This window comes from Notamacropus eugenii, chromosome 2, assembly GCF_028372415.1.
Source record: "Notamacropus eugenii isolate mMacEug1 chromosome 2, mMacEug1.pri_v2, whole genome shotgun sequence".
Lineage (NCBI taxonomy): Eukaryota > Metazoa > Chordata > Mammalia > Diprotodontia > Macropodidae > Notamacropus > Notamacropus eugenii.
Window position 1 is genome coordinate 381,413,631 of NC_092873.1, and position 56,017 is coordinate 381,469,647.

General features: G+C 42.2%; 1 protein-coding gene across 1 annotated transcript; it reads right to left on the reverse strand.

Annotated features, from left to right (window-relative positions):
* Nucleotides 1-21,188: 21,188 nt before the first annotated feature.
* ETV3L (ETS variant transcription factor 3 like) lies at nucleotides 21,189-27,056 on the reverse strand. The gene is made up of 5 exons (XM_072638570.1): nucleotides 26,996-27,056; nucleotides 25,905-26,142; nucleotides 25,436-25,625; nucleotides 25,100-25,220; nucleotides 21,189-21,798 (listed from the first exon to the last, which is right to left on the reverse strand). Exons 1-5 carry the CDS (start codon nucleotides 27,054-27,056, stop codon nucleotides 21,320-21,322), a joined length of 1,089 nt encoding a protein of 362 aa, XP_072494671.1. The 3' UTR covers nucleotides 21,189-21,319.
* Between the last annotated feature and the right edge of the window lie 28,961 nt (nucleotides 27,057-56,017).

A 56,017-nucleotide genomic window follows, 5' to 3' on the forward strand; every position in this document is an offset into this window, starting at 1 on the left:
ATGCTTCAATGACAACAATAGTGACTGCATACCATATCATGCTAAATGATCCAGGACCAGGATTCTGGGTAACAAGGGGCCACACATGGCCAAAATGGGGAAGGGGGGAAGGAAGAAGGGCATTTATGTTGAACCTATATATTCCAGGCACTGTGCTAAGTGCTATGTAAATATTATCTCATGTGATCCTCACAACAATCCTGGGAGATAGGTGCTCTTAATATCTCCATTTTACGGTTGAGGAAACTGAGGCAAATAGAGTTAAAATGACTTGCCCAGGATCACACAGCTATTAAGTGTCTGAGGGAAGATTTGAACTAAGGTGTTCCTGACCACAGGACCAGCAGTCTATCCACTGTGTCAGCTAGCAGGTCCCAAGAGGTTAGTTAGTGAAGAAAACCCTAAGTCCATATAGAGAAACAAAAACTTAAGACAACCCACAGATAAGATGGATGCATTGGCAAAAGTCTAAATCAGTTGAGTCTTAGGATCTGAAAGATCAGCATTTGAGTTGGGTAGTAGATTTGGAGTTGAGGGACTTGGATTCAAGTCTTTATTTGTCTTACCTCTGTAACTTGGGCAAGTCCCAACCTCTCTGAGCTTCAGTATTCTCATCTTTAAAATGACATCTTTAAAATGAGGTCCCTTCTAACTCTAAATCTAAAATCCTGGAATATGATACCACTGAGCCAATATCTTCTGAAATGGTCCTTAGATGCTTAAGTGGGCAGAAGTGACCCTCCATTTGAAGATGAGCACAGACTCATACTTAGTTAGACCTGGGAAAGACCATAGAGAATTGAGTACAACCTCCTAATTTGACAGACAAGGAAACAAGCCTAGAAAGAGATTTGCCTAAAGTCACCTAGCTAGAAACCAGGTCTGTCTTTGAGTTCAGAGCTCCTTCCAAAATACTATATCTTCCTAAAAATCGAATTCTGTTGGAATTATATATGAATGCCTTGCACAAAAGAATTTTGAAATACTGTTTAGATTAGAGAAGTGTAGGGGGAAGGAGCCGCACCCTAACAGAACCATTGAACTGGGCACCTTGGGGATTACAAAAGAAATAGCAGGACCCTATCCTCCAAGAGTTTATATTCTATTTGGGGAAAAGAAGTGAAGAGAAAATGATTAAAGGAAAATAAATTTCTCTAAGGATCCACAAAAATGGCAGTTACTTGAGGTTAGAGTGGACATTGAAGGAAGGCTAGTGGGAGTTCTCGAGGAAAGATCCAAGGAAAAGGTAAAATTTGAATTGAGGGGGCTTTGGGTCAGATAAGGCACATTAGGATCATAGGATTCTAGATTCAGGGCTAGAAGGCACTTCCCAGATTATCTAGTGCCAACCTCTTATTTTACAGATGAGAAAACTGAGCCTCAGAGAAGTTGTGACTTATCCAAAGCCACATCATCAGGAAGTGGTAGAGTTAGAAGTTGAATCCAAATCCCCTCCAACTTAAAATGCAGCACTCTTTCCACCACAGTCCACACCATTGTCTTCATCAAAAATCATTCTTGTTACTTATATCAGTTCTCCAGAAATTAGGCTTACAGGGCACCTATCCTCTTTCCCTCCCTGCTTCTTAGCTCTCTTTCTATCTGCTGTCTTTCTCCACTGGATTCTAAATCCCCTGAGGGCAGATTAAAGACTATCTTTCTTTTAATATTTATATTCACTTGTGCTTGGGCAATGTGTCTGGTCTGGAGTCAGGAAAACCAGAGTTCAAACCTGCCTCAGACACTTATCAGCTGTGTGACCCCAGGCAAGTCACTTAACCCTATTTGGCTCAGTATTCTTACCTGTAAAATGAGCTGGACAGGGAAATCACTCCAGAATCTCTGCCAAGAAAACCCCTAATGGGGTCATGAAGAATGGGACACAACTGAAAAAAAAGGTGAAATTCCTTGTGCTTGAGCACATAGTAGGCTCTTAATAACAAATATTTAAGGCTTACAATAGAGACTATCTGTCAAGATCCCTGCCCACTAATCTCAGTTATCCTGAGCCTCTGATTCCTGATATATGATTCCCTTCCCCACCCCACTGGGATCATTAAATAGAGCTCTGGAATTCAACTTTTGTGTTAGTGAAACCTGGGAGATAAATTAATAATAGATTATAGAGAGTCTTTAATACTAGGCTAAGGAATCTGGAGTCTGCACTCTGTTCTGTAAGCAATAGGGAGCCATTGCAAACTTTTGAGCTGGAGAGTGACAGGTCAGAGTTGTATTGTTCGCAAGATACATCAGATAGCTATGTGTAGAATGGTCCCTTTCATTAGACACAATACTCTTTGTTGAACATTCTATCCTTTCCATCCTTTACACAACAAGTAATACTGTAGTCACAACAAGCTGTAGGTGTCACCCAGATTAACACAGTTCCCCTAGGGGTGAAGTAATTAATTAATTAATTGTTCACATTTCTCTATTTTTCTAAGTGCTTTCCTCACTGTCTCCCCAGGAGATTAGATCTGCCTTAGACTCTATAAATACATTCCAGGGCATCCTTAGAAATGCTTTCCTAATCTTAGACACCCACCTTTCCTCTTTGTACCTTCTCTACTTACATATTTGGGCACTACATGCTTGACAACACATTATGCCAGGTCGGGTAGAACTCCCTGCAGAATTCTTTATCAGAAACTTTCCTCTGCTCCCTGTGTATTTTTTCTGGCTGCTTCCCAAAAGCTATTCTCTTACCCCTAGTTATGCTGACGAAACTGCTAAAGACGGTATGTTCTCTCTGCGTGTGTATGTGTGTGCTGGGTAGTGAAGGCCATCCCAGGTGACTCATGCCCATGCCTCCAGCTGTACTCAGTGTGCAGCAGGGGTCAGGATGTGGTGTCTGTGGAAGAAGTCTGTGGCTTGGCCAGTAGATTTTGCTACCTCTTCCTCCCCCCAGGATTTCTCTGGATCATGGTATAAATATATGAGCAGCTAGGGGATGGAGAAGTGGCAACTATACCAGTTTTGTGTATGTTGGGTTTTAAAGAGAATGGAGGGGTTTATAAAGGAATGCATTAGGGCTGTAGAGGTGAAATTAAGAGAGGTAATGTCATTCAGTGTAAAGATCAGTGAATTTGAAGATAAGGGGTCTGGATTTGAATCCCAAATCTCTCATTTACTAGTTACATGACTCTGGGAAAATATTTTCCAAAATCGTCCCAGGAAATAATTATCTCCAATAAAGTCCTAAAAGAAAGGTCACATGGCACAGCATGTAGAGAGATGACTTAGAAATCAGGAAGACCTGAGTTCAAGTTGTCCCTCTGATACATACTGACTGTATGACCCTGAGCAAGTCACTTAGTGCTCTATGTATCTCTCACATTATAAACTGAAGAGAAAGTGTGGACACATTTTGATAGAGTGACTTTTCTCATTTGGGAGATCCCCCTATCAATGAAATCATAGTTCCAATCACTATCCTTGTTGCTAAGTGAATCATCTCTGATACATAGAGGATAATGATACAAATATTTAAGAACAAGAGCCATCCCCCCAATGGGTAAATAGTTAAAGGATATGAACAGTTTTCAAAAGAAAAAAAATGCAAGCTATGAATAGACATATGAAAGAATGCTCCAAATCACTAATGATAAGCCTGAGGCCTCCACTGCACATCAGATTTGGAAAAATGACAAAAAGCAAAAATTATACGTTTTCAAGTTGCTGTATGAAGGCCGGCACACTAATGCCCTGCTGGTAGAGCTGTGAATTGGCCCAAACTTGCTCTTAGTTCTCCTGAGATTCCTTGTGATTCTAAGTTATAAGCTATCTAGACTGAAGCTCCCTTTCCTGTCCATACCCTGTCCCTCTGAAGTCCCTGTTCTACTGTTAACTTGCCCTTTATAATAAATCTGTATCTACCCCACCAGAAATTACTTCATATATATTTTAAATTTAACTTATATTTGTATATGTTGTCTCTACCCTGTAGAATATGAGTTCCTTCAAGATAGGGACATAGTATAGTATAGTACCTAAAAGATACTGAACAAATGTTATTTTTTGAAATTGAGTCATATTGACATAATAAGAGAATGGCCAAAGAAGGCTCAGTCCTGAGAGCATCTGCTTTGGGTGAGCCTGCTTCTGGAAGTGCCCAGTGAAGTACATGGAGGGGCCTAACACTCCACTTCAGAACATGGGCAGGGTTCCATGACTGTTTGCAGTCTGCATTCCTAGCTCAAGCCTAACAGCCAATTAAAAAGGTATTCAGTAAGCTGACCGGAAACAGTCATAGAACCCTGTCATATTTCCTGTTGCCAAATGCTTCCAGAAGCATCCTCACCAAACATGAGTGCTCCCAGTTCTGAGCCTTCATTGGCCAGTCCCCATTACACTAAAGTTTTCTTGGGGGAAGAGTAATTGGGAAGTGATTTAAAAAAAAAAAAGAATATCAATAAAACATATTTTTTTAAAAAGGAGTCACTCCTCTCTGGGACACAGTTTCTTTAGCTATAAAGTGAGGAAGTCAGACTAGATCAATCAATCAATCAATCACTCGATAAACATTTATTAAGTGACTACTATGTGCCAGATACTCTGCTGAGTACTGGGGATACAGAAAGAGGCAAAAGATAGTCCCTGCCCTTGAGAAGTTTACAGTCCAATGGGTAAGACCACATGCAAACAGACAGAAACTAAGAAAACTCTCTCTCTCTCATCTATCTATCTATCTATCTATCTATCTATCTATCTATCTATCTATCTATCTAGGCTAAATAAGAAATAACAGAGAAGTCATGGGGATTACAAAGGGTTAGAAAAAGCTGTCAGCTCTCTGCAGTCAGAGAGAATGCCTGGAGTAGAGAGATGGAGTATCTAGAGGTCTTTATCTCTAATTCTATGAGCCGTATGAATTGTATGTCAGGCCAGACATGGAAGAGGCCACATGGGCTTTGTGTTGGATGACAGTTTGGTTGTGACTTTTTCTCTTTCTGCCTTGTTTTTTTTTCTGATATGAAGGGACCATATTTTACTCCTCCTCTTCTCCCCAAGAAAACAAGGGCACTGTTTAGCACTATAATTATTATAATTAAGAGTAATAATCAGTCCTAAGCAAAATAAACTCTAAGGCTGTCCAAAAGTATTTATAGCTCTTTTTAAGGTGTCAAAGAGTGGGAATCTGAGGGAATACCTATCAACTGAGAAATGTCTCAACAAGTTATGACATGTGAATATAATAGAATACAATTGTACTATTAGAAATGATGAAGAGAATGGTTTCAAAAAAACTTGGGACGCATATATGAAGAGATGCAAAATGAAATGAACAGAATTAGGAGAACAATTTATATGACATCAACCCTGTTAAAACAAACAATTCTGAAAGACTTAGGAACTCTGTTCATGTAATAATCAATGATGATTCTGGAGGATTATGGGTGAAACATACTACCCTCTCTGTGACAGACAAGTGAAGGACTCAAAGAGTAGAATGAGTGATCCACCCACCCACACATATATTCCCCCCTTCATATATGTATAAATATATGTATATGTCTTTTCTTGTCTTTTGAACATAAACAATGCAGAAATTTGTTTTTTCTGAATATACATACTTGTAATGGGTTGTGTTTTTCTTTCATTCTTAATTATGTGATGGGAATGGGAGGGAGAAAAGTGCATTTATGTTGATGAAAAAATTTTAATTAAAAAAAGATGAATACAGGTTAGATACCATTATCATTGACAGCAGCATGACAGAAGGAAATCATCTCTGACTCATATGACGCTTTAGGTTTTTTAAACTGCTTTCACAAACAAGGGACAGCTAGGTGGCACAGTGGATAGAGTGCTTGGGCTAAAGTCAAGAAGACATCTTCCTGAGTTCCAATCTGGCCTGAGACACTAGCTGTGTGATCCTGGGCAAATCACTTCACCCTGTTTGCCTCAGTTTCCTCATCTATAAAATAAGCTAGAGAAGGAAATGTCAAACCACTTCAGTTTCTTTGCCAAGAAAATCCCATATGGGGTCACAAAGAGCAAGACATGACCAAACAACGTCTCATTTGATCTTCACAACAACCCTGTGGGGGTATTTAGGGCAGGGTTTATCAAGTCCATTTTATATACAGGGAAACAAACTTAATTAATATTACTATGGTCTAACTTTAAAACCTCACACACACACACACACACACACACACACACACAAACAGAGAGAGAGAGAGAGAGAGAGAGAGAGAGAGAGAGAGAGAGAGAGAGAGAGAGAGAGAGAGAATGAGCAATTATAGAATTATCAACAGTCTTAATTTACTAATCAGACTTCTGGATACAGAGCCATCAGGATAAAATTTCCCTAAACTAAGCCATCCTTTAACTCTTACTGAATCTTTCCTTCCTCTCTCTCTCCCTCCTTGGCGCTGTTCCTCCTTTCCTACTGCTCTTTTTCCTCCTTTGTGCTCACTTTATTGTCTGACTATGAAATGAAGGATATTTTAAAATATTGATTTGTTAACAGGGTAAAATTTTAGTTTCTCTGTTTTTATTTTGAAATTCAGTGGGCTTAACTATTAATAACTTTGTCTCTTAAAAAGAACAACAGTACTAAATAAATTCTAAGATAGGATAGGATAGGATAGGTACAATACAATGCCACACAACACAATACAATGAAATACACATTTATTAAATGCCACCTATGAACCAGGCATTGTGCTAAGTTCTGGGGAAACAAATAAGAAAAACAGTCCCTGACCTCAAAGGGCTTACAATCTAATTAGAATCCTACCCAAGTCTAACTAAATTAAGTAACTTTTTCTTGTGTGTGGCCCTTGGGTCAATGATGCTCAAAAGAATAAAAGTTCCTCATCCTTGTGTTATAAAAGCAGCCAAGACTATGGCTAATTTAGCTCCATAAATATTTCTCCCCAGGTTTTGACTAGTGTTCCCAGGAATGTTGTTTTGGAATTTGGAGTGGAACAGGGATGGTATTTGGTACAGGGAATTCTTGGTGAGGATTCTTCCTCTGCCAGGACAGATGGGCACCTATTCTAAGACTTTATAGTGACTCTGAGAGTTGTCTGGAATACTTAGAGCTTAAGTGACTTGTCCAGAGTAACACAGGCTGTGTGTGTATATCAGAATTCCTGACTAGAAGGTGCAGTGCTGTATTCCACCACCACATTTGTCCTAATGAAAAATATAGCACCTTAAATTTAACAAATACTTTATTGAGAATCTATTGTGCATCTAGCCTGGTGCTAGGCGTTGTTAGGGATGCTTGTTGTTCAATTGTTTCAGTCACGTTGAATCTTCATGACCCCATTTGGGGTTTTCTTGGCAGAGGCACTGGAATGTTTGCCATTTCCTTTTCCAGCTCATTTTACAGATGGGGAAACTGAGGCAAACACAGTTAAGTGACTTGCTCTGGGGTCACACAGTAAGTGTCTGAGGCCAGATTTGAACTCAGAAAGAGGAATCTTACTGATTCCAGGACTGGCGCTTTATCTGCTACTCATGTTAGGGATACAGAAGAATGTTAAAAAAATCTCTACCTTCAAGCAGCTTACATAGGATCATAGACTTAGAACAGAAATGGACCTTAGAGGTCATCTAATCCTATGCCCTCATTTTACAGCTAAGGAAAATAAGACCTAGAGGATGAAGTAGCTTATCCAATGTCACACAGGTATTTAGTGTGGCAGAACCAGCATTTGAACCCAGGTCCACTGACTCCGAATCCTGCACTCTTTCCAATATACCATTCTGCTTCTTCATTCTAATTGGGAAGAAACAACCAAGGAAAGATGACAAGAAGAGAATTTCATAAGCTATTATGGAATTAAATGCCAATATGTGCTTAGAATAATGTGACGATCAGCTTTAAATCATGCAAGAACCAATTTCTTCACTTGCCTTTCTCCTTATTCAGTTTCTTCATCTATAAAATAGAGATAATGATGCCTGTGTAAAGGTTGCCCCCTAATACACCCGTGGTTTTAGTCCCATGAGGAAGGACAGTATTGTTGGCCACATGGGGAGTACATATGGCTCAGGCAGGTACATCAGGTGCTATTATGGCTGGGCAAACTAGAAGGTGGGTGTTCGGAGCTTAAACAATTTCTGCTTGCTCAAAGTATGCATGTACTAACTCTCCAGCTATCCCTAGTATCTCCAAGGTTCCATGTTTAAAGTCTAGGGAAATAGAGCAATTCCAAAAATAAATCAAAATTCTCTAGGTTTGTGCCCCCATCTGCTTGCATTCTCCAAATTTATCTTCCTATCTTAGCAAATAACCCAAATAATTCAATCACTCATCATATAGGTTCAATGCATCGATAACGGCGAGAGAGAGCGAGAGAGAGAGAGAGAGAGAGAGAGAGGGAGGGAGGGAGGGAGGGAGGGAGAGAGAGTAAAGTAGAACAGTAAGCTCTGAGGCAGAGAGAGTATCCAACTATTCCAGGTAAGGTTGAATTTTCAACTCCTTCTACACTATTTTTTTCTGTTCCAACCCTCACATCTCACCAGGGGAACAGATGGACCAAAAAATCACTTTGCCAAGCATTATTGATCTCAAAATTCAAAGAGAGGAGGAGAAAGTACCTTATCTCAATGACTTCCCAGCTTCTCCGGTGCCCAAGTCATTCTCTAAGAGAATGAATCAGTCAGAAAGCACCAAGTAATGTATCTGCCCTTTGCAGACCCCTTCTAGGGAACAAGACAGTAGTAGTGAGACCTTTGGAGCTACACTTAACACAGTAACCTGCTAGAGCTATTAAGTTCCAAACTTCCATCTCTCTTTAGGGCCCAAAGAGCCAGAAAAATACAGGGAAAAATAGGGAGATCTATTTCTATCTAGCAGCAGGAGGCTGATACACAAGGGCTTCATCTCTAGGACCTACCTCAGAGAGTTGTGGTGAAGCTCAAAAGAGATAATATCCATTAAACACTTTGTACACTTTAAAATACAAAATGCAAGTTATTATGATTATTATTAATCTAATGTATATATTTTTTCCCTAGGAGATATTGATTGTCTTCCTGTAGTAAGCAAAGACAATATGATATATTCATTTTTCAAATTTTTTCTAATTCTATAGTTTTTTAATTTTTAAATTCAAATTTATTTTATTTCCAGTTCTGAATTTTCTCCCTCCCATTCCTCTGCTTTACCCATGGAGAAGGCAAGAAACATGAAATAAAAAAAAGAACCATTAAAAATATGTGTAGTCACACAAAACAAATTACCTCATTAGCCATATCTAAGAAACAAAAAGAAAGGAAGAAAGAGAGAAAAGAAAATATGTTACAATCTGCACTGAATTTATCAGCTCTCTCTGAAGGTGGATAGCATGTTTCATCATAAGCCCTTTGGAATTATGGTTGGTCATTGTGCTGATCAGGGCAGCTAGGTGGTGCAGTGGATAGAGTCCCCAGCCTAGAATCAGAAAGATTCAACTTCCTGAGTTCAAATCTGGCCTTACTAGCTATGTGACTCTGGGTAAGTCACTTAACCCTGTTTTCCTCAGTTTTCTCTTCTGTAAAATGAGTGGGAGAAGGAAATGGCAAACCACTCCAATGTCTTTGCCAAGAAAACCTCAAAAGGGATCATGAAGAGTTGGATGCTAATGAAAACGACTGAACAACAACATTGTATTGATCAGAGTTTCTAAGCCTTTCAGAGTTGATTGTCTTTACATATTGTTGCTATGGTATAAATTGTTCTCCTTGTTCTGTTCACTTCACTATGTATCAGTTCATAAGATTCTTCCCAAGTTTTTCTGAAATCATCCCCTTCATCATTTCTAATATCCCAATAGGATTCCATCACATTCATATACCATAATTTGTTCAGCTATTCTCCAATTGATGGGCATCCTCTTTGTTTCCAATTCTTTTCCACCACCAAAGGTGTAAGTATTTTTGTACCTATAAGACCTTTTTTCTTTTTTTCATTTCTTTCAAGGTATAGACCTGGTATTGCTGAGTCAAAGGGTTGTTGTTTGTCTTTTGTTTGGCCTAGAGGCCGATGGACTACCCGAGTCTTACCTTTTCACTGGTCTTCAGCGGCCAACCAGATAAACGTATTGAGAGAAGAGACTTTCCAGAGTTGAACAAGGGTTAGGCTTTATTCAGGGTCTTGGTTACATGTGCAGGGTGAATTCTTCCTCAGGAGAGAGGAATCCTCCTCCTCCCAAGGGGCAAGGATCGTAGAGCCAGAGGATGGGAGTGGAAGAGGGGGGGCCCTCTTCCCTCCAAGGGCCCCTCAGCACGAAGAGCCCCCGGAGGGGACTCCGCATCCAAAAGAGGGCCTTCAGGCTTTCCTGTCCCTACTTAAGCTCTCCCACTGCATAGTTTGCACGTGAATACCGTGCGTGCTCTCAGCCCCTAGCTAGTCAACAACAGGTGTGCTCAGACCACGGGCCAATCTCAAGGGTAGGATGCTCTCCCCAGCAAGTTTCCCACTGAGAAGAGGTGGAAATGCATGAGATAGCCCCTGTTTCACGCCTCAATTCCCAGCTGTTCCCTCGGGGGCCTCATGAGAACTCTGAGGTTTAGAGGTCCTCACTTTTACCTGCCCGAGACTGTCCTCATGAAACTGAGCTTACACCCCTAACAGTCTTTCATTCCCAAAGAGCAACATAACATCAGGAAGGTGATGCCATGATTTGCAAGTGAATTGGATTTAAGAAAGGGTTGTAAAAAGTCATCAGTGTCACTCTCTCCTTTGGAACTACCTAGATCCAGTGGCAAGATATAGATCAGGATGACTGCAGAGGGCCCCTGAATCAAAGGGTAGGTAAAGTTTAATAGATTTTTGTTGTCATTTCAAATTGGTTTCCACAATGGTTGGATTAGTTCACTGTTCTAACAACAGTGCATTATTGTACCTGTTTTTCCATGCTGCCCCCTCCAGCATTTGTCATTTTCCTTTTTTGTCATCTTATCCAATCTTATGGATATGGAGTAGTACTGGAGAGTTGTTTTAATTTTCATTTCTCTAATTATTAGTGCTTTATAGCATTTTTAAAATTTGACTATTGATACCTTGGATTTCTTCTTCTGAAAACTGCTTATCCATATCCTTTGATCATTTATCGGTTGGGAATGCTTCTTTTTCTTGTAAATTGATTCAGTTATCTACATATCTTAACAATGAGATCTTTCTCAGAGAAGTGTTGTAAAGATTTTCCTGTAAAGACAAGATGGCAGAGTAGAAGGAGGGACCTGTAGAAGTTCTCCCTCCACAGCCCATAAAATACCTGTAAAAAATGACTCTAAACAAATTCTAGAGCAACAGAAGCCACAAAACAGCAGAGTGAAAGAGATTTCCAGCTCAAGGCACCTGGAAGGCTGACAGGAAAGGTCTATCACACAAGGCTCAGAGAGGAGCGCAGCCCAGCCTTGGCTGTGGGGAGCAGCAGGGACAGGACTGGAGTAGGCATCAGAGAAGCAGAATCATAGGTAGCAGCTGTGATTCCAAGATTTCTCACCCCACAAATGCCAAAAACAGTTTCAAAGGTCAGTGAGAAATCTCTTTCACCTGGGTGAGAAGGGAGCAGGGTCTGGCCCTAGCCCTGGCCCCAAGCAGCTTCAGCGTCCATTTTTGGAGACCCAGCCTAAAGATTCAGGGGGAATTGAGCAGCTAATCTGGGTCTCAGCCCTGACTGGCTACCCTGGGGTGAGGAGGAGCACTGGATGGTGGAGCCAGAAGCATGTGGTTGCTCCCAGACCACAGCACATGCCAGGAGAGGAGTAAACTCCTCTCCTTTGATTGTGCCATCTTGGAGGAACTGAGGATTTAGAGGTCCTTAGAGTATGCCCTCCACTTGACAAAGGACTCAAAAGTCAAGTAACTGGCTGGAAAAACGCCCAAAAAAGGGGAAAAAAATAAGACTATAGAACATTACTTTTTTTGGTGGACAGGTATTTTCTTCCATCCTTTTGAATGAGGAAGAAAAATGCATACCATCAGAGGAAGACATAAAAGTCAAAGCTTCTGCATCCAAAATCTCCAAAATAAATTTGCAATGGTCTCAGGCCATGGAAGAACTCAAAAGATATTCTGAAAATCAAGTAAGAGAGGTGGAGGAAAAATTGGGAAGAGAAATGAGAGTGATGCAAGAAAATCATGAAAAGCAAGTCAACAGATTGCTAAAGGAGACCCAAAAAAATGCTGACGAAAATAACACCTTTAAAAATAGACTAACCCAAATGCCAAAAGAGGTCCAAAAAGCCAATGAGGAGAAAAATGCTTTAAAAAAGCAGAATTAGCCAAAAGGAAAAGGAGGTTCAAAAGCTCACTGAAGAAAATAGTTCTTTAAAAATTAGAATGGGGGGTGGAGCCAAGATGGCGGAGTAGAAAGACGCACATACACATAGCTCCGAACCCACAACCCATAGAACAACTACAAAGAAGTAACTCACGGCGAATTCTGCACCCAGAGGCCACAGAACATTGGAGCGAGGGAGATTTCTGTTTTGGAGAGACCTGCAAACCTCTCGCAAAAGGTCCTTCGCGCTGCAGACTGGGCGCCGGGACTGGGAGCTGAGTACAACCCTGCCGCAGCCGTGGCACCGAAAGGAACAGATCCGAGCGGGCTTCAGGGAGGGGATCTCCAGCGGCCACACAAGTCCCTCCACCCACAGGTGATGGGGGTTGGTGAGAGAGTCTCTTTGGCGGGTCGAGGGGGGAGTGGGGTGCCCCCATGGCTCGGGCCCCCTCGGGAGACAGAAGCTGAGGGGTGGCGGCAGACAGGGGCTCCCCAAGCAGGCAGGAGCCTGGATCCATTGTTGAAGGTCTGTGCATAAACTCCCTGAGGGAACTGAGCCTGAGAGGTGGCCCTGCCCTGCCCTGACCACCTGAACTTAATCTCACACTGAATAGCAGCCCTGCCCCCGCCCAAAGCCCTGAGGCTGGAAGCAGCATTTGAATCTCAGACCCGAAACGCTGGCTGGGAGGATCAGGAGGCGAGGTGGGTGTGAGGAAAATATTCAGAGGTCAAGTCCTCGGCTGGGAAAATGCCCAGAAAAGGGAAAAGAAATAAGACTATAGAAGGTTACTTTCTTGGTGAACAAGCATTTCCTCCCTTCCTTTCTGATGAGGAAGAACAATGCTTACCATCAGGCAAAGACACAGAAATCAAGGCTTCTATGTCCCAGCCCACCCAATGGGCTCAGGCCATGGAAGAGCTCAAAAAGAATTTTGAAAATCAAGTTAGAGAGGTAGAGGAAAAGCTGGGAAGAGAAATGAGAGACATGAAGTCAAAGCATGAACAGCAAATCAGCTCCCTGCTAAAGGAGACCCAAAAAAATGTTGAAGAAAATAACACCTTGAAAACTAGCCTAACTCAATTGGCAAAAGAGGTTCAAAAAGCCAATGAGGAGAAGAATGCTTTCAAAAGCAGAATTAGCCAAATGGAAAAGGAGATTCAAAAGCTCACTGAAGAAAATAGTTCTTTCAAAATTAGAATGGCACAGATGGAGGCTAAGGACTTTATGAGAAAGCAAAAATTAGAATGGAGCTAATGACTTTATGAGAAACCAAGAAATTACAAAGCAAAATCAAAAGAATGAAAAAATTGAAGACAATGTGAAAAATCTCATTGGAAAAACAACTGACCTGGAAAATAGATCCAGGAGAGACAATTTTAAAATTATGGGGCTACCTGAAAGCCAGGATGAAAAAAAGAGCCTAGACACCACCTTTCATGAAATTATCAAGGAAAACTGCCCTGATATTCTAGAACCAGAGGGTAAAATAAACATTGAAAGAATCTACCAATCACTTCCTGAAAGAGATCCAAAAAGAAAAACTCCTAGGAATATTGTAGCCAAATTCCAGAGTTCCCAGGTCAAGGAGAAAATATTGCAAGTAGCCAGAAGGAAACAATTCAAATATTGTGGAAATACAATTAGGATAACACAAGATCTAGTAGTTTCAACATTAAGGGATCGAAGGGCTTAGAATATAATATTCCAGAAGTCAAAGGAATTAGGATTAAAACCAAGTATCACCTACCCCACAAAAGTGAGTATAATACTTCAGGGGAAAAAAGGATCATTCAATGAAATTCAAGCATTCTTGATGAAAAGACCAGAGCTGAATAGAAAATTTGACTTTCAAACATAAGAATCAGTAGAAGCATGAAAAGGTAAACAGGAAAGAGAATTATAAAGGACTTATTAAAGTTGAACTGTTTACATTCCTACATGGAAAGATAATATTTGTAACTCTTGAAACTTTTCTCAGTATTTGGGTAGTTGGAGGGATTACACACACACACACACACACACACACACACACACACACACACACACACACAGACACACACATAGACAGAGGGCACAGGGTGAGTTGAATAGGAAGGGATGATATCTAAAATATATATATTTTATATATAATACATATTATATATAATTGTGTATATTATAATTATATAATTGTGTTATATAATTATATGTAATATACATAAATATATATATATTTATATACAAAATTAAGAGGTGAGAGAGGAATATATTGGAAGGAGAAAGGGAGAAATGGAATACGACAAATTATCTCTCATATAAGAGGCAAGAAAAAGCTTTTTCAATGAAGGAGAAAAGGGTGGAGGTGAGAGGGAAAAAGTGAAGCTTACTCTCATCATATTTGGCTTAAGGAGGGAATAACATGCACACTCAGTTGGTATGAAAATCTATCTTACACTATAGGAAAGTAGGGGAGAAGGGGATAAGTGGGGTGGGGGGGATGATAGAAGGAAGGGCAAATGGGAGGAAGGACCAATTAGTAGTAAACAATTTAAGGGAGGGACAAGGTCAAAAGAGAGAGTAGAACAAATAGAGGGCAGGATAAGAAGGAGGGAAATATAGTTAGTCTTTTACAACATGACTGTTATGGAAGTCTTTTTCAAAACTACACATATATAACCTATATTGAATTGTTTGCCTTCTCAGTGGGGATGGGTGGGGATGAAGGAAAGGAGAGGAGTTGGAACTCAAAGTTTCAGGAACGAATGTTGAGAATTGTTTTTGCATGCAACTGAGAAATAAGAAATACAAGTAATGGGGTATAGAAATTTATCTTTCCCTACAAGAAAAGAGAGAAGATGGGGATAAGGGAAGGGAGGGGTGTGATAGAAGGGAGGGCAGAAGGGATAATCAGAATGCACAGTGTTTTGGGGTGGGGGGAGGGAAGAGATGGGGAGAAAATTAGGAACTCAAAATCTTGTGGAAGTGAATATTGAAAACTAAAAATAAATAAATAAAGATTTTCTTTTAGTTTCTTGCTTTTCTTCTAAAATAGTTGCATTGATTTTGTTTGTGTGAAAGCTTTTTAATTTTATGTAATCAAAATTATCACTTTTACCTCTCATGAATTTCTCTATCTCTCATTCGGTGATGTTTTCCCCTACCCATTAATCAAACAGGTAACTCTTCCTTTTTCCATTAATTTGCCTTTGATATCACTCTTTATGTATAAATCACAACATGATGTAATAGAAAGAACCATTAGTTGGAAAGAAGACTTAAGTAGAGTCTAGTCCTAGTTCTACCACTAGTTGTATGACTTTAAGCAAGTCATCAGTTTTCTCATTTCTTAAATGAGGGGGTTGAATTAGATGATTTTTAAGATCCTTTCTAGCCCTGATTTTTTGGTTTTATAAAGCTTGAGTTTCGACTCTATCTCCATTCCCTTACCCACTCTACTGGGTGGTACAGTGGATAGAGGACACACTGGGTCTGAAGACAGGAAGTTGTTGTTGTTCAGTTATGTTTGACTATGCCTGACCCCATTTGGAGTTTTCTTGACAGAGATACTGTAGTGGTTTGCCATTTCTTTCTCCAGCTCATTTTATAAATGAGGAAACTGAGGCAAACAGGGTGAAGTGATTTGCCCAGAGTCACACAGCTACTAAGTGCCTGAGGCCAGATTTGAACTCAAGAAGATGAGTCTTCCTGACTCTATGCCCAGTGCTCTATCCACTGAGTCACCTACTTTCCAGGGTTGTTGTGAGGATCAAATGAGAAAATATTCACAAACCATTTAGTACAATGCTTGGCATATGGTAGGTGCTTAATAATACTTGCTCCCTTCCCCTTTAACTAAAAAGTTCTTTAACCTTTTTTGTGTTTTGGATTCCTTTGACAGTCTGGTGAAGTCTATAGACCCCCATTCTCTTTCCATTTCTCTTTTACCCTCTGGTTCTAGAATATTAGGGCTGTTTTCCTTGACAATTTCTTGAAAGATGATATCTAGGCTCTTTTTTTGATCATGGCTTTCAGGTAGTCCAATAATTTTAAAATTATCTCTCCTGGATCCATTTTCCAGGTCAGTTGTTTTTCCAATGAGATATTTCACATTATTTTCTATTTTTTTGTTCTTCTGGTTTTGTTTTATAATTTCTTGATTTCTCATAAAGTCATTAGCTCCATTCTAATTTTTAAGGAATTATTTTCTTCCGTGAGCTTTTGGACCTCTTTTTCCATTTGATACATTCTGCATTTTAAGGCATTCTTCTTCTCATTGGCTTTTTGGACCTCTTTTGCCATTTGGGTTAGTCTGATGATCACTTGGCAGGATAAGGTACCAGACACTGAAATTTTTGCTTAAGCTTAACTGCCAAGTATTCAAACTGTACTTCAGAGAGCGCAACTCTGACGGTCTGGCCATGTTGTTTGAATGCAAAATGTATGCTTGCCAAAAAGACTATTTTATTGAGAACTCGCATGGGGCAGATGATTACATGGGGGTCAGAAGAAGTCACAGAAGGACACTCACAAAGTCTGTCTCAAGAACTTTGGATTTGACTGTGCAACATGGGAGACACTGGCACAGGACTGCTCAGCATGGCATGCCCACATCAGAAAGGGTGCTGTACTCTTTGAGCAAAGCAGAATTGAAGCAGCACAAAGTAAATACAGGATGTGAAATTTGAGATATCCACCCCAAAAATTCATATCTGTGTCCAACCTGTGGTAGAGCATTCCGAGCTTGTATTGGTCTGATCAGCCACAGTCAGACACACTGAAACTTCACTTTATCATAGTGATGTCATTTTGATCCTCTTTGAAGATGAAAGACAACAACCAATCAACCAACCAACTAGTCTAATTTTAAAGGTCTCCTTTAGCAAGCTGCTGAATCGTTTTTCATTACTTTCTTGTATCACTCTCATTTCTCTTACCAATTTTTCCTCTTCTTCTCTTACTTGATTTTCAAAATCTTTTTTGAGCTCTTCCATGACTTAAGACCAATTCATATTTTTCTTGGAGGCTTTGGATGCAGGAACTTTGACTTTGTTATCTTCTTCTGGTTGTATATTTTGATCTTCCTCATCACCAATGATGTAAGAAAATACTTTTTCACTGAGAAAGTAAGAATCTATAGTCTGTTTCTTTTTCCCCCATTTGCTCATTTTCCCAGCCAGTTACTTGACTTTTGAGCTCTTTGGTAAGTGGAGGACTCCAGAAGCAGTCTTTACTTCAGCAGTGGCTGATGCCACCCTGGGGATGTGGCTGTGGCTGTCTGTGGCTAGGGCTGGACCATGTTCCCCTCTCAGCCAGGTGAGAGACCCTTCCCACAGACCTTTGAAGCTGTCTCTGGTGATTGTGGGTTGAGAAGTCTAGAAGCCCCAGTGGCCACCAGCCATTCAGTCCCCTAAGTTCTGTTCCAGCTCCCTCTGCGCCAGCAAGGCCCATGTGCCCAAACTTTGCTCTGCTCCCAGCCTGGTGCAATAGACCCTTCTTGTCAATCTTCCAGATGATTTTGGGCTGGAAATTTGCTTCTGCCTTCATTTTGTGGCTTCTGCTGCTCTAGATTGTTTAAAGTCATTTTTATAGGTTTTTTGAGGGGCTTATAGGGAGAGCTCTAGCAGGTCCTTGCTTCTACTCTGGCATCTTGGCTCCATCCCATCCCCATGCTCAAAATGAGGTTTTTAAATGCATAAAATAAAATGCACAGAATTACAAGGGAAATCAGTTATACTGAAATACAATTATCAAAATATTAAAACAAACAAAACAAGACAAGTTCACAGACTCTAGGTTAAGAACCCCAGCCCTAGACTAAAGTGAATGTGTTTAGAGCTAGAAAGTACCTTCTCATTTTACAGAGGACAAAACAGGCCTAGAAGGAGGAAGATTATAAGGTCAAAAAACAGGGAGCAGAGCTAGGATTTGGATTTAGATCCTCAGATTCCAAATCCCGAATTCTTGAAGCTGGAGAACTGACCTGGAGTATGGTTTCTGGAGATAATTGCTGGTGATTTCTGGAAATGATTATTGATGGTTTTTGATTTCTGGAGATGATTAAAAAATTAAATTCTACCACCAGGAAGGCATCCTGTGATGCTGAGGTGGTCTGAAGATCAGACTTGTTGATCCATTTGTTTAGTAGAAATTCCTTCAATAATATACTACTCAAACAGGGTTGCTGTAAGTAAAGAGCTTTCTAAACCTTAAAGTTTAACTATAAATTGTCTTTTTGAGCTGTCTGTCTATGGTGCTTCTCCCTCTGGTCTCTAGACAGTTTCTTGACCTCTCACCCACCTTTGCACCAAAACTAAATCCAATTCCAGGCTTTCTCAGGTCATTGTAATGGTTGTATGTAACCACCAGAGGGCGCTGGTGCAATAGGGAAGCCCTCTCTACTGGGGAGGGGGTTAGTAGGAGGGGGTATAGTCTAAGTCCTCTCTAATCACTTATTCTACAGATACTTATGAAAAGTGTACTGGGTGTTAGACTTGGAGAGGATCCCCCCAGTAGAGTGGTAAATATGATATGGTCCCTGCCCCCATATCATGCCCCTAGCCTTATTCCCAGAACTGCCAGAACCAGCCCATGTCCATACCTGTCCATTCATCTACCCAAATCCGTCTGGCGCCTCAAACCCAGAGTTCACCAGCCAGAAGTCTTTGTCCCCCGAGGCTGAGACTGGGAGTTCTGACTCTTGGGTTCACTGTGCTGACACACCACCCACGCAAGAGCATTGGAGATCTCAAAGTTATTCTCACCCCACCCCAGAAACCTGAATGTATATGTAAGGGGGAACAGAAATCTATCACAGCAGGATTGTGCAGTCAGAGATGGTGGGGTCGCACATAGGAGAGACAAGGGATGATCCCATTCCTAAGAAAGCCCCTGTTGACCTTAGGGCCATCTTTCAGTTGAATCTGCCCCAAAGTTCCCTACAAGACAATCTGAGTCCTTGTGCTGGAAGCAGACAACACAGGTTCTTTGTCTCCCAGGCTGGGATGGGCAGTGGGAAAGCCCCAGACTGGGGCTTCCTCCTACCCACAGAGGGGTGGGGGACAGGCCAGTGGTAAGAGGATGAATTCTTCAGTGGTCCATTCCTCAGTTTGGGTTTGTCCTAGGAGAAAGAACTCTAGAGTGGGGTAAAGGGGTGTTTAAGAGCCTTTGCTTCATGCAGGGGAAGAGAGAGGGAGACCCCAGCCTCTAGCCTGACCTTTCCTGTTCCTCCCAAATCCAGCTTGCTAACATGGACCCCTGGGGTTTTGCCAGGCTCTCACTGGCTGCACGAAGAGGACCCCTTTGGAAGTCATTGTGGTTAAGTTGAAAGAGCAGCAAATTTTTGAGTAAGAAGACCTAGGGTTTGATTGGAGTCAGGAAATCTAGAGATGGAATTCTCACTCTGCTATTTACTATCCCTGTGTTACCTTGGCCAATTCACTTAACTTCTCTGTGTTTCTGTTTCCTAACCTCAGAAAATTAGAGGGTCTGACTAGATCCATCCATGGCTGACTCCAGTGATCACAGGAATTATAATGAGTACTAACATTATATACACTTACTCTGTGCAGGCCCTGTGCTATGTCTTTTACAATTACAACCTCATTTGATCCTCACAGCAGTCCTAGGAGGTAAATGTTATCATTAGCTACATTTTACACCTGAAGAAACTGAGGCAAAAAGAAGTTAAATGACTTGCCCAGGGTCACATGACTAGTGTCTAAAGTCAAATTTGAATTCAGGTCTTCCTGACTCTAGGATCATTTCTCTATCCATTGTGCCACCTAGCCACCCCTCAGAAATGGAACAGAATTGGAATAGAATTAAGTCCTCTATAATGGACTTTGAGGGAAAGGAGTCAAAAGTATATCCTTAAAGTGTCCATAGACTTCTCAGAATGGCTGGAGGGAGGCAGAGATCTGGAGGTGGGAAGGCCTCCTGACTCTGTGACTTAGTTTTCCTGCTCGTTGATATAGTAATAAGGGATCAGTTCTTAAGTCTTTATATCTAACCTAGGTAGAAGGTGGCTATCGTTACTTAACTGCCAGATGTTTGCTTCATTAAGAAATCCAGAGCAGATTTCAGCTGTAGGCGGTAGCTTCCGTTCTTGTCCTCAGAAAGATTCTTGTCCCCCAGATAGGGAAATCCAAATTGAATTGGAAGTCAAGATCCCTTCCCAGTACAGAGATCTCTCTCTTTACTCATGAGTAAGCAGGCTGTGGTTGGTTCTAGAGACCAGAGAAGACAGGCAGCTCCCCAGGTGATGTAGAAAATATAGGTGAAACAGGGAAGTAGGGGTCATGTTTGAACCTGGGATGTTCAGGGCACACACACAGGATAGAAGAAGTCAGTAGGGCAGAGAGAACGTTCTTGGTTAAGAGCATTTTATTCACCATAGTTGGGGGTGGGAGGTGGAGTTACAGGGCCTGGGAGAGGTCTGGGGTAGAAGGGAATTTGTCCATTTAGAACCAGAAACCCCAGAGTCACAGCACTTACTGGGAAAGGAGGAGACTGAGAAGGAGTTAAAGAAACACAGACACATGCTAGGGTTGGGGAAGTGGAGAGACCTTAGTCACTCTTATGACACTCAAAATGAGTGACTTCAAAATTGGGAACACTTAGGGTCCCCCTTCCTTCCCCAACTTAATCCCTTACCTTGTGATTAACCCTTTGAGAGAATGATGGAAATCCAGGGACTTTCCAGTAGAGGAACCTCCTTATACCCCCTCCTCCTCCCACACAGGGACCAAGAGATGAGGGGTGGAGAGGGTAGGGAGAGGGGAATGAACAGAGCCTCTTGAACTGATGAGATCTTTGGTCGAAGGGTCAGGGAAATTCTATCTTAGTGACCCCAGCCCGTTTGATGAAGAGAGGAATCATGGCCCATCCTGTTACCCTCAAACCCTTACCCTCCCACCTTGGGGTCCATCCCCATTTCATTTCCTTCTTTACATCTCACTTCAATCCTTTCTTCAGTTAAGCCCATGTTTGGTGCCTGGAGCCAGTGTGGGGTTGAGGCCAGGGTGAGGCAGACCCAGGAGGAAGGTAAGATAGTGAAGGAGCGATGGAGCAGAATCATGGGGTTGCAGAAGCTTTGTCAGTTACCCTCCAATTAAGGAGGATCCAAAGACCACACAGCTTTGAAGGGCTCCAGACCCTGGGAAGCACGGTTTTCCTCCCTGGTTTTGAGTCTATGTACCTCTGAAGGGAAATCTACTACGGGTCTCTGACATCCTTTTCCTCCCACTCTTAAATCTTGCTTTACTTCAGTCTCGTCAGACCTCAGGGAGATAAACCTCAACCTCTCTCCTGCCCCAGGCTCCATCCCAGCCAGAAGGGAAAACCCTGGGAAAACCTTTCCACCTATGGGGAATCCCACTCCAGAAAACAGAGACTCAGACTTAGAGGGCTCAGGGGACTGGTGCTCTGGTAGGAGAGGGGGGAGCAAGGGCCCCGAGAATCTTGACCACTCATTTGGAAGACAAGTTGAGAAGGGAGGGGGCAAAGAGGCAAGAGGAGGGAGTCCAGTCCGAGGATTCTGGAAATGGTAGCAGGGGCTCAACAGGCAAGGAGCCTGGTGAGAGCCAAGACCTAGAGAGAGAGGGGAAAAAAGGGAGTCAGAAGGAGTGACAGCTTGGTGTATTGGTTTCTTAACCTGGAGTCCACAGATGCATGGACGGATTTCAGGGAGTATGTGAACTTGGATGGGAAAGATATTTTGACAATTGTATTTCAGCAGAATTGGTTTCCTTTGTATTTTGTTCTGTACATTTAAAAATGTTATTTTTGAGAAAGGTTTCATGGGCTTCCCCAAATTACCAAAGGGGTCCATGATGAAAAAAAACAACTTAAGAACCCCTGATAGTGAAGAAGGTCGCTGAATTTGACCCTAGACTACCTGAGTTAGAATCTCTAATGACTAATTATTTGCTGTGTGACCTTGGGCCTCAGCTTCCTCACCTGTAAAATGAGATAGTTAAATTTTATGATCTCTAAGATCCCTCCTGTCTCTAATTCTATGATCCTATAGATGTGTCTGTTCTCACTTTCTTCTCCCTCCTGAATCTCATCACTCTCTTCATCTCTTCTGGTACCACCTTGCTTACAATCTCCAAGCCTTTATTTGTGCCTAACCTGTAGATAAGGTTTCTAGTTCCAGTATTGTAATGAACTCACTGTGTGATTCCAGCAATGTTCTTATCTGTAAAATGGAGACAGTAATACCTGCCCTGCCTTGCTTACTTAATAAGTAAGTATTGCTTACTTGTTGTAAAGTCATTAAATAAGATCACAAATAAGTTCTTATCAACAAAATTATTAACTAAAATTATGAATGTTAAAATATTTATCAAATAATATGAAAAATGTGAAAATACTTTGATAAGCTAAAAGTGATTTGGCATGAGAGGGACTCTATTGGTTTACATAGTATATCCCTGGTCCTCTTTCTAGTCCTGTCACAACATTCTGTGATGCCAAAACTGGAAGGATCCTTAGAACATAGAATACTGGAACACAGAACATAGTGTTAGACCTGGAAGCAACCTTAAAGCATAAAATGCCATGACATGGATAATTAAATCTAAAAAGGACCTCAGATATCATGTAGTACAACCCCTTTGTTTTATAGAGAGGGAAATGACTTGCCCAAGATCATACCACCAATTAATGGAAGAGCTGGAACTAGAATCAATGCATTACTCATATAAAGATCAGTGCATTTTCTATTAGTACCATAATGAGGTCACAGTGTCCAGAGCTTTGCCAACAACTGAGGGAGATGGAATACTTTTTCCTCTCAGCAGTGCAGAGACTGCCATCTCCACATCTGTTGGGCCTTCTGTGGCCTTCAATGAACATATTGACCCAATTCCCTCACCCAAGACATCTCCCAGCAACATTGGACTCTCATTTCGACTATTATCTTTGCTGCCACCACCCATGCCCAAACTGTTTTTGCCGTAGATAAAATAATCCAAAGTAATGGCTCACCTTCTGAATATGTCACACTGCCTTCCACCCTCATTGCACATTCCCTTCCGTAGAAAGTGTTCCTGCACTGACTCCTTCTAACTTCTCTGCTCTCTCCAACTCCTCCCCACCTTGCCAAGCTTGAGAGCCAAAGCTTTCTTTGGCAGTAGAATCATATGCCCTTATCTTTCCATCTCTGTATATCCCCTTGGGTGAGCAGCATATCCTATCTCTTCCCTCATCTGGGAGCTTCCTGAGGACAAGGTCTATATTTCTTCTTCCCAGTGGAATCCCTCTTGGTTCCTCAGCTGTCAACATGGGGCTGAAGTGGACCCTTATAGACAGACCAATCTCAGACCTGTTCCTTTAAGGTCTATTTCCTAATGCAGCTAGTTGGTTCAGTAGATCTCTGGACTTGGAGTTCAGGAAGACCTGAGTTCAAATATGGCCTCAGACACTGAGCAAATTTCTTAACTTCTTAGAGCCTGAGTTCCTTCATCAGTAAATTAAGGTTAATAATAACACCTACCTTCTAGGGTTGTTGTGAGGATCCAATGAGATCATATACTGAAGCACCTTAAAGCACTGTATAAATGCTAGCTATGATGATGATTAATGATGGTGATAATGATAATAATAATGTTATTCTCCACCAAGCCAATTTTCCCAGCTATCCCCACAATTTCTTCCCTATAGGCAAGTATGGCATGGTAGAAGAAGCTGAGTCAGAACTAACTGGGTTCAAACCCTGTCTCTAACACATGATAGCTGGGTGACCTTAGATGGATCATTTAAGTTTTTTCAGTCTCCATCTCCTCATTTTTAAAATGGGGATCATGATATTTGTACCTACCTCACATAGTTGTCGGAGGGAAAGTGCTTTAAAGCTCCATAATAGCATGAACGATTTCTGAATGAATTTCCTTCAGGGTGCTCATATGACCCTAAAGTAGCCTCCTTTCTTAGGAAGGGAGAATATAAGGAAGGGTAGGGTCCCTCCAGACCAACTACAGTCCAGAATCCCAGAGCTCAGGCTTGTAATTGCTTTTAAATTCAGTGACTAGTATCCTCATTTTCCTTTGGTGGGGGTGGGGTGAGATGAGAACAGATGTAAGCTCAAAGACACCAGCTAGAGTCAGTTGGGAAGGAGTATTTGGGGATTTTTTTTTCCCCTAAGGTGGCACAGTAGATAAAGTGCCAGGCCTGGAATAAAGAAGACCTGAGTTCAAATGTGGCCTCAGATACTTACTAGCTATGTGACCCCAGGCAAGTCACTTAACCCAGTTTGCCTCAGTTTCCTCATCTGTAAAATGAACTAGAGAAGGAACTGGCAAACTACTGCAGTGTCTTTGCCAAGAAAATCCCAAAAGGTGTCATAAAGAGTTGGACACGACTGAAACAACTGAACAACAACCCCAAACTGCTAGAAAATAGAGAAGTTAAGTTGCTGTAGGGCATTTCCAGGATTGAGGGGATGGGAGGAAGGGAGCAGGCAGGGCTGCCCAGGAGCTCTGTCTAGCTCTGTTTCTGGACTACATGTCCAGGCAGGTCTTGAAGACAGTCCCACACCCACTGTGCCAGCAGACTCACCTGGGCCCAGGTTCCAGGAGCCCGCTGGGGAGACTGGGAAGAGAATTTTCTGTAACCCAATACTGACAGGAATGTTTCCTATGTCTTGGAGCACAGCAGAGAGTAACTAAAGGCACCTTTTTGTATGAAAATTGATAGAAATGGGTAGGAGTAGGACAGAATGATGCAAATTTGGATACTGGGGAGGAACCAAAGCTATCTGGGCCTTTAGAGACCTTGTGGCCATTCACACAGGGTAACAATCCAAACCCCACTAAAGATACAAAATACCCTCCGATCTGAATCTCTCTTCTCTTTTAAGGTTCCCTTGTCTCCTTCCAGAGCCACTCACGATGATCACTGCTGCTGCTTCCCTTCTTATCCCCAGTGGGCTCCAGGGGGACAGGGGGACTCCGCTGTCCAGCCAGCTGTTCCATAAATGCCCGATGGGTGAACAGAACGGTGTGGAGGAGCTAGAAAGGGAGAAGGTCAAGGCTTCTAAGAATACCCGAAAGCAGTGGCCAGGAAGCGGCTGGTTAAATGTGGAGGAAGAGAAGGAGAGGGAAGAAGAGGAGGACAAGGATGAGGATGAGGACCAGGAGGAAAATAAGTAGCTAGGATGACACTGGGGCAAGAAGCAGGACCTTGGAAGGAGGGACACTGGGAGAGGAAGAGTCATCATGCCTACCTCACTCTGCATACCAATGGGGACCAAGGCTGGACCGTACATGCCTGAGGTACCCAGCAACAGCGGAGGTGGGGGTGGGGGCCTCATGTCCCACAGTGGATAGTTGACAACAATGAGTTTGCTGAAGTTGAACTTATAAGTAAACCTCTTGCCTTTGGTCTTGTGCAGGATTCTCTTATTGTAGTAGTATCTAGAGAAGGCAAGGCTGAGGTTAGATGGACAACGGAATGAGCCAAAGATGACTCATTTCTTGGGGCCACCAAGTATTTTGCCTACATTTCAGAATACCTCGTAGGCACTACTGGGGACTTGAATATATAGCTTCAAAGGGTATGACCCTGAAGGGGGAAGTTATCAGAAACTGTTGCTCCAATAGGATCAGAAACTAGAACCTAGAACTCTTCCTTAACTCTGCGGTTAAGGGCTCAGAGCTCTGTCTCCCTCTTTCTCCTCCCCGTCCCTTCCTCACCTGAGGGCCCGGCTCAGCTTGTCATAGTTCATCTGTGGTTTGCACTTTCTTCGGCCCCAGAGACGGGCTACTTCATCTGGGTCCTTAATGACAAACTCCCCATACTCTCCCTGCTGCCAGGCAATGACATGGTGGAACTCCTCTTTCTGAAGCAGTTCTAAGATGAAATGCCATAACTGGATCTGCCGGGAGCCTGGGGAAGACTCTGCCTTGTAGGCCCAGTCTGGAAAAGCCAGGCCTAGGGGGAGAAGACAGTGAAAGGTGGTTTCATCTGGCCCTTTTTCACAAGCTGTTGTCCAATGATGGGACTAACTTCCCAGTGAAAGTAGGGTAGAGATAGGCGAAAAGGGACCTCTTGGTGATGGACTAATATACAGAACAAGACACGTTTTTTGGACATGGCCAATATGAGGATTTGTTTTGCTTTACAATGCTTATCAGGAAGTTGTTCAGCCAAGTACAACTCTTCATGACCCCATTTGGGTTTTTTTGATAAAAATACTGGAGTGTTTTGCCATTTCCTTCTCCAGTTCGTTTTACAGATAAGTAAACTGAGGCAAATAGGGTAAAGTGACTTACTCAAGGTCACATAGTTGGTAAGGGTCTGAGGCCAGACTTGAACTCAGGAAGATGAGTCTTTCTGACTCTAGGCCCAGCACTCTATCCACTTCACCACCTAGCTGAGTTCAAAATCAGGCTCAGATACTTACTAGCTGTGTAACCCTGGACAGGTCACTTAACCTCTTTGTTTCCTCATCTATAAAATGAGGCTAATAATAGTACCTACCTCCCTGGCTTATTGTGAGATCAAATGAAATTATAATTTTAAAGTATTTTAAGGATCTTAAAATGCAATATAAATGCTACCTATTATTGTAATTTGTTACAAGGATTTTCTTTTTCCCAGGGTGGGGGTTTATTGGGAAGAAAAAAATATATGGTTGATAAATTTTTTTAAAACTCAGTTTAAAAGTATTTTAAAACATTTTCAAAAAAGGAAAGGAGGACTCTGATTGTTAAAGAAAGGGATTCTTCTGGACAGGGGCTGGATATACTATGGAAGAGGGAAAATGAGCTGAGAAGCATCTTACCTGAGATCCAGTAGGAGCTGGGAACTGGGGGAATACCCTCAGCCAGACAGTGGCAGTGCATTGTCCACTCCTAAGGGAGAGAGCTCTGTCTGTCCAAGCCTTGGGAGACAAGAGGGACTAATTGAGAGGGGGAGACAGAGAGAAGAGATAAAGGGAAACTCAGAGAAAGTGGGGAAGAAAACTATTGTGTAAGGGGTCAGAGATAGAGAGACAGACAAAAAAAAGGAAAAACAGAAGGAAAGAAATAAAGTGCTCAGAGGGAAACAAATTAAAGGTAGATTAGATTAAGAGGAGAAAGGGAAGAAAGTGGAGGTATAATAGAGGAGGGTAACTATGACACAGAGCCAAGAAGGTCCTTCATTTCCCTAGGGGCTACACCTCAGATTAGGGCTCTATAATAACCCAGAGACAGGGCTGGGAGTTTAGCCACTTAAATAGATGGAGGAGAGTAGGGAGGGGGAACAGTCAAAGGGTCTCTCATGTGCCCCTTTCACTCCCCACCCCCCAAATATCAAGGGATTTAGAAAAAGAGAGAGCCCTTCCTTTCTACTCAGGGCTTAAGGGGATTGAAGGTTTTCCTGATAGAAGGCAAGGGAAGATGTAATTAATCTCACATTCTCTTTTTAAATAATCAGTGCTTGGTGGGGGGGGGGGAAGTGGGGTGTATGTAGCATGGATATTAAAGGAAGGGTGAGGTGCAGCACAGATGGTTCTTCCCTCCCTACTGTCCCAACATACATACATACATGCACACACAGAAACACCCATACATGAGTTAGAGGGGAGATTCCTGAGAATTTTATAAATTTAGGAAGAGAAGAAATGATATGGAATTCACCCATGACTGGCAGATGGGAGATTTGAAAATGTGTGTTACAAATATTTACTTTCTGGATGGAATTTGCATGGGGGGTAGGAGGTGGGGAGGCAAGAAAAAAAACACAAAATCCAAAGCCAGGCAGACAAAAGAAAATAATATAATTAGAAGATTGAGGTTAGATCTCAAGAAAGACTTTCCAGTAAGGAAGGACAAGACAGATAGGAAGGAGGAAGAAGAAACATTATGCATTCTTTCTTTTGGAAATTTCAATGCAACGGAGATTTTTGTCTGATTTCTCAGTTTTATCTAAAGACAAGGAGATCAGATAGTTTCTTGCCTTAAGTTTCTCTTTCTGATGAGGTTAATATAACACCTCATTAGAATCATAAGTGTTAGACTGAAAAGGATCTCAGGGATGCCCTCATACAATCCTCCCACTTTATGTTATAAAAAGCTTAGATGAAGAGATATAAAGGGACCCGCCCCAGGTCACACAGGCAGTGAGTAGCAGTGAGTCTCCTGATGTCTGCTGTTCTGATACTCTTTTCACTACACAATATTATCTTCCATGATGGGTATCAGATAGACCTGGTTGGCATGACAGTGGCTGGAGAGTTGGCTTTGGAGTAGGAGGTCCAGAATTCAAGTCCTGTCTCTCACACATACTGGCCATGTGACCATGAACAAGTCAATTAGCTGTTCAGTACACTAGGAAGACTATAAATTATTTGTGAGTTGTTCATCTGTGTTAGTGGAAGGGAATTTCCATACCAGGAGTTCCTAACAGTGATACAATCCTAGGTTCAGACCAAAAAAATGCATATACATACATATATATATATGTGTATATATATATATATATATATATATATATAAAATATACTTGAGATGCATAAAAATGAGCTCATGTGTCTTAAAGTCACAGATTGCATTTCCTATAAATGCTATAAGGGACAATGATCACCAGTTCTAATTCAACTTGTTCATTTCATAAATAAGGAAACTGAGGTCAAAAGAGGGAACATGACTTCCCCAGAAGTTGAGGAGGAATCCCAGATCCTCCCTTGGTTCTAAAAAATCTAATGGCATTTTCCTGGCCCACAGGCATTCTAAACTAAGAACCTAAATTTACAAAGGGGAAATGCAAACTTAACTCCCAGGGTGAAGCAAATGCCTGCCCCTTATCTCTGCCAGTCACTCGGTACCTGGACTGTGTTCCCTAAGAATCATAGAACTGATGGGGCCTATTCTGGAAGAAACAATAGTATGGTAGAGTGGACTAAGGCCTGGGTTTGAGTTCTGCCACTGACACCAAATAACTGTGTGACTTCAGTGAAAAGCCAGGTTCGAGGAGCAGCCAGTAAGGTAGCTGTCTGGAAAATGGGTTGCATGAAAAAGAGTAAGATATATGGAAAGGCATGTGAGAGACACTTTTATACATACTTCACTCAGGAGTTTGTGTTTTAACCTAGGGGCAGTAGGGAGCCATTGATGGTTTTTGAGTGGGGGATTGACCTAGTTAGAACTGAGTTTTGGGGTTTGGGAGGCAACCAGGGTTAAGTGACTTGTCCAGGGTCCCACAGCTAGTAAGTGTCTGAGGTCACATTTGAACTCAGCTCCTCCTGACTCCAAGGCTGGTGCTCTACCCACTGCACCACCTACCTGCCTCAGAACTGAGTTTAAAAAATATTAATTTGGCAGCTGAGTAAAGGATAGATTAGAAAGGGAGCAGGATTGGAAGCAGGAGGACCAAATGAGGTTCATATTTCAGTTTCCAGCCTTAGGCAGTAACAGTGCACAAGCCTGGTCAGCCATAAGGATGATTCCAGAGCTGGGACCCGATATTGTTGTCTTTGCTGTCTCTCCTTCCCCACCCCCCCAAGCCCAACCTCCTCCAGAAGCTCTTTCTCATTATGATGAGCTCAGCATCATTCCCCCCTCCAGCCACAGCAGCAGGGCCATCTCAGTGGCCAGAGCCATACAGAGAGTATTGAGAACCATAAATCATAAAGGATCATAACCTAATCATGAATGATCCAGATAGGAGGGGGCCAAGTCTCTTTACTTAGTTTCCTCTGTTTCTAGAAGGGAAGAGAGGTCTGAACAACAAGTGAAGATTATTATGTCAGTGTGTGCATAGCTATGATATTAATAATTTCTTCTGTCAACATCAGCTTCCACTATTACAGTTACGATTATTAAGTCGTTCTCATAATAGCAATAAAGATGAGGATAATGGTGGTGATTACAAAGATCAAGCTTTGATGGAAGCTTTGGAGCCAGAGAGGATATTCTTTGCAGAAATAATAAATAACAGTAGTTCACATTTATACAAACTCTTTAAGGTTTACAAAGCTCTGTCCCTACAGCAAGCCTTTGAGCTCGGTAGTGAGAGTGTTATTACCCCCATTTTTCTGATGTGGAAACTGAGTCTCAAAGACATATAGCATCATTGATCTTGGCCACACAGTAAATGTTGGAGTCTGGATTGGAACCTGATTCTGAGCCCAGAGATATTTTTACTGGACCACTTTGTCAGTCAGTTGATAAATCAAGAGGAATGTTGGGAGAAAGCTTCAGAAGGGAGGGAGAAGCTGAGAGGTTGAGACCTGGGGGGAGAGAAATCCTGGAGAAGTTCTTGACTTAAATTGTACCTTCCTCCTAAGATGAATTAATTGAAGGAGACAGGGAGTCAAAACAGACAGATGGATGGACAGATAGGAGCCCAGAGAGGATGGCAGATACACAACATCAGAGACAGATGGACTGAGAAGCAAAGACCATGCCTACTTGGGAATGAGGGGAACGCTTTTTAATAACCTAAGTGGATTGATAGCATAATCTGATCAAATAGATCAAATTTGACAAATTAGACAAAAATTGGTCATTATGGTAAACAAAAAAAAATGTTTAATTCACCTGAAAAATGTAAACTTGTTGGCCATGTATATATATGCAAAGATAGGGATTGAGTGATCAGAAATAGGGGAAAATCAAGACAGAGAAAGTGAAAGAAAAACAGAGACAGAGAGAGAGAGACAGGGAGGGGGAGACATAGAGATGAAAAAGTCAGATTAAGAAAGAAGCCAAGAAACTCTAGATAGAATACAGACCTGGGTGGAAGAAGAACAGCATGAGCGACAGTACAGACACCATGGAAGCTAATGAGAGAAACACGCTAAGATTTTTTTCCAGCTCAAATTGTATAATTCTAGAGAGAGACCCATAGGGGAAAATAGAGATGGACGATGAGAGACAAAGAGAGACAGGGAAAAATCCCCCAGAGAAAAAGGGGTAGGCCTCCTGGGGAAGATTTCATGCTTGTTAGCATTGAACAAATGAGCCTTCTTCCCCAGGCATGACTACCCCTCCTTCTACACACCTCCTTCCAAGCCCCAATCTGATTAGAAGACTAGGGGCTGGGCCTCTTTACTCCTGTTTGATCTTCTGCCCTGAGTGGAGGCCCCTCCTGAGACCTCTCTTAATGCTATTAGCTAAAGCTGCTTAGGGGAGGAGAGCCAGAGGGGCTGGTGAGGGGAGAAAGGGAACAAGTGAGAGAGTTCGGGGCCCCCAAACCAGCCACCTTTTTTCTCTTTGGAGACTCAAGGGTAAGGACCAGACTGTCCTTTTCTTCCTGCTCTCCATTGAAAGCTCCAGTGATTTCAAGGAGTGGGGGATGGGAAGGTTTAAATTCTAGGATGGTAAACCTGGGCAGCCTGGCAGGGAATCCTAACGCGTCCCTCCCTCGGCCTGATCCAAATCCAAGGAGGTTATTTTTCTGCCTTTGGCTCTTGGTCTTTGGCTTTCTGTTTTTCTTTGTATCAGTTTTGCCCAGCCTTTGTGTTTGTTTAGTTCTGTTTCTCCTTTCCCTTTCCCTTCTGGAAAAAAACCCCAGCACCCCATCTTTTACTTCCATTCACTTCTGGCAACTTTCTTCTGTCTAACCAGCATCCTTCCCACTGCAGTACCTCTCTCTGCCTCTACCCTTCACCCCCCACCCCCATCCCCAAGAGGAAGCCTAGTTCTATCCAGAATTCTTTTTTCTGTATGTAGGATGCTGTCTCCACTTTAGCTGTCTGCTAAGTCCAGTACTTAACACATCTCTTGTATCACTGCCTTCCACCCCTGGTTGCTTCTCTTCAGACTCGCCCTAGGTTTCCTGCTCCCTCCCACTTCCCCCAATCTTGCTGAAGTCTGGGGCCCATCCCTCCCTCTCCTATCCTTCTCCTCCCTCTTCCCCGCCCCTGCTGACTCCTCTGATTCTTGGCTCTTAGGTCTCTGGGGGCCTTGGGATTTAAAAGGTTTGTGTAACTCTGTGGAGCAGAAATCCAAACCGAGACCCTCCACCCCAGCTCACTCCCCCCAAACCCACACCAGACTGGGTGGCTGAAGGTCACAGAGAAAGTCATTTACACAAGCCCAGAAAATCCCTTCCAATTTCCATGTCCTGGAGGGGAGGAGGGATAGTCCTAGAGGGAGAGCAGGGACAGCCATCCTCTTGGGTTAAACAGACAGCAAAGCTCTCCTTCCAAGGCTTTTTCTCCTTTCAGGTGCTCTATCTTCCTTTTTTTCAATTGGGTCTTTTAGTCATTTGCTCATTTTCTCCTTCACTGCATTTTTGTTTTCTCCATTTCTTCCTCTCTCTGTCTCCCTCTGTATCTTCTCTATCTCTATATATCTCTTCTCTCTCTTCCCCTCCCTCTCTTCTCCTCTTTCTGCTCTCTCTTCTCTCTCTTTCCCTTCTCTCTCTTCTCTTTCCTCTCTCTTTCTCTCTCATCCTCATTCTTCTCCTCCCCCTTTCTCTCCCCTTCTCTTTTCTTTTTACTCCACCAAATTTCTTTAGACTGTTCCCTCTTTTCTACCTTCTTCTCTATCTCTCCTTTTCACCTTAACTCTGTGCCTCTCTTGGTTCCATTGTCTCTGTCTATCTCTAATGCTTTGCTTGCTTCTCTTGTTTCTGTCCCTTTTGGGCTCTCTTTCTGTCTTTCTGTCTTGCCATGTCTCCCTTTCTTTCTCTGTCTTGCTTGATCTGTTCTTGACTCTGGTTGAGATTTTGCACTATCTCTATTTCTGTCTTGCTTTGTTTGTCTTTTTCTTTTTCTCTCTTTCTTTTTGTCTCCGTCTCCAAGTGATTTCCTCAAATCTAGAAACTGAAAACTGAATATTCAGGCAAGCTATAGAGCTTTCCCTTCTGCAACTTAGGGTGGGTATATAAAGGGGATGTGGGTGGGTAGGGGGGGAAGGTCACTAGATTTCCCAAAGCTTTCTTCGATTTCTGCTACATTCTTGCCTACTACCTAGCCCTTTGAGCTCTTTCATAGTAGGATGGTGAGGGGCAAATCTACTGCATTCTAGTTTTATCTACCCCCTTGGACAATTTCCCAGTAGCCTGGTGAAGGGCAAATCAACTCATTTCCCATGCAACAGGAGATCCCCCAGCCTGGGTACTCCCTGACTCTCCCCCTCAAAGGACAAGAATTCCCCACCAGAGCTGGGAAGCTAAGGTTTCAGAGGGGCCAGGCAGGAGGAAGAGGAAGTGAAAACCACTAGCTGGGGACAATGTTCTTAGGGTGAGGTGGCCTTGTTAGCAACAGATGCTGAGTAACCGGGACCCAGACGTCAGCAGGTACTGGCTTGAGGCCACTTCTCATCCACTCCTCAGACTTAGGAGGATGTCTCTGACTCATCCGGATTCCAATCCCCAAACAAACCTCAGTTTAAATCTCAAACGCAGCTCAAACCTGGACCCCTCAAGTCTCATCCTAGTACAACCCAGACCTAAACCCTAATCTCAAATCAAGCCTCAGACCCAATCTCAACCCAACTCAAACCTCACCCTGCAAATTCAAATCTCAGTGCTAATACCCAAACTAATGACATTCCTGATATCAATCCTATGTTCAACCCACACTTTAATGTGAACCCCCAAACCTAATGACAACCCCAATATTAACCCTAACTCTAATTCTAATGCTAGTACCTACCTCACCCCTGCCCACAAAACAAACTCAAATTTCAACCCAACTTTCAACCTTAACTTCATATTCAAACCCCAATCTTAAATTGCATCCCAAATTCCATTTCAACTCAATAACATCCTATCTTTTTGCCCATCCCTAGCCCTTACTACCCCTTGGCTTCAGTTTCTAAAGTGCCCCGATCCTTGTCAGGGAAGGAAGATACCTTGGTCCTCAGTATGTAGAACCCTAGGAAGAGAAGGGACTTTTTTGTCTGAAATGGCTAGAAAGTTTTCTTCTGCTCTTTTCTTGGCTCTGAAATCTATCTTGGAAGGATATGCAGAGGTGAGGAAGGAGGATGCAATGGGAGACCTTTCCCTTAGGATCTCCAGTGCCATGGCACTCCTGTTTTTACACAACTGATCTTCTTTCTGAATCCCCTTTCCCAAGTCACTTCAGAGGTAACAGAAGCAGGAGATCGACAGGAGACTGAGTTAAGGACTAGGCGACTAAACCTTTAGCTTTCTTCTAAGTTCTGACTCTTTTGCGAAGGATTCTCGGGATCAAGAAGGGAGAGAAAGCATGGTCAGAGACTCCTCATCAGTAATCTCTAAGCACTGGTTAGCTAGACTGGCTCCTAAAGGCGTGGAACATTGCACCTCACCTGCCGCTAACCTTGGATTTCTGCTGCTACCTGTCCTTCCCATGTCCTTGTGGTCAGATTTGTCCCACCATGATCAGCTCTTCCACTTGATGGCTGCACTCATCAGTTTCTTCTTAGTTTGACGCATGTAAGGCAGGGATATGGAACTTTAGGGGATGAGAAAAGAGTTCCTGAATTTGATTCTACTAGTTTTCCTCCTGACCTCTACCCATCCTGATTCAAATCCTCCAGTCCTTTGGTACAAATAGTTTCTCTGGAGTAACCTCAACTACTTCTCCCCCAGGTAATGGAGAGATAGCAGGGTACAGGAGGTAACAGAAACTGTCCCTTCTTCAGCATCTCTCCTCTAACACACTGATTCTCAGCTGTCCCATATTAACCTTCTGGGATCTTCTCTTTTGGGGGTCCCATGTCTGGCTCCAAGGTTGTCTTGTATCTGGAGGGGTAACTGCCTCTCACTTAAGTGTATTAGGTGTCCAAATCCCTTTACTCACTCATCCAACATTCCCTCTTACTTCTCTCATTTGCCCCACATCATGTTCTGTAGCTGCCCAACATCTAAAAGGCCCCATTCTCCCCTGGATGGGCTTTCGCCCCTTGGTTTCCATTCCCACTTAAGTTTGGAGTCCTTTTAACCTGATGGTTCCATTCTTTGTCCCTTCTATAGCTGGGGAAAAGATCCAACCATTCAGGTGGGTTTTCTGCACTCTCCCATCATTCCCCCCACCTCTAGCTACAGACCCTGTCCCTTACCTCAGTGCAGCCGCCAGCCTCCTGCTCTCTGTCTGGTTGCCTCTCTCGCTCTGTGCTTGCGACCCCCTCGTCTCATCACACGCCGTGTTAGGGTTACTTAAAATGAGAGCGGGATCTCCAAGCTCCCAGGGGAGTTACTGTGGTTTTCAGACAATAGCATTAACCCTTTGGGGGCCAGAGACACCACTATTTCTCACCTTACCCCCTTTATTATTCCCCAGCTCCCTGATTCCACTCTGTTCACTGCTCCCCTCACATCTCCTTATTGGAGGGAAATTACAGATTTGCCTTCCACTTTTGGGGGAAGGGGATCTCTCCCTTCATATCTAACCCTCTGCCTTTGATTCAGATCACACCAAAACAATATTAGAAGAATGGGGCGAAGGGTGAGGATGGAGGTGACCACCTCTTCTCCAAAATCTCCAGGGAAGGACATGCCACAGTTACTCTGAATTGACAGGAAGTCCTTCCAGCTCTCTAACCTCCATCTGTCCCAAGCTACAAGGCTAATCCCCTCTCATTTTGTCTTCTTCTGGACTAATAAAGAATCCTCTTCTTAACCTATAGAAACTTTGGGCCCCAGGCCATCAATTCTCTCTAGTCTTCTCCTTACTCTGCCTAATTTCCTGGTTCTGGATCTAAGTAATGATAATTAATTAAGTAATACTAATACTAATATATCTAATCTCTTTGCCTAAGGATCTCTAAGCACCTAATACACATATTTCTTTTTTACAATCTTCCAGAGATGCAATAGCTCTTTGTCCTTTTAGGATGGAATGGAGGTTAGATACAGTGAAGAACTTTCAGTAGTGTGGTACAGGCAAGGGAATTAGGAAAGTAGTCTCTGTGGCTGAGGGAACAGGCACTGCTAGGTTACAAACAGAGGATAAACCTGACAATGAATGTAAAGGGGGAGGGGGAGCAAGGGATATAAGGAGAGGGAGGAGAAGGAGGAAAGGCCAGAGGAGTTAAGCAGTTGACCAGAGGCCACACAGCAAGATCCTGGAAGTTGATAGGATTTCAACCTAGAATGCTTCAGCTCCAGAGTCTAAGGGTCTGAGGAAACCTGAAGACTATATTGTCCTGTGTCCAATATTCCCCAGGCCCTGGCAGGAGGGGAGAAGAAGATTGATGGCTGTCACTGTGGGAATCAATGCCTTTTTCTTTCTTTATTTTTGATTCTTTTCTCTGAGATACCAAGCCCTCTCTCCAACCCCCCTCCCTCATTACCCAGGGCCCCTCCCAGCACCTCGCTGATCGAGATGGGAATGGAGGGCCATGGAATTAAATTCTGGGGGTGGTTTTCTGGTTAAATCAACCGAGGCTAACATGATGGAAAGGGGGATGACAAGAGAAAAAGCTGATTGATGGAAGAGATGGGAGTTGGGCAGGCCTGGAGAGTGGGAGTGTGAAGAGAAGAACTGGAAAGGGATTCTCCTAGGAGGGGTGAGGTGGACCGCTCTTCAAAAGGCAGAGTGAAAGGATAGGGGATGAAGCAGGAGGGATGGAGGTTAGATTGCAGGAAGGACCCCTCAAAAAGGCAGAATGGGCAGAAGGAGGCAATGAGCTATTCATACCTTGATTGATATATTTGCGTGTGTGTGTGTGTGTGTGTGTGTGTGTGTGTGTGTGTGTGTGGAATCCTAGGATTCAGAGATGGGAAGGTTAAACTAAATGATCCCTAGGGTCCTTCCTCTAAAGTAGGGGTTTGTAACCTTTTCTGTGTCGTGGTCCCTTTTGAAAGTCTGACAAAGCCTAAGGACTCATTTTTAGAATAATAATTTTAAATACATAAAATACATAAGATTGTAAAGGAAATAGATTATATGAAAATAGTTGTTAAAGTATATTTTTAAAAATGTTCACAGATCCCAGGTTAATGATGGGGTTAGACTCCAGAGAGAGCTTCCTGCAGAAGTGGGATGGAGAAAGGAGGTGGAAAAGAATTCTAGACCTCATCTCTGAAGAGGTTAAGGAAAAAGGCTGTAGTGGGAGGGATGGAAGGCAGATTGCAATAAGGACTACAGTATAGGACCGGTAAGCTATGGGTATTCCCCTTCCATGGATATTACAGGCATTTCTTCTTACCTTCATGATACTTCATTACATCTTATCCATTTAATAGTGTTTCTCTTTCATTAGGTTCAGAAGCAAAGGACTAAGTTACAGGAGGGAAGTAGAGAGAATTTGGGAAAGAGGTTTTTAAAAAAAAAAAAAATCTGTCCCTTCTCCAGGGAAGACTCTGGAGTCAGAGAAGGGTCTGAAAAAGAATAGTTTCTAAACTAAGGTATGGGGCAGCTAGGTGGCACAGCAGATAGAATGCCTGATCTGGCATCAAGAAAATTCATCTTCTTGAGTTCAAATCTGACACTTACTAGCTATGTGACCTTAGGCAAGTCACTTAACCTTAATTACATTACCTCAATCTCCTCATCCGTAAAGTGAGCTGGAGAAGGAAATGGCAAAACTATTCCAGTATCTCTGCTAAGAAAACCTAAATGGGGTCACAAAAAGTCAGATATGACTGAAAAACAACTAAACCACAAGAAACTAAGGTATTGAAATACTTGATATCATTCTGTTCATCTTCCCTCTTCGCTCAGCGAAGTCCTTCCCAAGATCTTTGGAGAGGGCTGACTTTTGAAAGCTTTCATTGGAAAGAGAAATAATCATTTTTACTTCCCCTACTGGGAAGTACTTATGGTTTCTCCTCAAGCCTTCCTTTTAGGAGAGAGAGAGAAAGAGAGAGAGGGAGAGAGAGAGAAGAGTAGGGATCATTGGTTATATTCCTTAATTCCTCTCTCTGATCCTGGAAGGAGTGGAATTTTCACCCTCTACCACTCTACTCCTGACCCAGGCCCTCCTGTCTTCCTTGCTGTTTGATATAAATGAATAAGTTGAAGCTACCCCATGCCAAGAGTAGTGGAAAGAATGTGGGACATTGATTTCAGTCCTAATGCTGCCATTTACTGCCTCTGGGACCTTAGGCAAATCATTTAAATTCTCTGAGCCTCAGTTTCCTCAACTGTAAAAAGAATCTTAGAATAGATGATCTCTAGGGCCCTTAACATTTCCAAATCAATAATCCTATATTCTCTGTCCCCTCAATAATCTTTCTCCAAACTTCAAACAGTCCCCACACAGTCCACTCAGTACTTTTGGTCAGCTCCTTCTAGATCAGGGAGTCTTAACCTGTGATCTGCAAACTTAAAAAATATATATATGTAGAAAAGAGATATATAATTTACATATATAGCTATACATAACTACATATAATAGATATAAAATTTATATATAGTTATATGTGTATATAATAGATATACAATTATATATAATATATAACTATATTACAATATAATTGATTTCTTTTATAATCCTATGAATTTTATTTTATATATTTGAAAATATTATTCTGAGAAGGGATCCATAAGCTTCACTAGACTCCCAACGGGATCTATGACACACAAAAGGTTAAGAATCCCTGCTCTACACAGAGCCTTCTGAAAATCTCTCTCATGCAACCAGCCTTCTGGCACTGAATGTAGAGGAGGGAAGTGTTGCCAGTTTACCCACGGCTAAACTTAAATTTAATCCTGAACACTTCACTGTGGAGTAGTAAAAAGAGCAATGAATATGAATCAGGAGCCTTGAGTTCTAATTCGGGCTCAATTGCTAAACTAAGCTAGACTTGGGATGTTTCACATAATAGTTTCCCTTCAGTTTCTTCATATACAAAATGAAGGAGTTGAATGAGCTGGTCTCTAAGGCCCCTCTGGGTCTGCATCTAGTAAATCTACGAATCTTAGTGATCTCATGTCAAATCATTGCTGTGGCGCTTTCTCCAAAAGCAGACCAGGCACAGCCCAAAGAGGACAGGCTGATGGACCAACAATGCACACTGGTTTGGAGGTGGGGAGGCTAGCATTTCAGATCTCCCCAAGCACACAAATGCCCCATTGTACTCAGGTTGAGACCCAGCTACTTATTTCCTAACTAACCCAAATCAAACTCCTCTCCTAGATGAGATTTTAAACTCCTGGAGACCAGGTTCAGCTTGATCTTCAGCATCCCACACAATGCCCTTCACTCAGTGGGAGATAAATTTGTTAAATGAGTGAATCTGACTCTAAACCAACCACTTGAATTTCACCTGAATCCTAAATCTAACTTTGATACTTTGATAAAGGCTTACTGAATGGATCTAACCCTAACCCAACCCTCTAATTTTCACCGTAACACTAACGACCAACCCTAACCCCCTTCCCATTTACATTTTTTTATCATTCATTCATTTGCGTATTCAGCAATGTAGAAGCCATTTTTCTGTGTTCCAGGGATACGGACTGATCCAAAAGAGGCCCTGGATTCAGGGAGCCTACATTTTACTGAAGGAAAAGGACAAATATACATAATTTATCATGCAAAGTCGACTGAGATAAGTGCCAAGGAAAGATCCAATCAAGGTGTTGGGAAAAATTTGAGGAGGGAGAGATCACTTTCAACTGGGTGGGTCAGGGAAGGCTTCATGGCCATGATATCTGAGCTGATTTTAGGAGGAATGAGACCCTCTCCATCACTTCTTTGTCCTCTAACCACTCTTTTTTATTTATAACCCTACTCCTTCTTGATGAACCCAACAAAGTATTCTTCCTTTATTCCATAGGTGATTCCAACCAACTTTGACCATGTTAGTCTACTCCAACTGAATCCCAGCTAACTCCAACCACCCCCAATCAACAATGATTATGAGGCTAATAACATTTATATAGTATTTCATGGCTTCCATGCTCTTTTTACTCATGATTTTATCTGATTCTTACAACCACCTAGGAAGCAGGCAGCAAAAGTCATTCTGATTTTATAGATAAGGAAACTGAGGTGCAGAGAGGTGAATGACTTACGCAATGTAAGCAGAGTAAGTGGCAGAGCAATTATTCTGTGAGTAAGCCCGTTTCTCATCTCCACTCATGCGCACTTGGGTAGCATTGGACAGAAGCCATGACTGTGAGCTGTTTCTTGATTTTTGTTTTTAGTAGTGGGGTGATTCAAAATAAAGCTTGTTTTTGTTTTAGGTAATGACACATGATAAAGATGTCTTTTACAGGACAAAAGAAGAGAAGAAATTAATTGTATTTTGTGACCACAACTTTTGTTCAAACACATATGGTGGCTTTATCACATACAATCACAAACTCTACCCCCAGATTGCTTCACAATCTCTTACCTCTCATTCTGTTTGGTCACTCTGGCTCAGGAACTGGTTGGTCAGGGAAGAAAGCTTTATATGTGTTATCTTTCATTTTTTAAAACCACCTTTTCCCCTGCTATGGAAATTGATTGCATTCAATTTGTACCTCCATTCAATATGCTTTAAAATTATTTTATATTTAATAAATTTAATTTATGATATATTTACCTTAAGCTCTTTGAGAGCAGAGCATATGTGTATATTATTAATAAATGTTCAGTTGATTGAGTGATTCCAGCTCAGATCTCCTGATTGTTCTTTCCACTATACCACTGTTGCCATTAGATTGGGAGTTCCTTGAGGACAGGGACTGTTTTTGCTTTTCTTTGTATCTCCAATGCTTCATATGTAGTAGGTGCTTAATAAATGCTTGCTTGCTTCCTGTCTTCCTTTCTCATTTTGAACATGAGGAAACTGAATCTTGAAGAGGCAAAATAACTTACCCTTGTTGACATAGCCAGTGTCAGATCTGGAACTTGAACCAAATTTCTTGTTTTCCATCATTTGATCTAACATCATCCTTATAACCAGCACCAGCATCAGCATCACCATTAATAATGAACATTCATTAGTGCTATAATTCAGTAATCAATGCTACTGCAGTCAAGCATAGTGCTAAATGCTGGGGACATAAAGAAAGGTAAAAACATGGTTCTTGCCTTCAGGGAGCTCATAATCTGATTATATACATACAAGATATATACAAGATTAATGGGAGGTAATTTCAGAGGGGAGGTACTTGGAGGTGACTTTAAGAAACCTCAACCAAACCCAAATAACTACATCACTGGGATACACAGCCCATCGGCAGCAAATTCTGAGGTTTGAGGTCGTAGCACCATGGCCTTCACTCTGAGAAGAATGATCAAGTTAAGAGGTAGAAATGCATTTATACTTTTTTTTCACGGGCTTGTCTCTCTCATGCCTAGAATGTGCTCCTTACATCTGCCCCTTAGTGTCCCTTCCAGGCTGAGCTCAGAATGTTCCTGATTCTTCTATCTGATAGTGTTTTCTTTCTTTCCTCAAGTAAGCATTTAGGTACTTATCAGTTTCAATGCTATTCCTCCAATAGAACGGAAGCACCTTGAGGGCAGGAATTTTTTTGTTTTGTTTTGTCTCTCAATCCCAAGGACTTGTATATGAAATTGGCATTTCATAAAATGTGTGCTGGGTTGGTTTGGTTGTCCTATTTTCTTCTTATCCCTCTAGCTTCCTGTCCCTACATTCCTTTGAACTGGGATGTCACATAGGAACATGAGAAATGAAGCTTCATTATTAAGTCTTTTATATTCTTATAGTGAAATATTTTTATTTGTTCTGTAGATAGAATCTATCCCTTTTTGGAGATCTTCTGGGATTTCTTTCTTACCTTTTCAATCTTACAACTTTCTCTTTTCTATATACTTTGAAGTAAAGTGAAAGAGAAGAGGTATTAACTACCTATTGAAGAGAAGATCTACAGAGCTGTTGTGCTGACCTCATTGTTGTATGCCTGTGAAACCTGGACAGTATACCAGTGCCATGCCAGGAAACTGAATCACTTCCATTTGAATTGTCTTAGGAAGATTCTGAAGATCACCTGGCAAGATAAGGTACCGGACACAGATGTCCTTTCTTGAGCTGAATTGCCAAGCATTCAAATTCTACTGCAGAGAGTGCAATTCCAATGGACTGGCTGCATTGTTTGAATGCCAAATGTATGTTTGCCTAAAAGATGATTTTACGGAACAATTACACAGGAGATCAGACAAGGCAACATGTGAACACTCTCAAGGTCTCTCTGAAGAATTTTTGGAATCAGTTATGAGACATGGGAGATACTGGTATAGGACTGCCCCAGATGGCATGCCTGCATCAAAGAAGGCACTGGACACTGTGAGCAAAACAGAAATGCAGTTGCACAAAAGAAATGTAAGATACACCGATTTAGAGACATCTCCATTCCAAATGTTCATATGGATTATTTGTGCCTGAACTGTGGTACAACCTTCCATTCTCATTTTGGTCTGATCAGCCACAGTTGGACACATTGTATCTTGATTCTAACATAGTGATGTTATTTTGGTCCTCTGTGAGAATGAAGGACAACAACCAATATAGGCAGCCTTGATTATACTTAAGAAACGGTATAAAACATCACCAAAGACAAGAACAGCCAGAAAAGAAGGTGAGGCAGTGCAAATGCTGCACTGGTATCCACAAACTTTCCAGTGAATTGAGTGCAACTCCCTAGGGATGATATGGATAACATTTGCATAGGATGGAAAAGATGTGAGTGGGTTACAATCTGCATTGAAAGAGGAAAGGAATATTCACTTCTAGGAAATCATAGAATCGTTGAAATGTGGAAATGATCAGTTACCAACTTCTTAATTATCAACTTGACTGGTTCTTGAAGCCCACCATTAATCCTTCAGTGCCCTCTGACTTTCAGTATCTGCTTTTACAAAATCTCATCATCCTGGATGATGGAGGATCCTCCTTAGTCCTCCATTTCCATTTTTCACTGCATTTCTGGTGTGTGGCAATGTGCTGACCCCTGAAACAAAAAGGATGGAGATTAGTCCTCCTGGAGGGCTTCCCAAGACAGAAGTGTGGGAGGGGAAGGGAGAGGAGGAAGGGGAGAGTTTTGTCCTTCTTTGAAAACTTAGGAGGAGGAAAGAGAAGGTTCTTGGCCCTTTTCCTTGCTCTACTGCCACTCTTCCCTTCATTTCCTCGTGACCTTCTCTATCCTTTTCCCACTGACCTGGCTCTTAGGGAAAAGTCATCATCCTTCACCAAGGCAATGGGAAGGAGTCTTATGATTTTTAGGAGACCTTGGACAGGGGAAATAGGACTGGTGAAATACAAACCTGTTGAACTGCCTGTCTGCTGGGGGAAGGAGGATCAAGGAAGCATAAAGGACATTTCTTTATTGATTGTTTCCGAGAGCCCCTCTCTGCCTGAACAGTCTCAATAAAACCATCATTATTGCTTATCTTGTATTTATTTACCTGTGTACATATTGTGCCTTCCTTCCCCCATCCCCACTTCCCCTCTTCTTTGAAAAAAGAAAAATGGATTGGGATTTGGTAATGAACCTGGGTTCCAATCCTGACTCTGTTATTTAGCACCCATGTGACCTTGGGCAAGATATTCTTTCTGGGCTTCAGTTTCCTAATCTGTAACATGAAGGTTTGGACTAGCTAGATGATCTGTGAGGTCATTCTATGATCTTATCGAAGGAGAGCACAATTAGAGAGAAGGTGGAGGAGGAGAGAGAGGGTAGAAGAAATTTTCAGTGGATCAAGAGTTGAAAGGGTCCTTAGAGACTATCTAGTCCAATTCCTAATTTTACAGATGAGGAAATAGTCCCACAGAGCTAACTTTCCCAAGATCACATGTGATTAATGGAAAAATTAGTATGTAATTCAAACCTAGGTCTTCTTAACTACAAATTCAATGCCAGGGAAAGGAATAGAAGAAGAAAGGAGAGGAAATAAAGAAGAGATAATGGGGTAGCAGGAAAGATAGAAAGGTTGATGAACAGCTGGAGAGCGAGAAGAAGAGATGGAGGGAGGAAGAAAAGGATAAATGGAAGAAAGGAGGAGAGGCATGAGGCAAACTGGTTTAGGGGAAAGGAAAATGCAGAGAAGAGAGAGTATGAGAGAGAAAAGAAGGAGAAAAAGGGGAAAGAGGTTGGAGGGAAAGGGAGAAGGAAGAGAAAGAAGAAGAAAGGAAAGATGGCAGGGAGGAAGAGGAAAAGAGGGAGGTTCAGGAAGGAGAGGAAGGAAGAAGGTTGGGAAGAAAGGAAATGAAAAAGAAAGAGAGGGGAAAAGAGAGAAGTGAATGGAGAGGGAGAAATGAAGAAAGAGTGAGTAGGAGTGATTTAGACAGGACCAGAAACACAAGCTTGGGGGAGAGTTAGGAGGGAGCAGGCACAGGAGGAGAGGGAGAGAGGGAGCCTGAGTTGGGAGGGAAAGAGAGCTGGCAGGGAGGGGAGGCGGGGGAATGGGAGGGGGATGGGTGCTGCAGCAGCAGCAGCAGTGGAGTCTCTTCATGTCCCATTAGTGGCAATGGAAGGTGACATGTAGGGATCGATACCAATCGAGGCAACAGACTCCTAGTAATAAACCTATTTCACTCACACTTCTCCACCCCCGCTGGCCCCCACCCCAATGATCAAGGCCCCTCCACCCTTGACCCACACTCCAAAGAGACTCCTTTCCTGGGCTATGTCCAACCCTGGGGGATAAGAACAAGGAGGACAGGGATAAGGACTGGGAGGTGAGGTGGGCCCCTTCTGCAAGTTAGACTTGTTGAGGAATGAATTATCAGCATGAATTGTGATGGGTGATTATTATGGGGGGAAGAGGGAATTTGGGGGCTTTTGGTTTCTCACTGCCTGGTGTCATTAAGTCCAGAGTTGGGTTTCTGTTAAGCTTGTATGTCAATTTCCCTTAGTCCTACAATCTGATTTCTGGTCCTACTGACCTCTTCTTAAAGATCTTTGTGGGCTAGGACGTGTGCAAGTTGGATGAGACCCTTTTCATTCAGTGTATATGAAGTGAGTATATGTATTGGTGTGTGAATGTGTATAGTATGTAAGTGGGTATTTGAATATGAACATGCATTTATGCCTTCTGAATGTGAACATATTTATGTCTCCCCTATGGCTGCTATGCCTTAGACACATAGTCTTAGGATTCTCAACAAGCAATGATCCTGGGACAGTGTAAGGGAAAGGACAGGGAGACTGAGCTTCATGAGTTGGGGAGAACCAAGAGAGAAAAGCCTGAATGAGAGAGAGGGAGGTTAGGCCATAGGAAGGACTTCTCAAAGGCATACTGGTACAAACCTGGGACATAGGATAGGAGAGACAAGGTAAGGGATAGTAGTGTCCCCTGTCTCAAGACATCTGAGAGAAGAGGAAAGACCACTACCATGGGGCTGAGCTGAGGGAGGAACTCGAGTCAGATGGAAAAAACTGCTCAGAGTCCCTAAGAGGAAATGTTAAATATGAGAAGATAATTCTCTCCACCTAGCAGCCAGGTAGGTGGTGAGTGCTAGGCCTGGAGTCAGGAAGACTTGAGTTCAAATCCAACCTCAGATGCTTTGTGGCTATGTGACCTTGGGGAAGTCACTTCACTTCTGTCTGCCTCAGTTTCTTCAACTGTAAAATGGGGACAATAATTTAAAGAGTACTTATTTCCCCAGGGCTGTTGTGAGAGGATCAAATAAGACAGTATTGGTAAAGTGCTTATTAGAGTATGCTTAATAAACACTTGCTCTGTTTCCCTCTTTCCCTTCCTAACACACATTTCATGGCCCTGAGGGAATAGAGGCTACGGAGGGTGAGACAACAGCCCAGGGTAATTTAACATGATGGCACAACTAGAGAAATGGCTTGTTTGAATGCCTTCCCCCTCTGTGCCATGATTTCTCCTAGAATGTGGATGAATGCCACTGTGCAATGTGAAGCAAGAAGGACCCAAAGTGAAAGTCATCACACTGTCTGGATGCCCCCGGACTGGAAGGGGACTATTAGAACAGGGGATAACTTGATTCCCCTGAGCTTGAGCTGCTTAGCAGGACAAAAGCCCAACCTTTCAGAGAGAGACCTTTCTACGAGGGAATGACTGACCACTCTTTCAGGAGATTCTCACCTACTCCAGTTCCTTAACCAACGTATTACCTAAAAAGTCCTTTCTCTTTGCTCTCAGTACCATCCCTTCCCCCTACTGTCAGCCCTTCTCTGTAGAAATAATGCCATATTGTTAGATCATAGTGCTACAGCTAGAAAGCACCTTTGAGACCATCTGATCAAACCCCCTGATTTTACAGATGCAGGGGTGGGGGGGAATCATATGACTTGCTCAAGGCCACTTAGGGAGTCAACGTCAGAGGAAGAAGTTGAATCCAAGTTCTCTGATCTGGAACAGAACTGGTGGTCTTTCTACTGTACTATTAGGTACTGAATATTCCCTCGCCTTACAAAAGAAACTGAAGTCCAAAGAAACTGAGGTCCAAAGCTGCACGGCAAATCAACAACAAAGCCAAAACTTCCTTCCACTCTGTTGCCACTACCTTTGTTGCCCTAGGAAATCTTCTAGGACCAACCAGCCTTGCCTGCCTTTCTGAGGGGGTAGCCAGAGGATGTGAGTTCAAAGCCTTTGTTCTGCTTCTCACTCCCTTTGTGACCTTGAGTGCATTAATTTTTGGGTCTCAGTCTGTGATCCTATGACTTCTAAAATCCCTTCTAAACTAAGAGTCTAGCATGGTGAATAGAATGTTAGCCTCACAGTAAGGAACATCTGAGTTCAAATCCAGCCCCAGATATAAATTCTGTGACCATGGGCAAATCACTTCACCTCTCTATGCCTCAGTTTCCTCATTTATAAAGTGAGGATAACAATAGTGCCTACCTCCTGGGATTGTAGTGATGATGCATGAAATAATATCTGTAAAAAGGTGCTTTGCTAACTTTAAAGTGCTATATAATACCATAAGACAACACATAAATATCAGCTACTATTCACTGCACTCTCATTTTACAGGACAGGGCCAAGTCCCGTTACAGTAGAAGCTTTCATGTAACAAAAAGTGTCCCACTAACAGCCCATTTATTTCAAGCATTGTAATATATGGGTCTTTTTAAATTCCAGATATTTTCCTGTGGGTGTCTTGGGACCCTTTCTAGATTATATGCCCCCTAAAGGTAGGGACCTTGTCTTTGTTCTTCTGTCTCCCAGAAACAATGTCCTGTACACAGAAGGTGCTCAGTAACACTTGTTAGTCATGATAGGGATAGGTACTTGGCCTGTGGTATCATTGATATGGGGAATTCCCAGATAGAAAACTTCTTCCACCAGTTTAGATCTACCCTTTCTTGCAACTTACAAGGTTTCAGAGGCTGAGGCCTTTTTACAAGGAAAAATTCTACCACATAGGCGATTCTCCTCTTCTCCCCTTTGTTAACGAACATACAAACTCTTGGCAGCTACCTAAAAACTTAGGAAGTTGCCCAGATAGTATGGAAATATGTTATGCAAGACGTCACATGAATAATTGATATCATAGTGCTTGCCTTCTCAAAGTGTGGAGGAGGGAGAGAATTCAGAACTCAGAAGTTTTAAAAACTGAATGTAAAAAGTGAATAATAACGATTTTGTAAGGAAACTTATTTGGAGCAAAGAGAGGTTAAATTACTTGCTCAGGATCAGATAGGCCATAGGTGATAGGCCAGTCTTGAATGTAGGACCTGTCAGAATTGGGGTCAGAGATGAGGGGAAGAGAATCAGGGAGATTTCTAATGAAAGAGATGGAAAGGGGTGACACAGATCTAGGGAATACGGGTGGGTTGAAACACAGACTGAAAACCAGATTCAGTGAGTAAGTAGCTGGCATTGCGGCCAATAGAATGAAAATTAGACTGTGAGGCTTTTTTCAGTCTGAGCCCAAAAACCCAGTGAGAGGATACAGATTTAGGAGTAGGGGAAGAAAAGCCAAGGACTGAATGGTGATAAGGTATAGAAAGCAGTTGAAGCTTTGTTTTATTGATAGATTTCAGTTATTCAGGCTCTTTTGGCCTCTGGAAAAGAAACAAAATCGAAAAAGCACTGGTTTGGGAGTCCGAGGACCTGGGTTCAAATCCCACACCTGAGGCTTACTATCTGCATTATCTTGAACAAGTCGCTCGCTAACCCATAGTCCCTCTCCACCAGCTCCAGTCTCCTCAAATGGAAAATGAAGAGGTTGGACAAGGTGGCCTCTGACGTAGGTTCCATTTCTGGAGTTATATTACTATGAAACCTTGCCTCTCTTTCAGTGGCCTTTCAGAGGGACAAATGGGGAAGTAAAGTGGGGGAAAAATGACCCACTTACTAGCTGTATTATTTCCCTCTCTCTGGGTCTTGGTTTCATTCTCTGTAAAATATAACAGCTGGAAAAATTATCTCTAAGCTCTCTTCTATCTCTGACATTCTACGATGGCTTCCAATCTCATCTCTGTCAGGACTCTCTGTGCCCTGAGAAGCAGATCCCCATCTCTCCAGGTCACGTACACCTCCCCACCTCTGCCCCAATTCTGGGGCCTCTCTCAGGTCATACTGGGGAGGCTTGGGTAGGGCTAACCAAACAGTGAATACACACATGGACATGTATGTGTGCATATAACACACACACATACATGTAAACAATATAGTATGTAAATACATATAAACAGGTATATATATGGATGTGTGCACTGTGTGTGTATGTATGTGTTTATACATGTGTGTATACATAGGTGTGTATATAAGTATGTGTATATGTATGTATGTATGTGTGCGTGTGTGTGTGTGTATATATTTTATTTTTTTTCTGTGCTAAGGAGCCTGGTGTCAGGTTGAGAGGAAAAAAACCCAAGGGAGAGAGAAGTCCGAGGCAAAGGTAATGCAGAGCTCAAATGAGAACTGAGATAAAGCAATTACCTGATCAATACGGGTGAGATTGAGTAATCTAACAGATCAATAACGCAGTCCTGTCTGCCCCTGCCTCCCCTCTCCCTCCGCTACTAACCCGCGCATGCTCTGTAGCGTTCTTTTGGCTACTCGCAGAGCTCCAACCCTCCGGAGCCAAGGGACTCCTTGCCCATGAACTGGGCCAATTCTTTTTCATCCCTGAGTTGAAATCCAAGCTCCTCAGTGCCAGATTCAAAGCACATCCCATTTCGTTTCCTTTGTCTCCTAGGAACTCTCCGATGCAGACTCTTTACTCCATCTGAGAACACCCGCTCAGGTCCCTCTTTCACCACTCTGAGGGTTTTGAATGAATTCCTGATACCCTCCCTTCGCTGTCTTCTTTCTAAATCCTCCTCTTCTCTAATCAATCAGTCAACCAATCAAACAACATGCATTAACTAAGTGCTTACCTTTTGCCAGGCACCGCGCTAAATTCTGAGGTTTACAAAGAAAGCAAAACAATTCCTGTCCTCAAGGACCTTACATTCCAGTGGAGGAGACGCGCAAATAGGTACATACAGAGTAAGAATAAGGGGACCTTTATTTAACCAGAATGAAATCTCCAGGGAGTCTCCTTAAACATTTCCCTATACTACCCCTAATTCACCTTCAACCCTTCTCCATGTCCCCAGCCTGAAGGCATAGAGCTCCTTCAGAGTTCCTACTGAACTTATGTCCTTATCATTGTATTTGTGACCTGGGAGGGGTGGGGATCCTTTATCCTTCATCAGACTAGGACTTCCTTGAAGCAAATCTTGTCTGGTTCAGACTGGAAGCTATCTGGACAGGGACTTTGTTTCCTCCATCAAATTGCGTGCTCACTCTCCCGTCTGACTGGAGCTTCCCCCAAGGGTAGGGACTATCTCTCCTCCACAGAAATTTTAAGATTTAGAGATGGAAGGAACCTTCCAAACACCTCATTTTATACATGAGGAAAGTTTGGCTCAGAGAGGGACAGTGACTTGGCCAAATTTGCATTTTATCTAAGCAGTAAAGCCAGCATTTGAACCCAGGGATTCCAAGCCCCAAACCCATTTGAACCCAAGATTTCCAATTTCAAAACCCATGCAGGGTAGGCCAAGCTGTGATATGATCAAACAAACAAAGTGCTGGACTGAGAACCAGAATACTGCAGGTCAAGTTCTGTCATGGATTTTATTCACTGTGTGACCAGGAGCAGGTCATGTTTTCTCTCTAGATTAAGCTTTCTACATCTGTAAAATGGGAATAATAATAGCACCTATCTCCTACCTACCAGGGTTGTCACAGGATCAAATGAAATATCACAGGTAAAGTGCATTTGCAAACCTGAAAACCGCTACATAAATGCTATCTAATATCATTATCTTCACTCTGTCCTGACTTACTTACCTACTTACTAGGTGTTTGTCCTTGGGCAAATCACCTAAGCACTCTGGGCTTCAGTAACTTATCAGTAAAACTGCAGAGTTGGATAAGATGATCTCTCGAGTCCCTTCTATCTCTCTATTGCCCTATGACTATCTCCACCTTCAGACTTTAGACTGGGGAGTGAGAATCAGAATGTGAGAGCTGGAAGGGACCTTTGCTATTGTTGTACAGTCGTTGAGTAATATTCTGCTGTCTGAGAGCACATGAACTGTGCTGTTCCTGATGATTTGCCTTCCTCTTCTCCAGCAGATTAAAGCAAACAGGGATTAAATGATTTACCCAACGTCACCCAACTAGAAAGTGTCTGGAGCCACATTTGAACTCAGGTCTTCTTGACTCTAGGCACAGCACTCTATCCACTGCACCACCTAGCTGCCCCTGGAAAGGGACCTTAGGGACCAACTAGTTCAACCTGTACATAGGAGTCCCCACTATAAGACAATGAACTACTGTAAAAATGTGCATTCCCTTTGACCCAGCAATACCACTTCTATGGCTGTGTCTCAAAGAGATCATACAAAGGAGGAAAGGACCCACATGTAGCAGCTCTTTTTGTGGTGACAAAGAATTGGAAATTGAGGGGATGCCCATCAATTGGGGCAATGGCTGAATAAGTTGTGGTATATGAATGTAATGGAATGCTGCTGTCCAAAAGAAATGATGAGCAGGTGGGATTTCGGAAAAACCTGGAAAGACTTGTATTAACTGATGCTGAGTGAGGGGAGCAGAACCAGGAGAACATTATACACAGTAACAGCCACATTATATGATGACTAACTTTGATAGACTTGGTTCTTCTCAGCAAAGCAAGTTTCTAAGGCAGCGCCAAAAAGCTCATGATGGAAAATACCATCCACATCCAGAGAAAGAATGATGGAGTCTGAATTTGCTCTCTTTCATTTTGTCTCTTCTCTCTCATTCATTCCATTGGCTATAATTCTTCTTTACAACATGAGACATGTGAAAATATGTTTAATATTAATGTATAGGTAGAATCAGATTACATGCTGTCTTGGGGAGGAGTGAGGAAAGGAAGAGGGAGAAAATTTAAAACTCAAAAACTTGTGGAATTGAATGCTGTTAACCAAAAACAAACAAATAAATAAAAAAATTAATTTTAGTGGCATTTAATGCTATTTGTGCTGACGTTAGAAGACTCTTGGAGTGCTATTTTTGAGGAAAAAAAAAGACATTGAACTAAAGTTTGCCTAATTTCTGCTTGAAAACCTCTAAGGAAGAACAACCCAGCAGCTCTCCAGGCAGCCCAGTTCACTTTTGAATAGCTAGCTCTTCCTGACATCAAGCTGAAAATTGCCTCTTTGCAACTCTGGTCCAATGTTCTAGGTACTGTCCTCTGGGATAAAATAGAACAAGTGTAATCCCTCCCCCATATGATAGCCCTTTAAATACTTAAAAGTCAGCGATTGTTCCCCTGACCATCTTGTGCCCCTCCTCATCCCACTCCCATCTTCTTTTCTCCAGATCTTTCAACCAATCCTTCAACCCAGAGACAGGGACACAGGAGGCCCTTCACCATCTCTGGCCGGGAATATGTCAACCCTATATTGTAAACTATGTTCCAGAAATCCAGTTGGCATTCTCAGATACCACCTCCTTAGCCAGCTGTTCACTTTCCAAACTAATTTTTCTTTTCTACATCTCTTACCTTTAATGGGCAACAGCAAGAAGAGCAAATGAAGGCAGTTAGGTGGTGCAGTGGATAGGGTACTGGAACAGTCTTTCTGAGCTTGAATCTGGCCTCAGACACTTACTAGCTGTGTGACCTTGGGCAAGTCAATTCACCCTGTTTGCCCTGGTTTCCTCATCTGTAAAATGAGCTGGAGAAGGAAATGGCAAACCACTCCAGTATTTTTGTCAAGAAAACCCCAAATGCGGTCATGGAGGGTCAGACATGACTGAAAATGACTGAACAACAATGATAAAGAAAATAAAATACATGCCCTCTAGTCTTCAGTTTCTTGCCTTAGAGTTCATCATCATTCATAACACTTTTCAGTTTCCTTCTGAGCGTCATTTATGCCCACATGAATCACTAGAAGTAAGCAGTTGTGCTCTGTTTTGGTAAGTCTCTAGAGATTTTCCCTTGTACCTTGGATATATGCCCTGGAAAGGCAAGAGATTTCGCTATTGTTATTAACGGGTTGACAAATTGCTGCCTCAGTACCCCAAAGCAGAATTCACCCAATATGAGTACCCTTCTCTTCTTCCACCTTTAGCTAGCAGGTAACTTCCCTGAAAGTTTCTATGGCTCTGTTCTACTGGTCTTTGGATTAAGCAGCATCTTCCTGCTCAGAACAACCAACTCCTTTCTCTTCAGGAAGAGCCTCCAATCTGTTTTGCTTTTCTTTTTTTAAAATCTCTAATTGTGCAGCTGTCCTTTTCCCTTCCCTTTTATCTCTGTTTTATACTCTCCCATTTACAAGGATAGTTTCCTCTCCTCCACTCAGTTCCTTTATTTTCCTTTAGAAGTCTTGCTTCCCTTTCCTTTAGGAACACGTCATTTTCCCTTGCTGCCTGGGGTATGGAGAGGCATCCTCTGAAACCTTTCACTTTCTCTTCAGGAAAAAAAAGATCAGTCTACACTTGCAACACAGGTAACAGACACTTGTGTGGCAGAAGTACAAACATACATTTCATACAAGTCATTGCACAATTTCCCCAACTGTCCATAATGATTGATAATGTTTGTTATTGTTGTTGGTTGCGTGGCTCAGTCCTGACTGAGCCAAGACTCAGTCTGACCTTTTGTGACCCTATTTGGGGTTTTCTTAGCAAAAATACTAGAGTGTTTTGCCATTTCTTTCTCCAGCTCATTTTACAGATGAGGAAATGGAGGCAAATAGGGTCAAGTGACTTGCCCAGGGTCACACAGCTAATACATGTCTGAAGCCAGATTTGATTTCAGGTGTTCCTGACTCCACTAGCCACTGCACCACTCAGCTTCTGAAAAGAATATTTATATCTCCATGTTAAGCGTCTGGTTAAAGCTTTTTTTTATAGCCAATTATCAGCTCTTCATAACTTGACCACCCAATTCAAATTCCTCTCCTTTGTCTCAATAATAATTCCATTATCATAGCCATAGCCAAGTATTCCTTCCCTTTAGTTGGGCATTAATTTGTCCCACTCTTTAATCCAGTTTATCAATTTAGTTAACCTCCTAGTGGTTCCACTTTTCTTTTTTAACTGATCTTTTCTTGCCAACTATGTTCTTCTTTCTAAGTCTCCCTCTTTAAATCCCACTTTCTAGTCCTTCCTTAATAAAGCTTTTTTATAGCTTGCTTAATTGTCCTTGAGCATGCTCTTATGACCCTGAAGTAGAATCTAGACCAGTATCTGGGCCTGGAGATTGTTTGCCTTCAAATTTTCCTCAATTTCCACCACATTTTGCAAGATTTCTTCTCTCCAAATTCTACTCTGACCTACGTCAGTAGTCTAAAACCTTCTAAGTCACCTACATGATTTCCCTCTCAAGTCCATCTCTCTTCCTACTTCCACAGCCTTCTTTTTCAGAAACTGGAAGTAATTCACCCTATTTGATACAAGTAGGGTGCCTATAACCCCCAAGGCACTGGCAACCGTCTAAGGTCCTGAATCACCTATTGTAATGAGGACTTTCACAGTGAAGACAGCCCTAACCGGTACTGAATGAAACAGACAAGTGGGAGGGGAATAAGGTGGAGAGAGACAGCCTGCTTCTTTAAGTACCATACAGGTGCCTTTCAGATTTTTCAAATTGCAATCAAACTGTGCATACCTTTTGATCCAGCACTACCACTACTAGGTCTGTATCCCAAAGAGATCAAAAAAGGGGAAAGAACCTATATGTACAAAAATATTTATAGCAGCTTTTTTTTTGTGGTGGCTAAGAAGTGGAAATTGAGGGGATGCCCATTCACTGGGGAATGGCTGAACAAGTTGTGGTATATGAGTGCAATGGAACACTACTGTTCTATAAGAAATGATGAACAGATGAATTTCAGAAAAATCTGAATGTAGATATGAAACATACTGTTTTCTCTCTTTTTTTTCCTTGTGGTTTTTTCCTTTTATTCTGGTTCTTTCACAACATGACTACTGTGGAAATTTTGCAGAAAAACTTGGAAATATTTACATAAATTGATGCACAGTGAAGTGAGCAGGACCAGGGGAGCATTGTACACAGTAACAGCAACTTGTATGATGTTGTATGATGAATGATTTTTCTCTTTTCAACAATACAACGATCTAAGACAGTTTCAAAAGACTCATAATGGAAAATGCTATCCACATCCAGAACTGATGGAGTCTGAAAGCAGATAAAAGTATATTATTTTCACTTTGTGTTTGTGCATGTGTGTGTGTGTGTGTGTGTTTATGTATGTGAGGTTTTACTTTTTTGGTCTCTTCTTTCACAACATGACTGATATGGAAAATGTTTTATATGATTACACATATGTAACCTATATAAAATTGCCTGGCAGTTTTAGGGAGGGGAAAGGTGAGGAAGGGAAGGAAAAAATTTGGAACTCAATTTTTTTTTTTGTGAAGCAATTGGGGTTAAGTGACTTGCCCTGGGTCATACAGCTAGTAAGTGTCAAGTATCTGAGACTATATTTGAACTCAGGTCCTCTTGACTCCAGGACCCAAGTTCTATCCACTGCACCATCTAGCTGCCCCTCAAAATTATTTTTAAAAAATTAATGTTAAAAATTGTGTTTACATGTAATTGGAAAAAATAAAATATCATTTACACTAAAAAGAGATATTTCAAATTGAATGTTCCAGAGACCTCTTTAATTAAACATGTCTAAAATGAATGAATTCATTATCTTTCCCTCCTAAACCTTCCCCTCTTCCAAACTTTCCTATTTCTGCCAAAGGCAGATTCTTACAGTCTTCTAGTTATTCATAACCCTGGCAGTCTCCTCTATTTTTCACCTTATATATATAGCAGCTGTCAAATCTTGCTGTTTCAAACTTCACAGTGTTTTTCATATCTGACCTCTTCTCTCCACTCACATAGCTTACTTAGTTCAGGTTCTCATCACCTCTTGCCTACATTATTGCAACAGCATTCTCATTGGTCTCCCTGACCTAAGGTTTTTCACAATTCCATTCTATACACTTCTGCCAGAGTCATTTTTCTGACGTTTAGGTTGGACCATGTTACTGTATCCTCCCTCCCCCCACTCAATAAACTCCAGTGGCTCCCTATCACTTCCAAGATCAAATACAAAATACTTTGTTTGGCATTCAAAGCCTTTGATAACCTAGCTCCCACCTACTCCTAGACTTCTTATAGCTTGCTCCCTGCCATGTACTCTTTGATCTGGTGACAATGGCCTCCTGGCTATTTCACGAACAAGACACTTCATCTTTTGGCTCTGGCCCTTTTTTCTGGCTGTCCTCCCTCTCCGGAATGTTCTTCCTCTTCATTTCTACCTACTAGCTTCCTTCAAGTCTCAACTAAAATCTGTTCTTCTGATCAGGAAGCCTTTTCTAACCCCTCTTAACTCTGTTTATTCCCTCTGTTAATCATTTCCTATTAATCCGATACATAGCTTGTTTTGCATATGTTTGTTTGCATACTGTCTTCTCGTTGAAGGGGAAGGTCCTTGAGGGCAGGGGCTATCTTTTGCCTCTCTTTGTCCCAGCACTTAGCACGGTGCCAGACCCATAATAAC

Coding starts and splice junctions, on each gene's coding strand:
- ETV3L (XM_072638570.1), bottom strand. CDS start 27,056: ATGCACTGCCACTGTCTGGCTGAGGGTATTCCCCCAGTTCCCAGCTCC. Junction 25,626..25,904: donor AAGCTGAGCCGGGCCCTCAG/GTGAGGAAGGGA, acceptor TGCCTTCTCTAG/ATACTACTACAATAAGAGAA. Junction 21,799..25,099: donor AAGCAGCAGCAGTGATCATC/GTGAGTGGCTCT, acceptor CTCTCTCTCTAG/GTCTTGGCTCTCACCAGGCT.